The sequence below is a fragment of the Diabrotica undecimpunctata genome, unplaced genomic scaffold (genome assembly GCF_040954645.1).
Source record: "Diabrotica undecimpunctata isolate CICGRU unplaced genomic scaffold, icDiaUnde3 ctg00000592.1, whole genome shotgun sequence".
Lineage (NCBI taxonomy): Eukaryota > Metazoa > Arthropoda > Insecta > Coleoptera > Chrysomelidae > Diabrotica > Diabrotica undecimpunctata.
In genome coordinates this window covers 386,174-458,262 of record NW_027311898.1, presented here as the reverse complement: position 1 = coordinate 458,262, position 72,089 = coordinate 386,174, and the positions used below count along the sequence as shown (strand labels likewise).

At 32.4% G+C, this 72,089-nt stretch overlaps 1 protein-coding gene across 1 annotated transcript; it reads right to left on the bottom strand.

The window, feature by feature from the left end:
- Positions 1 to 60,996: 60,996 nt before the first annotated feature.
- Positions 60,997 to 61,716, bottom strand: LOC140431179 (uncharacterized). Its single transcript, XM_072519094.1, has one exon. The coding sequence runs from the start codon at positions 61,714 to 61,716 to the stop codon at positions 60,997 to 60,999; it is 720 nt and encodes a 239-aa protein (XP_072375195.1).
- Between the last annotated feature and the right edge of the window lie 10,373 nt (positions 61,717 to 72,089).

Genomic DNA, 72,089 nt, shown 5'->3' with positions numbered 1-72,089 from the left:
AAGAGAAAATTTTGTTTCAAAACAATAACATTTTATACCTTTCAATGCGAAACTCAAAATGATGTAATAGTGACATCATGTAACAAGGGAATCCCCGAATTGCAAATGCTCACTTTACTGATATCTGGATGTGAAGAGTTAATTTAAATTATAATTAGTTGTTTATAATAGAAAATTTTGGATGAAACACAAACTACACAACTTCAAAATCGCATTAATCCACATAAAAAGAGGCCTTACTGTATTTTGATATTCTTTAGATTAGAGTGTTACATCAATGTTTTTGTCATTAAGTTTAAAGTTTATTTTAGTTACCCTAAGGGTCAACGGAATGCTATAATAATTCACCATTATTCTGTTGATATAATTTTATTGAGAATAGGTGACTAATAAAAATATTAAAATTGTTTTATTTGATTTTTTTAGGTGATGGCAATCAACTTTTGCCTGCTGTTGGAAATTATATATTTCCCTCACAATCATCTGTGGAGAGGGAATATGTTACAAAAAATAGTGGCCATAGATGTGACGGAAATATTTTTCATAATAGTGATGGCAATACTTATTATAATCTACAATCCATGTCACACTCAACAGATGTAAGCGTTTTAAAAGCAAGGAATAGTGAACTAAATGAACTGCCCAATAAAGATACAACTTCACTGATGGAAGAAAAGATATTCTCTTGTAATACATGTAATACTGATGGTTTGTCTGAATTAATGGTTGGTAAAGAAGAAAATTACATTGACGTGGTTCCTATAGGATGCAGTGAAACAAATGATGATAATTCAGATGCAGATCCGGACTTTATTCCAAGTGATTCTGATTCAGAAAATACTGGTTTAGCAAAAGGTAAAAAGCGAGTACGGTGTGAGAAGCAGTGGAAAAAAAACCTTAGAAAATCCCAAAAATGTGCTGGAAAAAAATACGTTTCATCATTAGGAAAATCCGTTCCAGCAAAACAAATGAAGCCTGCTTGTCGAAATTGTCGAAACAAATGCCCCACAAAGTTGGATGAAACTCAGAGGCAACATATTTTTAATGCCTTTTGGAATGAAGAAACAACTTGGGATTGCAAAAGACGATATGTTGCTTCGCATGTAAAATCCCGGGACATTGCTCGTAGACGTAGCGAGAACCAAACCAATGACGGAAAAGAAAAACAAAATACTTTTACGTACACACTAACATCTAATAATCAGGATATAAAAGTGTGCAAAACCCTCAGTTTCGAATACTTTCGTTAAAACAGCTTTAAAAAAAGCTTTTAATTCTGGTATTATAACACCAGACTTAAGAGGACGACATACCCCATCCAATAAAACATCGGAGGCTACTGTGGAGAGTATAAGAGAACACATTAAAAAGTATCCAACGTACCAGTCACATTATAGTCGGGAACGAACAAAAAAATTATATTTGGGTGGCCACTTAAACATTTCCAAAATGTACTCCCTATACGTAGAAGAATGTCAATCCTTACGTCAGATTCCAGCAAAAGATTGGCAGTTTAGACAAGTATTTAACGAAGAATTTAATTACTCCTTCCATCCACCCAGTAATGATACATGTGATACTTGCGATTCATTTACGGCTAAACTTAGGGAAAGTACATTGAGCAATGCCGAAAAAGAAAAAGTTAAAACTGATCAAGAAAATCATGTAACAGAAGCATCGCTTCGTTATAGTTTAAAAAGAAAGGATAAAGAAATAGCATCAAACGATCAATCTTATAAAGTGTATATGGTAGATCTTCAAAAATGTTTGCCGACGCCTTTTTTAACAAATTCGTCTAGCTTTTATTTGCGTAAATTATGGACCCTACATTATACAATTCATGAGCCCAGCCACGCTACCTGGTGTATTTTGTGGGATGAGGTAAGAGGAGGACGTGGAGGTAATGAAATGGCCTCATGCATGTTGAAATGGGCTACTAATTTTTTGCATAACTCAGGTGCCAAGGAAATAACAATATGGTCAGATAATTGTACAGGCCAGAATAGGACCATGATGGTGGTAATGTTGTACTTCTGGCTGGTGTTTCACATTCCAGGGATTGAAATAATAAATCATAAATTTCTACTTCGTGGCCACACACACATGGAGGTTGATGGCGAACACAGCATCATAGAGAGAGCGAAAAAACACTTATCATCCTCGGAAATATTTACTTGTAACGACTGGGCTAATTTTATAAAAGTTTGCAGGCCTAAAAATCCATTCATAGTTAATGTCATGCAGTTACAGGATTTTAAGTCGTTTTCATCTTTAATGAATTCTTCTATGAGTCCATTTACGGTACGAAAAAGAACTGCAGAAAACCATAATTTTCAAATTTCGAATGTCGTTTGGTTGCAAATTCGAAAGCACGACTTTGGGAAATTATATTTTAAAAATTCCTTTTCGGATGAGGACTTTCAAATAGTTGACTGTAATAGAAATGTTCGTCGTTCGGTATGCCAAATTCCTGCAGAATTACCGTTGCTACGAACCGAGAAGAAAAAAATTAAATAATAGTAAGTACAATGACTTGATAAAGATGTTAGACTGGATCCCTGAAGAATACAAGGAATATTATAGAAATCTTCCACATGGAGAAGGTGAAGCTGAAGACTCAAATGAGTAAAATTTAGTATTTTGTCCCTTATTTTAAATAAAAGTTTATAATTTACTATACCAATGTGCCTTTCTTATTGTATGTTGTTGATTTTATTACACCCATATACTATTCATATTGATGGTATGTTAGAGCTAAAGTGACCCAACTCCATTAAATTATTAAACTATTTAATTTAAAGTAGTGTGGTTACACAAGATAATACATAAGTTGTATTTATATATATATTTTTAAAAACTGCAAATGTATTGAATTAAAATAAATATATTTATTTAGAATAAGCTTGATATTTTTTTTTTTTTTGGTCGTGGATTTTATTGGATCCTCTGGCTCTACAGTCTCCCTCCCCAACTGCGGACACTCTCCTAGCCATCCAAGACACACTCAGCCTTCACCCGGATGAGGACGACCTGATGGAAACAGGAAGGAAAAGGGAGCATGTTGACCTTCCGTCCGATGACGAGACCTTGGGAGGCGATGGATGTCCAAAGAGAAGGAAAGAGAGACACATGGTAGACACAGCGTTTCAGGATCATGTCCTGGCTTTATTAGGCCAAATATCCCAGAATCAAGAATTAATGATGGCAAACCAGAGAATACTTATGGACAATCAAAAAGAGCTCGAGTCCAGAGTCTTGGCCCTGACAAGCCGAGTTAAGACCCTCGAAGAAGCAAGGTTACACCACTTTACGGCAAAAACCAGCCTGTACCCAGATCTGGCGACCACAGCACCTGAGGGGCATAGACAAGTTGCAACATGTCCAGATCCTGATGAAAACCATCCCATGGGCAGGCTGGTGACTGTGTAAAACCTAGAAGTAAGAAAAAAAAAAAAGCTTGATATTATTGTGATTTCGCGCCCTCCCGAAAAATTGCAATAAAGGAGGTGGGTTAGTCTGGCTCTCAGGTACAGATATGTAATATGCACAAAAAACATAAATGTTAAAATAAAATAAAAATTTACAACATAATCCGAGTTGATGGTTTTTTATTTTTATCTTCGTAAAGTAAGTTATGTATATTGGCAGTTTTAAATACTTATGAATATTACATTTTAATTTATATTGTATTATTATATTGAATTATGTTGCAGTGTATTTATTGTATTTTAATTTTTATATTATTAACAAAATAAACAATGAATTTTACTGCAGAGTATGTGTAAATTTTTTTTTTGCATTCAACTTCTTTTATACATATATAAAAATAAAAATATATATTTTAATTAAAATATTGATACAATCCTTCATTTACTATACTCCTATTACAGGTCAAATGTTTATATATAGCAAACGATGCACCATATACCTATATACGTAATTCTTTTTCTCTTTCTGCTCTCTCTTACCTATAGCATTACATATGTAATGATTGTGCAGATTGACTCCTATATAAATTTTTAACGGCGAACGCATGTATAAAAGTATAACTTCTACCGGCAGTCCCACTGGACTACCACACCCGTTTTTTTTTTCAATAAATTGTTAAATAAACTATCTAATTTGCTTCAATTTTTTTTTCAATTTTTATTATAATATTTGAGATAATTTTTATTTAAAAACATAAAAATTTATAATTAATTTATACCTCTTTAATAAAATTGTAAATAATTTATTTATAATAGATTTTATGAAAACAACAAATTGTCCTATTCAATTGTTTCTAAAAATAGTAGTGCTTTGGAGATATTAATTAAAATAATTTTTCTAATGTCTATTCTTTATTATTTTATTATTATTCTTTTTAAGTTAGAATTAATTTCATGTTATCGAATGAACTCTCCTACAATAAAGTCGTCCCAAAAATGCAGCTCAGTAATATTTATTGGCAATATAATTTTAAAGTCATCTACTTTAAAATATATGTATATATATATATATATATATATATATATATATATATATATATATATATACAGGGTGATTGATTAGTGTAAGGAAGCTCAGTAGATCTGTTATAGTAAAAATTACAAAAAAAAAGTATTAACAAAAATTGTAGGCAGCTTTAAACTTCAAATTTTAAAATTAGATACAATCTTACAGGCTGTTCCATAAGATGGTGGCAGACCAAACTTTTGTTTTTTTTTCTGCTTCACTTTCACATCACAACAATGTAAAATTTTATTATATTATACCGTGGATTTAAAAAGTTCTAACCAATATTACCTGAAAATCGTATCCTTGTATAATTAAAAAGGAGTATAGGAACATTGATATATTGAACATATTCGTTTTTATAATATTCGTTAAATCAAATACAGGGTAAGTCAAAATGCAAGTACATTATTTTCTTGGTAATTTTAAATAGAATACCCTGTATTTTATATCACTATCAAAAAGTACTAATATCGTACTTCAAATTTTATAAAGTACTCCCTATACCTAAAGTTATCAGTTTTCTAGATATTTTTATTTTTTATCAAAGTATTAATTTGGTAGATATTTTAACGTTTACCAATAATTATTTTGAATCGGCCATGATTAATTTGAAACTGACAGTTTGACATTATTGTTTATTAATTCAGTATTGGGATACATCGTAAATTAGCAACAATTATTATTTAGTAATTCAGTAATTAATTCAATTTAAATTAGCAATAATGAATTTTACTACTGATGAAATGGTAGATATGATCTGAATATTGGGGGAATGCAATAAAAATTCATTACTATCAGCTAGAACTTATTAAGAATGGTTTTTAGATAGGCGGCAATCTAGACAAGATACATTTGAAAAAGTGAAAGGTCGATTTAACCGCACTGGTAAGGTGGTCCCAAGGTCACCGGAATTCAATAAAATGGACTCATTTTTCGGGGTTACGTTAAGAACGAAGTATATAAAATACCACCAACAAGAAGGGATAATGAAAAATAGAATCCGAATTGCATTTCAAAATATTTCGTTACAAATGCTTAGTAGGTAATGTAAGCAACTCTTTCAATGACCGCTTTCAAGTATGCACAGATGTTTTGGGAGGTCATTTTGAACACCTTACTTAACCCAGCAAACAGACTTGAGCCCAGTTACGTGATGATTACGTTAAATTTACGGCGAATTTCAACGAATACGTAACTCGGTGATTTAAGACGAAAAAAAACGTATTTCAGTGCCAAATCATTCACCTATATATTACTGCTTCTTTTATACATGTTTGACATTAGAATAAATATAAAATCTTAATGCAAAATATAGTACATGTTTTTTATAATAGTTGTGAATGTCGGTTACATTGCAAAGCTACGTTTATTTCACGTAAAAATCACGAAAGCGAAATAACTTCCTTCAGTTAAATTTTGAGGAATATTTTGGAAAACAAAACTTTAGAACCGTGTTGGTTAGATACGTATTGCTTGAATTTTCCTCACTGTGTTTTATGGACGTCGAAAAATTAGGTGTATTTCACGTAAAAGTAACGTAAATAATACCAATATTAACAAAAAGTTTTTGATCTCGCTTTTAAAAACATTTAGCCTACCTATTTCAATCCTACTACTACTTAGAAGCTATTTTTTTTATTTAAAAATATGACAGGACCTAATATAATTTATGTTGAGCCTTTGTTGAGTCTAATTTTCAAATCGCGCGCGGTGATGACGTACTTCCAAGCCTTCCCTCCTAGTCCTAACGAAGAAGAATGATTATAACAGAGACAACAGATGACTTGTCTCTGATTATAACCTCTAAAATCAGCTTTTCTCAAAACGTGAAACGAAATTTTCCCTCGTTTTATTTTAGGCTTATATATGTATATAGTTATATGTCTTTCATATTAATAGAGTTTGATGAGAAAGAGGGAGGTTCTGTTGCTGTGGTGCACCAGAACTGGCTCACTCCAAGAAAAAAGGAAGTATATTGGCCTCCTTATAAAACTCAAGCGCTTTACGATAAAGCAGTAAAGAAAGGGGATAGTTGCACAGAAGATTGGCAGTTATTTACGGTGAAACGTATTTTTAGATACTATGGTATGTATACAAGTATAATTATTTAAAAAAAAAAAATAAAAACCTTGTTTCAAATTAATTTATCTGTTGGGATCTGCTAATTTTTATAAAATATTCTGAAGATAGCTTTGAAGAAGCTCAGGTCAAGGCAAAAGTAGCTGAAGTTACATCAGATCTACAGTCAGAAGTCGATGAGGTAAATTCAGAGAAGAAAAGACAGAGAATCAAACCACGCCGGTTCATTTATAGTGACACTGAATCTGAAGAGGATTCATTACCACGACCACCGAAAATTTGTAAAGGTAAATAGTTACATATTGTTTATGGTTATAAGTTATAAAGGCTTTATGTTTTCAGCTGTTCAGGATACCTCTTCACACACCCCAAGAAGCTCCACAAGTTCGTGTATTAGTTATAGTACATTGTGTAATACAGGAACGTCTTGTGATACCCCAGTCACTTCAGTAAATGTTGAAAGAAACCTTGAAAGCAATGCAGAGTCTCAAAGTAGTAAGTAGATGTTAATTAGGTACTATTTGCAGTATATAACCTTGTATTTGCTGAAGTGTTTACGGAACTTTAGTCCACTTCGGTAGTTCAGGGTTAATTGTTGAAGATGGCCATTTATTGATTGCTCAATATATCTATCTTTTTACAGGTTTTCAGACTAAGCTGGTGTCACATTTAGCGCTGATAATTGAACAAAATAAGGAAATCTTGTCTCTTTTGAAAAATAGACCACTGATTGAACAGTCTTCCGTTTTAAAGCCCAATGTTCCTGTAATTTTACCAATTTACACTTTTGAAGACTTACAAATTTTGGAAAATTTTCTATCTGAAAATGAAGCCAATTGTATATCCTTGGTAAAACTTTTATAATGTCAACTGTTATATTTATTAAACTATTTTATTTTTAGAGCAAGTATCTGGGCACATTAGATAAAAATAGTGTAGTATCTGCTACCAATTCAGCATTAAGATGTTGTTTGGCTTATAAAGTAGCTAAAAATATGAGCTTTTTGGGATCAAGGAATAATAAAAAGGCCTTTAACAACAATATACTTAAAAAAGTGATCGTTGGTAAGGGTGACTAAATAAATGTATGTGATTACATATATTTCATGTAATAATTTTTACAGATTCTGTAAAACTAGCCATACCAGGTTCAACTACCAGAAGTATAGAAGACTGTATGAAAACTTGGTTAAAACGGGCTCCTAAGCACTACAAGTTGGAACAGATCAAATTGAATAGAACTGATGATGCCATATAAAGCTGTTGTAGTCAAAAGACAATTTTATAGGAGGCTAAAGAAACGTAGGGAAATAATTTGTAAGGACTTAAATAGTGAAAAACTGCTAACTAAGGTAAACTATGAAAATGCTAATGTAAAAAATGATACTGATAATTTAAATACAGATGTAAGTGTTGGCTGTGAAACCAGTCATAATTCTTTAGGCACTCCTAATATTTTAAATTCAAATGATTGTTTGCTAAATGAAACTCTTCAATTAAATACTCTAGTTCCATGTAAACATGACACGACTGTATTTGAATTTGTACCAGAAAATTCCCAATATTCTAATAAATTAGGAATATGCCAGGAATTAAGAAATTGGGTAATAAGGTCAGGCAGTCTACCACATAATAGTGTTACATACTTACTGCATGTTTTGTCAAAGTATCATCCTGAACTACCTCTAGATTGTCGAACCTTACTCAAAACTCCAACCAAAACTTTAATGCGCCCTTTGAATAAAAGAAACTATTGTCACCTAGGAATTTCTACAGCATTAGAAAATTTTTTGTTACGCAATCCAAAATTTACTGAATCTGTAATTGAAATAGCTTTTAATATCGATGGATTACCTCTATATAAAAGTTGCAATAGTCAGCTATGGCCAATTTTAGGCCAAATAAAAAATTTTAATAGTAAACCTTTTTCTATTGGAATATTTTATGGATCTTCTAAACCGCAGCCTTTGAATCTTTTTCTTGATGATTTTATATCTGAATTAAAACATTTAATTGATAATACATTTTGCTTTAAAGGCAAATTGTATGAAATTAAAGTGTTTGCATTTATTTGCGATGCACCAGCACGTTCATTTCTAAAATGTATTAAGTCCCATAATGGATATTCTTCTTGTGAAAAATGCATCGAAGTAGGAGACTACATTGACGGTCGAATAGTTCTCAAGTCTGTTACAAGTCAAAAACGTACTGATGATAGTTTTTTGCGACAGACAGATGATGATCATCATACAGGTATTTCACCTTTGGTGAAACTTTCAATTGGATTGGTATCCAAGTTTCCTATTGACTATATGCATACAGTGTGCTTAGGTGTAGTCAGAAAGCTGTTGCATACTTGGACAAGTGGGCCACTAAAGGTTAGGTTGTGTAGTTCTAAAGTTCAAAAAATATCTGAGACTTTAGAACATTTTTGTAAGTCCATTCCTATCGAATTTAATAGGAAATCCCGGTCACTTTCAGAACTGGCACGATGGAAAGCTACTGAATTTAGAACGTTTCTTTTATATTTAGGGCCAGTGGTTTTAAAAGGTACCATACCTGTTGCTATTTACGAACATTTTTTGTTACTGCACTGTGCGATAAGTATATTAATATCAAAACAACGCTTGTCAGATATTGGAGTAAATTATGCAGATACTCTTTTAAAAACCTTTGTTACACATTGTTCAAAAATTTATGGTCAGATATATTTAGTTTATAATATTCATTATTTGTGCCATTTAAGTGATGATGTTCTTCATTATGGTCCTCTTGACCAGTTTTCAGCATTCCCATTTGAAAATGCCTTAAATCAAATTAAACGGTTGGTCAAATCAACAACTAATCCTTTAGCTCAAATATGTAATAGATTGATAGAAGCTAATAGTGTCATTTTAGAGCCGAATGAAATAAAAAAAACACAACTTAAAATGAAACATTGTAGTGGCCCTTTACTTTCTAAACACCTTTTTTCTGTACAATATAAACAGGTAATTTTCAGTGAGATAACATTGTCAATAATTTCTCATTCCAATGCAGATTGTTACATTATGTATAATTCAGATATAATGCAGATTCAAAACATAGTTTGTGATAACCAGAAATTGGTAAAGATTATAACAAGAGTATTTAAATCAAAGTCTGCCTGGTATAATTACCCTTTTTCTTCAGAGCGTTTAAATATATACCTAGTTTCTGATTTATCTGAAAATTTAACTATTTGGCCACTAAATGAAAACGTAATTGTAAAATGTATTGTCCTTCAGTTAGATGATAATCAGTGGGTATCATTTCCCATTGTACATTCATTGAATGAACATAATAAATAAATTTAGAAGCATGTGAAAAAACTTATTGTGTAGTATTTAAAATTTCTAATTATTACCATACTCTAGGCCTTACTATTGTGTTATACTAATTTGTTTATCATTTAACAGCAGTTGTATGTTTTCAAAATAAAAATTTACTAATTTACTTAGAATCAATTATTAAATGTTAATTTAGTATGTATTCTTAGGCATTATCATACTTTATCACTATTCCATACTTACCACGGTAGTGTGGTAAAGTAAAACTATTGAAACTAAGAAGAGATGTAACTTGAAGTTAATTATACAAGACAAATGTACCAAAAAATCTTTATTTTAATGTTTTTTAGTATGTTATTATTAGGTTCTGGGATTGTTTTTGAACTATGCAGGCATGTAACTAGATTATACAGAGTGTGCGATCGAAAACGAAACAGACCTAATATCTTTAAGACACTTTTAAAAAATAAAAAATGCGAGAAAAGATCGATTTTTATTTCAACGGAGATACTTATTTTTCCTAATTGCAGCATCGATACTACAACCCTCGAGCAGTTGTGTGCGAAGAACCCCTAAAATTTAAATAGTAAATGTACCAAGTGTAGCACATATTTAAAAAGGTAATTTTATGTTGAGTTCAGAAGGAACCAATATTGTTGAACAAAATTCCGATTTTAACGCCCTCTTGTGGGAAAAATAATCGTTACATAATTTAAAGTGGGACACCTCATGTGAGTTATTTTTATTGGCAATTCAAAACAAGAAATAATATTATCCAGAAATTATATTTTAAAAGTGAAATTACCTAAAAAGTTAAAGACTTAACAGAATCGCACTTTTCAGTCTTATTTTCACTTAATATGATTTCAGGATAATATTATTTACTGCTTTGAATTGGTAATAAAAATAGCTGTAAAATGAGGTGACACACTTTAAATTACATAACGCTTTCCCAAAAGAGGTGATTTGGTATATTCTCTATTTAAATTTTAGGGGTTGTTCACGTCACTGTTCGAGGGTTGAAGTGGCGATGGTGCAATTAGGAAAAACAAGTGTCCTCCTCGAAATAAAAATAGACCTGTTTTTGCATATTTTTAATGTGTCTTTTGGTCTTTAGTTTTCGATGCCTTACCTTGTATAGTAATTATGCAAGACAAATGTTTTTAAGTCACTAAATTCTACTGCAATGCTGAATGTGAGCCTCCGAGACCACATAACAAACCGACAAATCAGGCAAAGATCAGGAGTTCAAGACGTCATCGAAAGAACCACGAGACTTAAGTGGAACTGGGCAGGACACTTAGCCAGAACACAAGATGGACGATGGACAAGACGAATTATGGAATGGAGGCCCAGAAATTATAAAAGAAGCCGAGGACGACCACCGACTAGATGGACCGACGACATAAAAAGAGTAGCGGGAAACTGGCTACAAGCGGCCCAGTGTAGAGAACACTGGAAAGAACTGAGGGAGGCCTATGTCCAGCAGTGGACGGGATTGGCTGATTGATGAAATTCTACTAAATAAATACATTGTTAATACTTCATGTGCTTGTTTTATTTATATCATAATAATATATGTGAGAATAATAATTACGTGATTCATAAGTAAATTAAAGACGAATTATTTACGTAAACTGAGGACGTATTTTTCACGTGAAAACTAATATATACATTCCCTAAAAGTAACGTGAATCAACACGTGTTTTCAACGTGAATTTCCCGAAACATTTTATTGCAATATAAGGTAAATAACACGTCTATTGAAGACGAGTTATTCACGTAATGTAAATACGTATTTTCAATGTGACATTCCAACCAAATTTTCACGTGAAATTCACTTAAGCAATTTACGTATATTGGTGACAAACGTACCCAAAATTCACGTCATTAACACGTCGGTCTGTTTGCTGGGAAGTAAGATAAGTTAAAATTACTGTTGTTTTTTATTTTTCTATGTGTTGTTATTGTTTTTTTTTTAATTTTCCGTCTGTTATTTTTTATAAATATTATTTCAAATAAATTGTTTTCTTTTATGTGTCGCTATTTCGTTACTGAATTAATAATTTTATTTGATAATTATTATTGGTAAACGTTAAAATATCTACCAAATTAATACTTTGATAGAAAAATAAAAATATCTAGAAAACTGATAACTTTAGGTATAGGGAGTACTTTATAAAATTTGAAGTACGATATTAGTACTTTTTGATAGTGATATAAAATACGGGGTGTTCTATTTAAAATTACCAAGAAAATAATGTACTTGCATTTTACTTACCGTGTATTTGATTTAACGAATATTATAAAAACGAATATGTTTTATAAATTTTAACAATTATTAAAAAACTATGGTTGCAATAGATCAATGTTCCTATACTTCTTTTTAATTATACAGGGAGTTAAACTTCATACGATTTTCAGATAATATTGGTTATAACTGTTTAAATACCTGGTATAACATAATAAAACTTCACATTGTTGTGATGTGGAAGTAAAGCAGATTTCAAATTTAAAATAAAATACAGGGTGTTCCATTTAAAAAAAAACATAAGTTTGGTCTGCCACCATCTTATGGAACACCCTGTAAGATTGTAACTAATTTTAAAATGTGGAGTTAAAAGCTGCCTACAATTTTTGTTATTCTTACTATAACAGATCTACTGAGATTTCTTAAAAGTTATAAACAAAGCTGCTACGAATCAAATAAAAAAAAGGCTAACTCTGTCCCAAATTATTTTAGGACAAATTTTTTTTCTTTTAAATTTGTAAAAAAATTAGGCTTTTTAAATATAAAAAAATAATGTTCTTACAGGCAATGGCTAAAAAGTTATTCTAATTGTTTATAAGCAAAAAATGTTTTTGCAAAATTATTTTGCAATATTTAAAATTAATTTTCTTAATTTTTCTTTAATGTTAATAATAGAACAAGTCTTCTTCTTCAAAAAACTATCATTACAATTACTAAAACTATATAATTTTCTGACATATTGTTGCAAAAAAAATAATTTGGGATAAACAAATAAAATAACTCTTAAACTATTTGACCGATCACTTTAAAATTTAAACAATATTTTAAGCACTCATAGACACAGCATTCTATGAAATATAAATGTTAAAAGTTTATTTTCAAAAAAGTTATTAACATTTATAAAAAACCGAAATTTTTGACCTATTTTGCAATTTCCTAAGCAACAAATAAGGATAGAAACATTTAGTAAACGCCATTTTGAAGGTTTTTATATGACTTAAAAGTTTCTTCTCTTGTAAAATTTGTTTAAAATACTTCATTTTTTGCCGATAGACGAAAAAAGCAAAATTTTTCAGTTTTTGACCTTAATTTGTTAATAACTAAGTCCAAAAAATCGACTGCAGGAAACATTAGGTTTTTGTTACAGAGGACCATACTACTAAAAACAACTGTCGTTTGTCTGGCCGGACGAGTGTCAAAAACATGGTACTTTTTTTGCTTATTTCCCTGGCCTATTATCATTGGTCAAAATGCAACGAAATTGCAGCCAATGATAATTTCCGAAATTGAGCATTGGCTGTCGTGCAGGTCCTGCCGGTTAACGCCACAAGGACCGTTAATGATGGTTAAAACCCGTTAATGACGGTTAAAACCGTTGACCCAGCTTTATTGTATAAATACTGGTGCACGATGGGCAACAATTCAGATCTGGTCAGGATATGTCCGCAGATCCAGCTTCCTTGGCAAGTTGAGACCTTCTGGTAGATTTAGTTCCCAGAAACTCGAACCTTTGTGTTTATTTTCCATGTACTAATACCTATATTTTCTTTCAGGAATTTTGACAAAGTTTCAAGGCGAAACTTTGTCGGTTTGTGCTAAAACCGCCGCCATTTTATTTTATATTTTCCTGGAATTTTTGACTTAGTCAAAATTCCGATTTATTTGCATTCTAATCCGTCGCTACTTACTTAGACGGATTTTGCTATTATTTTTATATTTTAATGTTGTATTTCTTTCAGGTACTTTTGGTTCATGTAAGAAATTACTTTCTCTTTTAGATTCGCTAAGTCTCTTGACGGGACTTAGCCGTTTGAACGAGATTGTATCCTTTAAAACCTTACATTTTTTTTCTCTATTTATTATTTGGACTTTGTCGTATTTTTCAGGAAGATTAAACTTGTAAAATTTTTCGCTTTTAATTTTATTTTAGGGACTTTGAAGAAATTTCGTAGTAAAATTAACTTGTAATTTTTTTCAGCTTTTTGTTCTTATTTTGTTCTTTGAAAATAATTCAGGTCCAAAAATAACTTGTAATTTTTTCACCTTTTACCTTTCAGCGACTTTAATAACTATTAATATAAAATCTTTAATAACTATTTTATTTAGTGACTTTTTGTACTTTTTTTTGTTGATTCGTCCGAAAGGCACTACGCCTGACAACCCCCACCTATTTTTGGGGCTCTGTCACACCTGCAATCTTTCGACGAATTTTGAAATTTTATTTTTATTTTTAAATTAACCCTAGGTCTTTTAATAATCACATCTTTATTGCAGATTCTTAGTTTAGGCCTAATTGGCATAATTATCTTATAGATTTCCAATCTTAAGATAATTATCCATTTTCCTTCAGATTCTTAGTTTTAGTACTTTGATTTTATCTGATTGTTTAATAAACATTATTTGTGTTTGGTTTAACCCTTTTATCCTTAGCTAGTGACCATAGACAGTATCTATGGCCACTGACCGTGAACCCTACCCCTTACGGTCACAAACAGCACAGGACAGAGCGATGGATTCTTCTTCTCTCATTCCTGAGGAAACAGGTCATCGTCAAGAAGACAAAGTTTCATATATATAGCAGATCATGTTCTAGTTTTAATGGTAAGAGGTCTAAGAACACCGTGGAAATCACCTATTTCATACCACTTTTGTAGCAGAGGTGGTGCAAAAACACCTCAAATTAAAAACATGTTGATGGAAGTCAGTTCTAACTTATTAAATATTGGACTTACACCTGTTACTGTAATCAAAAGAAATCGGCTGTAATATATATGCTTTTAAAAGATAAAAAAGCAGAATATCTGGGACAAGGCAATGTAGATCAATATAGAAATAACTCTTTTGAGGCCGAAGGATGTATTCTATACTATTTACTTGATCATCCTCACCTTTTGAAGGGGATGAGGAATAATTACATAAAAAAAGATTTAATATATGTTACCAATAATATTAAAAAAATTGCAAAGTGGACTCATATCCAAAAATTATATGAATATGATAGTGAAGCATCTGGTGGCTTAACTTCCCCATATATCCGATAAACATGTATTATGAAAATAAATTGAAGAAAATAAAGGTTAAAATGGCAGTACATATATTTAGTCAAAGAGTAGCAGCAGCACTTCAATGAATTTATAGTATTGGTAAATTATTATTATTACTTTTTCGTGTTCTGTATGATATTTTTCATACTATTTTTAGATACTGAAAGGAGAACTAGAGAACATGTTAACGAAACTGCAAGCTTATTGTATGGTTTTGATTGTCTTTTTGACTCGATGAATGATTCAAATAAGCTTTGTGATAAAGGAAAAGAATTAAAATTTTGCCTTTCTGATGAATTGAATCAAGAAGCACTTCCTCTTCTTCCGACCATGGAATTTATAAAAAGGTCAAATCATAATCAAGCAAGACCACCTAGTTTAAAAAATTGGAGTTTTAATATACAGAATACAAAGGCAATATGGAATTATTTAAAGACTAAAGGATTTCAATATTTGTTAATGTTGTGCCAATGACAAAACTTTTTAAGTCAAATATATTACAATCTGCAGATTGTAATGATTATAAAATATCATATTCGGATAAAATAACAATGTCAAACATTCCAATTTTGTAAAGAAAATTCAGGAACTTTCATTGTTCAGATCGTAGAAAAACAATGTTTTCTGCCAATTATAAGTCTGAAACTATATGTTGCTATAGAAAATGTCAGACTGAGAATGCAGTACGGGTAAGATACGGCAATGCTTTTCTTATGGAGAATAAACGCGCAGGGTTGTCGGTTTTCTCCAGCTGTTGATTGCTCATTGTCTCACAGGATCGGCTTGGATAAAATGCATCTGCCGGCAGTACGAGTAAAATATTTTATATCATGTATACGTACACAGTAGAATAAAAAGGCATTGATGAGTTATTGACAACGAAAACTATGAATTTTGCATATAAAACGTCAACATGAGATATACACTTGAATCATATTCATAAGAGTAACATTTGAACACCTTTTTACAAGAACAACATACAATAACTGTAGTTGTAATGTTTTACATAAAAGAGAAAAAACCTACATAATTTCTAGGAAAGAATTTGGAAACTTGGAAATGATATTATTTATAGATATTATATATAATATTCAAATTTTCAATTCTTTCATAGAAATTAGATTTTTCTATTGTATGTAAAATATTAAAAATACAGTTATGTTGTTTCTATAAATAGGTCTTTATTTCTTTTGGAAAACTTCTGCTACAAATTATACAAATTACCATCATTAACATAATCACCTAAATATGGCCATAAACTTGTTTGTCATAATTAGTATTTGATAAACTCCAAGCTTTCCCTATTTCACCCCCTACCCATCCTTAGGGTAAAAGTGCTTTTGGAAAACGAAACTACACTTCAAAATTTAGTCCGAGTTTCAACAGAGAGCATGGAGTCCCATAAGTTTAAATCCGGTGAATTATTTAACGGTTGCGCTAAACTCGTAGTGTTAAATGTGTTAACAAAATACGGAACAACTTAATGTAAGTGCTGCTGTAAGACGTACTTCGTTGATGACTGGTGTTAGCAAAAGAAGCATTTACAATTTCAAAAAAGAAAAAGAACAGAGTGGAACGTTGAAATCGCCAGAAAACGTAAAAAACGAATGTGTCAATCAAATTCTAGAATATTCACATATGACGAGGGTGTAAGAAGTATTCTATGGAGAATTGTTCATTGTGAATTTTTCATGAAAAATTTGCCGCCATTCTTAAAGCATATACATAACTTCATACAAGGTAATGAGAATATACAGCCGTTGTCTCTTTCTACTTTATACAGACTTCTGAAAGATATTGGATTAGTTTATAAGAAACGTGACCGAAGAAGCATCATGGTGGAGCGAGAGGATATTATTCATTGGCGCCATAATTATTTGAGAACTATACGACGTTTGCGAAAAGACCATTGCAATATCATATATTTGGACGAATCGTGGGTTAATGTCGTGATGCTTTTCTCAAAGGTTTAAGTACTGGCTTAAAAGCACCTACTAAACGAGGTCCACGATATGTTTTATTGCATGCAGGTTTTTCAGGAGGTTTCCTTCCTGACACACAGCGTGTTTTTCTGGCAAAGAAAAATGATGGCGACTATCACGATGAAATGGATGCCGCATATTTTGAGTCGTGGTTTAAGGAGACATTAATATCAAATTTACCAAATAATGGTCGCAGGAATGTCATTGTAATGGACAATGCATCGTACACTCCCGTAAAGAAAGATTCCCTAACAATTCCTGGAATAAAGCTGCAATCAAGGAATGGCTAGTGGAAAAAGACATTTTTTTCGAGGAGTGTTATTTGAAATCCGAGCTATTAGAACCTTATACCTGCTCATCTGGTCAAGTGTGGGCAAGGAAAACCATTATCCCATATGGAATAACACAAGGTTTCGCTGAAAACTACCAGGTTGCTATGCCAAGGAACTAGGTAAACTTATGTTGTGTGTAAAAAATGCGTGACTGCATTATGTTTTAACAAGGACAAAAACTGCACTTCAGATTTCCACAAAAAAAAATTTCATAGTAGGTGTTAAAATTTCGCAGTGATTCAAGTGCGCAACTTGTTTTTTTAATAACATCGCCAGGATTAAAAAATGTGCAAAGTTTTTTCGATATTCCCGTTCCTGATAATTTTTCACATATTTACAAAAGAAAAAGTTTTCTTGGATATTGGGCTGGGTGCACGGAAATCGAGTTACCGGAGGTTCCACCCGGTATATTTATAGCTATGAAGAAATGTAATTTAAAATACATTTGTTAGTTTAATAAAGTATACAGTTTTATAATAAAATTCTCGCTAAAAACTTAAGGTCTTTTTATTCAAATGCATGCCTCTTATTTGGCTACTTGAAGGCAATTATTTTATCAATATATTATTTTATAATAAATAACAGAGCCCGGCATAGAGATCTGGGTACGGTTCTGTGACTACCACTTGGACCTGTTTTTTATCGCCAAGCACAAGGCGTGAAATCCGGCAATTGTGCATTCCTATATTAGCCGTACTGCACTCTCGGTGTGACATTTTCTATAGATTAAAGGGAATATACCAGTGGCATTTGAAGATTATGTTATCCTTCTTCTTGTTTTTTTGTTGAAGCATTTTATAATATTGTAAAAATTATTCACTTTTATTTAAATGAATAACCATATTCAAGGTTTTTAATAAATACAATAGAATTAATTGTAATGGATGAGGTAAGTTTTAAATTTAACTTAAATTTATAACTTAAGTCTTATAATAGTATATTACTTTATGAGGCGGAGAAGCATAGTGAGGCGCGTAATAGAGGGCAAGTCAAGAAAAGTCGCTTCTTTGCCGAATAAAGTATACTATTTTTTCTTCAAACGTAGCAATTTTCAACCATAAATAGTACAATTCATGCGCTATTTCTACTCGAAATTAACTGTGACAACTATCAAAGTCGTCTAGATGTTAGAAATTAAATCGGTGGGATTTGCGTCTCCCTGGTTACAGTTGTTTGACAGTTGTTTGCAATTATTAAAGACAGCTTATTGTTGTTGCAACCGCAAATTTAGTGCGAAAATGGAAAACCTAAACCAAATTGAGTCCGCGGCTAATGATGCAGTAGCACGTTTGGGGCCCTCCAAGTCCGGAATAAAGTATTGGTTAGCGTACAAGCACTTCCAAGAGTGGTGCGATACAAGAGGAGTACGGCAAGTTACCGAAGACGTTTTACTGGCATATTTTAATATAATGGAAAATGAAAATAAATGGAAATCTTCTACAATGTGGTCACGATACTCTATGATAAAATCCGAGTTAGTTATTAGAAAAAATGTGGATATAAGCAAATTTTTAAAGTTACGTGCCTTTCTGAAAAAAACAAGCGAAGGATATACTGCAAAGAAGTCTAAAGTTTTCACTAAAGACGAGTTTGATAAATTTTTGTTTGAAGCGCCAGATAAGTTGTATTTAGGATTAAAGGTAAAAAAAAAATATATTGCAAAGCATGTAGTATACTCTACTAAATTATAAAAATATTTCAGATTGTTTTGTTAATTGGGGTTACCGGCGCCTGTCGATGCGACGAAATGGTAAAAATGAAGACTGTGGACATTGAGGATAAAGAAAATGTAATAATTATCAAAATCCCAGACAGCAAAACACGACAAATTAGATCTTTTACGATAATTGGTCAAAACTACATTAAACTGTATAAAAAGTATCACTGCGGTCTGAAAATTTCACAGAAAACCGATTTTTTATCAAGTACCAAAATGGAAAGTGTTATCGAAGCGTCATGGGAATACAGGATCAGCGCAGTAGCCCAAAAAGTAGCTAGTTATTTAAATTTAAACGATGCAAGCGCATACACGGGTCACTCTTTACGACGAACTTCAGCAACACTTTTAATTGATGGAGGCGGAAATCTAGAATGCCTCAAACGACATGGGGGCTGGAAATCAAGCACGGTTGCCGAAGGATATATAGAGGATTCAATAAGAAATAAGAACGATAATGCTCAAAAAATTTTAAACCCTCATGATTCGTCAACATCGGGAATGATTGCTGAAAGTTGTTCTCGACCATCAGTATCATCAACAATTACCAATGCGTATCAAGAGTCGGGAACATTTTTGCACGGTTTCAATTTTGAAAATGTTTCATATTGTTGCCATGACAACATTTTTCCCTCCGCCGTAAAGAAATGGGAAAAAAAACTGCTGCCGGCGGAGAAATCAAACTTTGACAGGATCAAGTTAGATAAGTAATGTCATCATTATTTGACGTTTGAAGAAAAAATCAATTTATCTTCTCTTATTTCTCTTTTCCTTTTAGAAGTAGCGAAAAGTTCAGTTATGGATATAGAGGAAAAGAAACTATTCCACATAAACCATCCAGTGTAACTACTTCAGGATATCACTATTAGTCCTGATAAAAATAACATATTCCATGAAGAACTTGAACATCAACTACACGTTCAGTAACACCACTTAGTTCAACACCAAGTTCAACTCAAGTGTCGCAACAATTGAGGAGCATACATGCAAAAACCGATAAATTCATTTTTTGAATGTTTTAACCTGAATATGGAATAATATCAATTAAGTAGCCCTCTATGTTTCTAGAATATAAAATTCCAACAAAAACCGATATTTTTCCTTTAAAATGATGAACAAAGTTCACCAGTTCGAGCAAATGCCGATAAATCCAAATTTCAAGCAAAACCCGATATATCTTTAAATAATTAATTCGCCATCTATGATGTAAATTCATAATATAGTGCGTACTTATAGCAGGTTTGTTTATGCTGTTTTGGACTTCGTTTTATAGTAGTAGCATAAACAAAGAAGTATACTTCTTTTCCTATGGTAGTAGTTTGTAAATTAAAAACGAGAGGACTGTGTTACCATAATCACGTTGTCGGAATTAAGGGGGCAAGGATTAAGAGGTTATGTTATGTTGTTTATGAATTACGTATTAAGCAGTTTGACTGCCAAGCAAAATTATTACAGGTTACGTTTACGCCAAAATTTTTTATAATGAAAATCCACATTTTTTATAATTAAGAAACGTATGGGAGGTCAGTTTAATTTATTTTTCCAAATTTAGTGTCATTTTAGACAAAAAAAAATTGTGTGATAAAATGACGCACGCAGCGTAGACTAGAACAAAATGGTTTGTACGCCTTGTGCGCTTATGTGACGCACACATTTTGGAGTGGGGAAGCGTACTAAACTTCGCACGGTAAGACAGGTTTATGCAAGTCAGTACGTTTTGAGTTATGGTTACGTTTAGTTGTATTTCGTAGTTTTATTGTTTACGAGGTTATCATAATTTGATTGTATTTTTTTATGCTGTTAGTGTATTAGTTATATTAGTTGGTATATTGTTAGTGTATCAGGACAATAAAATGTCTTGGAAAAAATGTGAAAAGCAACAAAACCAGCTAGAAATATGGGCAGCAGATACTGACGAAATTGAGCTGGATATGAGCATTGAGAGCGGCATGAGCGATGAAATTGATGATTCTGACGACTCGTTGGCGGATAAAAATTATTCCCCGGATATAACAGAAACGTCAGAAGATGAAGCTCGTCCGTCGACTTCTAAACAAAAAAGAAAAGGTAACGGCTAGAAATAATAATAACAATTATAAGTAGATTTTATTATAAATATTTTGTTTTAGGAAACAAAATTGACCAAACAAATTTAACGAAAATTCGTAAGAAGTACACCAATGCTTTTGAATCTGAAGTCGAAAATATAGGTAAATTGGTATATTATCTTGATTATTGAATTGTATTACAAGTAACATTCTTTTAGGTTGCCAGAGCCCAGTAACATTTTACAATTCTGAAGAATCGAGTTCCTCTGATACTTCTACTCCACACTCACAACAGCTATCACAGATAGACGAGGAATTATTTCTAGACGAACACAACATAACATGGAGAAAGTGTTCTGGCAGAAATCTAATAAAATTTTGTCTTTGATAAAACTCATGGAATCCCCCCAGAAGTTATTGTGGATTTAACAACAAAAACTGAACTAGAGATGTTTAAATTATTTGTCAACGATGATCTCATCGACCTCATGGTTCATGAAACAAACAGCTACGCTGAGCAAGTTATTATACAAAAGATTACAGATGAGTCACTAACTAAGCAGTCCCGTCTGAATGACTGGAGAGATACTAACGCTGTTGAAATGCACGTCTTTTTGGGTATACTTTTATGGATGGGTTTAAATAAAAAACCTTCTTCATCACATTATTGGAGTCGATCTGAACTGTATAACAGTCCGGCATGTAAAGTAATGACCAGAAACAGATTTGAGGTAATACTTCGAATGTGGCATTTTGCCAATAATGAAGTGTGTCCTCCAGAAGATCGTTTACATAAGATTCAAAGTCTTATTGACAAGCTTGTAACAAAATATCAGCAATATTTTATTCCCTCCAAAACGGTATGCATTCATGAAACGATGATACCTTTAAAAGGAAGACTAAAGTTCCGTCAATACATCAAGGGTAAACGCCATAAGTTCGGAATCAAAATATTCAAACTATGTGTCAATGGTGGTTACACATATAATATGAAAATATATTGTGGAAAAGAAGTAACTAAGCAAGATGGACAATCAATTGCGGACAGAACAGTATTAGAGCTTATGGAAACTCTTCTTAACTCTGGAAGGACTTTATTCACTGATAATTGGTACACAAGTGTGAATTTAGCCAGGAAGTTATCAAATCAGGCTACACATCTCGTTGGTACTTTACGAAGCAACCGTAAATGTAACCCTAAAAACGTCATCAAAAAGACTCTCGCGAAAGGTCAAATTTTTGGAATGGAGAGTGATGATGGTATTACAGTATTCAAGTGGAAGGACAAACGAGATGTCCTGATACTTAGTACAGTACACACCGATGATATGGTAGAAGTATGTCAGCGACAGAAACCACTAGCGGTAGTAGATTATAATGCTGCTAAAACCTTTATAGACCTTTCGGACCAGAAAGCTTCCTACTCTTCGGCAGTCCGAAAGGCTCTAAAATGGTACAGAAAAGTAGCTGTTGAGAGTTTATTGGGGACAACGGTTGTCAATTCATTGTTTCTGTATAATAAGAGCCATCAAAATAAACTATCTGTAGTAAAATTTAGAGAAAGGTTATGCAGTCAGTTACTCCACTATTCTAATGATGGCAACGATCGTAATATTTCAGAGACATTACCGGCCATCGGACATAAGCTAGAAGTGGCGGAGAAAGAGGGCAAAGTCACTAGAAGTCGCTGTAAGAGCTGCTGTACCAGATACTCTCGAGAGCAAGGCAGAAATTATGCGCTAAAAATGGCCAAGACTGTTCGATATATATGCCCTGCATGTCCCGAAAAACCACATATGTGCCAAGATTGTTTTTATATTATTCACAAAATTGTTTGACTACATTTATTTCCTTTGTTTTTTCATTATTAACTATGCTTATTCCTTTTTGTGAAAAAAATGTAAAATAAATTTCTTTTATTGAACAGATTTTTATTTTTACAAGCCATTTCTAGTGTACGTTCTACTACGCCAGGTCAATTGAAAACATCATATAAATGCATGGAAACTGTGCGTGCCTTAGACATACAAAGCAAAAATTGATGATACTACGTGTGCGTCTTATCGACGCACACGGCGTTTAATACAAAAGTCGTGTGCGTCGATATGACGCACACGGCAGTCAAAGGGTTAACATAATTTTATTAAGTTTTATCAATGGAAGCAAGTGTGTTGGAAATTAGTATAGGAAATAGGAAAAAACAGAAAAGTGAGACCAAGAGGCAGAAATTGCAAAAGCAAAGGTAACAGGTAAAGAATAAATTAAGACGTTCGTTACCTAATCCATTTTTTGTCTTAGACATGGTGATAGAGATCCTCATTTGGAAAACTTTACAATAGTTTGCAAACATAATGGTCCTATTTATCACTGGAATAGCATTGCTGAAAGTGACATTCGAGCCATTCGAAATAAAATTTTTGAAAATAATGTGAAGTCAGAACAGGATATCAAATTGTGTCATTACATGTCAGTAGTTCCAATTGAAAGGAAAAGATCGACAACAGAACGAGCAATCAAGGGGCGTAACTTTTCCGTACACTACTTCTTGTCGAAAAGAGTCGGCAAGAAAAAAGTTCAGGTATTTTTCTTGAAATGTGTGAATATTAAAAAAGATCGCATAAACTATGTTGCTAAAACATTGTCAGACGGAAATATTCCAAAAGAAAATCGGGGTGGAGATCACGTGTCCACAAAATCTGTTGTCAAAAAGAATAAAATAAGAGAGTTTATTGGTAAACTACAAGGAAGAGAAAGTCATTATAATAGAAAGAAAGTAAGACGAATTTATTTGGCCGCTGATCTAAGCATAAAGAAATTACATGGCATGTACCTCACTCAATGCAACCCTGAACATAATGTAAACTTTTCGATGTTTAGAAGGATATTCGTTAATGATTTTAACATTGGGTTTTCTACTCGAGCATCAGATGTGTGCGCACAATGTACCAGACTTAAATTCAAAATTAGAACGGAAATTAACGAGGTAAAGAAAAGAGAGTTTCGAACTGAGTTAAGTATCCACCAAAAGAGGGCTAATGCATTTTATAGTCTGCTAAAAGAAACTCCTGAAAATTCCATTACATTCTGCTTTGATATGCAGCAGGTGCAGCCTTTGCCCAAAACAGCTATTAATGATGCGTTTTATGCACAGCAGATTAGCATGTATGTTTTTTGCCAGTCCAGTTTTTTGCAGTATGTTGTTTGATAGCCAGTCCAAACATCCAACTTTTTTTACGTGGACTGAAGATCAGGCAGGTAGAGGATCAATTGAAATAGGTTCTGCACTTGTAAATTCCTTGGATTCTTTAGAGTACGATAATATTACGACACTTCGCCTCTTTTGAGACGGGTGCGGTGGACAAAACAAAAACTCCCATATTATTCAGTCGCTGTAATTCTGGCTTAGATTTAAAGCTCCAGTTCAAGTAAAAGAAATATTACTTGTATTTTCAGTCAGGGGCCATTCGTATTTGCCAGCAGACAGGGTATTTGGGAGAGTAGAAAAGCTTCTAAGAAAAAAAGCCATAATTCTCTCTAGAGAGAAATATGAAAAAATTTACAAACAAATTGGAGTTGTTAAAAAGATAGGCACTGATTGGAGATTGTTTAATATGAAAGAGCTTCAAGTTGGCTTGAAAAAAGTAAAAGAGCTAGCCGATGCAAAGAAAATTGTAATAAAAAATTTAACAATGGCAAATTCATAAAAATACGTTCATTCCAAAACTATTATTTTACCAGTGGGTTGGAAAATTTTGAAAAACTTTTGAAACCAAAATTTTCCGATATTGAGTTAACCATCTCAGAAAAAGAATTGACTCGGGGTATCGCCGAAAAGAAAAAAAAATCCCTTAAACACTTACTAAATTAACAGTTCGATAAAGATTGGGAGAAATTACAAGAACTTGACTGGTACCGGGAATTGCTTAATGGCAAAAGTTAAAATGAAAATGATGGGGAGAAAGAGGAAGAGGAGACATGTGACTGCCTGGAAGAGGAACCAACACTTCAGATTTAACTTGACTTTTTTACTTTTTTCAACTTGTTAAATAATAAAATTAATTTTCTACATTCTAGTTCGTTTATTTTCTTTTATTAACAACAAAAACATGGTGCTCTTGCAAATATCTTTCAGGCAAAAACCGATAAATTTCGGTTTTAAAACAAAACCCGATAAATTAAAAAAAATGACAAATAAAAACAGTAATTAAAATTCTAGGATTTTATTACATGACTTACTGCCACGATTTAATTCCAATATGATGTTTCTTTAAATTATTATGGGATTTTGCTGTATAAGTTTTTGGCATTTACCTCGAAATTGGAAAAAGTGGATTTATCGGTTTTTGCATTCATGCTCCTCAATTATCAGTAAATACTCCCCAAAAAAATGTATTACGAAGTACAGTTATACAATTACGGAAGGAAAATCATTATTAGAAAAAAACTTGAGAAGTTACAGTCTAGAGAAAAGAAGTATATCGACAATGTGACAATTGAAGACTATATGGCACTTACATCTAAATTTTGTCCTTCGGCAAATATAGCTAATTTTAATAATGTTCAAATTTTACTATCTAGAAAAAAGGCAAGAGGTAGAGAATTTAGTAATCAATTTAAACAGGAACGTCTCTTAATGTACTTCAGTGGACCAAAAATTTATAGCAATATTTTGTGCAACAAATTTTGTTTATCCAGTCTTAATACATTATTTAAATACATACAACATATTAAAATTGAGCCTCAACTAAATGAAGCTTTACTTACTGTTTTAAAACATAAAGTAGCAAACTTTACTAAATTCGGCAAAATTTGTTTTATCATTTGACGAAATGGTAATTAAATCAAATATGTTTTACAATAGGGTGTTTGATGAAATTGTTGGTTTTGAAGATTTTGGTAATAAATCAAAAGCTTTGAAATCTGCAGCAAATGTGACAGTTTTAATGGTACGAGGGCTTTTCAATTTTTGGAAACAACCCTTGGCATATTATTTTCACCATTCATCCTGTCCAGCAGATAAACTTTAACAAATTGCAGAACAATTTTGTTTACAATGATTGCTGCCCTAAATGATTGTGGATTAGATATATCGTTGCCTGGCAAGAATAACGGCATAACTAAAAAATACTAAAATCGAGTTATATAGGTAAAATGTTCCAAAATCGAATATATTTTATCGTGAATAAAGCAGCAAGGCGTAGTTCTACTTTTAGCCACGTAGCGCGCATATGTCGTTATACCATCACTTGAATTTGCCTCGAAGTTTATCACGTAGAGCGACGAACATTTAGTTAAGCCAGAGCAGTTGAACAAGTTGTTAGAATTTTTCGTGAATACTGCAGTATCGCAAAATATTTTGTGCCAAACGGAGAATATATTAGGTGATTGTTATCCTGAATAGTGGTGTATTTGGAAGTTTCACTGTATTAAAGGTAAAATAACTTAATTTCTAGTATTGCCTTAACTAAAATAGTGGATCACTTTGTATTATGTCTGTATTCATGATAAAATTCTTAAATATATTTTAAGTTTTTGTGTAAAATAATGAGATATTTCGCACTACGTCAATATTCATGATAAATTTACAATGAAATATAGGAATTTTGTAAATTACTGCCAGATATTTTATTATTGTTGTAAATATTAGATTAAAATCAGAAACTTTTTGATTTGCAAATTAGTGATCAGCTATATTTTATTTTTATCTCATGATTGATATTTTATCATTTATGTTCCTTTTATTTTACTTTTCAGAATTAAATATGGCATATAGACGTAAACTGATGGTAAAAATGTTAGAAGAACTAAGTCAGTTAGAAGATAGTAGGGAAAATGATGATACTAATAATATACTTACCCCAGTCACGAGTCCAAGTAGGTCAAGGCCTAAAAGAACTGTCTTGCAATCACTCAATACCGTTGAGAACAATAATAATGAAGACATTCTTTCAGATAATGAGGTGTCGCAGTGCTCCGACGATAGTATCAAAGATCCAAATTATGTGGTTTCTAGTGATCAAGAAAAAAATAAACCCAAATTCGTGAACTTATTACATAATAGCCCGCAACAAATCAGATCTCGAAGTTCTTCATCGGGGTCATCATCTTCATCTTCTTCATCGGGGTCATCTTCTTCATCGGGGTCATCTTCTTCATCGGGTTCATCAACTTCATCTAATAGTTCTAGTTCAAGAATACCTATTACGAAAGGTCGCAAAAGAAAATCAAATCCAATTAAGTGGAAACGTGCAGAAGCAAAACGATTAAGAAATTTGGGAAAATCGTATAAGCCTAATTCGAAGACTAAACAGGAAATTCCAGACAGAAAGTTAAAGAAACCGTGCAAAGAAACTTGCAAATTTAACTGCATAAAAAATGTTTCGGAGGAAGACCGTCAATTAATTTTTAATAATTACTGGGATATGGGGGACCTTCACAGACAGCGTGAATTTATAATGAGGCACATAACAAAGATTTTACCCTGATATTCTTACAAAATCCACAAGAGTAATCGCGGTAATATCTTTGGTAATATAATTGGGTATATCTGATAGAGCCATCCGTACTGTCATTGATAAATGCTCACAAAATGAAACCGGTGTATTATCTACTGACAAACGGGACAAACACGGCAAACATAATGTCATCCTGGTGCCTTGGTCGTGGACTAATACGCACCCTGATGCGCATCGCCCCGCCTTTGAACATCTTTATATTTTTCTATTGGCCGAGAGATCTGAAAATGCCATATAAATATTAATATACTTATAAATATGCGACATTTTTCAGCTCTCGGCTCCCAAATAGGGTCTCTGCACCCTGGGAGTTCGATGTCGGGGCGCTGCTCCAGTTCTACGAACACTTTAGACTCTGTGGCTGGGCCTTGCCCACCTCCTAAACCGAGTTTCATTTATTTCCTGTGTAAGAAATACCTAAGATGGAAGATACGCAGAGGGTTCTTCGAATAGAATGGTCGAAGGCCCTCTGTAAGGCATCGTGGGAGTGTATAAGTGGCCATTTTTTGACAAGCCCTTACGTCCCATATGGTGATAATAAATGTGTAGATGCATCCATAAAAGAAAGTATACGCAAACATATACAATCGATACCAAAACTTGACAGCCATTATTGCAGGGCCAGTACGAGTAGAGAATATATTGACGGAAGCAAATCTATTACAAGTTTACACCAAGACTATGTCGCTGATTGTAAAGCGCAGGGGCAACCGTTTGGAAATTATATTATGTACAATCGTATCTTTAACCATGAATTTAATGTAGCTTTCCATAATCCAAAGAAAGACCAGTGTAAAGACTGCGAAGCATTTAAAAATTCGACAGGGGACGTGAAAGAACAACTAAGAGAGTTTTGAATTACATTTAAAAGAAAAGGATCTATCCAGAGCCGAAAAAGAAAACGATAAAAAGAATACCGAACCTCGTATCATTGTCGCTGTGTACGATTTACAGGCTACACTTCCATGCCCACGGGGAGATATATCTACATTTTACTATGTATCTAAAATAAATGCCTACAATTGTACGATTTACAATTTAAAATCTGGTGAGGCAGATTGTTTTGTATGGCACGAAATTGTAGGAAAACGTGGAGCAATAGAGATTGGTACATGTATATATAAATATTTAGAAAATCTAAAACCCAAAGATAATGATATAGGGCGAAAGTTAGATATAATCTTCTACTCGGACAATTGCTGTGGTCAAAATAAAATCATTATATCATTGCTTTATATATGTATATACGCTGTTCAGTATTTCGATCACATCAATTCTATTCAACATAAATTTCTGATTAAAGGACACACCCAAAATGAAGGGGACAAAACTCATTCGGTTATCGAAAAAAGTGTCCAAAAATCTCTTAAATCCGGACCAATTTATACTCCGGATCAGTATGTCAATATAATTCGAAACTCTAAAAAAACTGGATAACCGTATCAAGTTCATGAATTGACCCACGACGATTTTTTAGACATAAAGACTTTAGACGATACAATGGGAAAGAACTACACAAAAAATACTGAAGCAGAGCAAGTAAAGCTGACAGAAATAAGAGTAATTAAGTGTGCTGCCGATGAAGAAAATTGTTTTCAGTATAAAACTTCATTTGAAGTGCAATCTTTTAAACAAGTTAAAATAGATATTACAAGAACAAGGCAAGTAAGAAATAATGCGACCAAACCGACATTACAGAAAGTTTACAAACAAAAATTTACAATATGCGAAAAGAAAAAGAAGGGATTATTGGAATTAGTTAGAAAAAATACCATTCCTAGATTCTACAGTTCATTTTATACAAATTTATAAGACTCATTTTTAAAAAGCTATTTCTTTAGAGTTAAATGAAATTGGATAGGTTTTGATTTTAGTTACATACCTATCTTGTAATTTTTTAAAACATATTCTTGTTTTTTATTTGAATTATTTTCTTGAATGTACTGTTACGTTTTGTTATTTCATAAATTAAAACTACATGACACTTTGTTATGTATTTATTTCTGAAAAATTTGGATATGCAATTTAGTGAACAATTTTTAGTGAACATTGGCGTAAGTCAAAATTTTTAAATTTTTTAAAATTTTTTAAAGATACCTACTTAAAGCAACTCATTTTAACATATGTCAAATTAAAGTTCATAATATAAGCTATCAAGTATTTTAGCCATACCACCATATCAACGTTTTAGTAATATGCTAATAATCATTACAGTTTGAGTAACTTTCCTGTTGCAATTATGCAAAACAATGTTTTTTTAGTTATGTCACTATTCTTGCCAAGCGCAAGCGCTTTAATAAGCGATCTTGGATCAAATAATTGTAAATTAGCTATGAAACCCCAAACAAGCCGTATTTTGTTTTTCGTGATAAAAAATAATGTATATGTTCGACCCACCACATTTTATAAAATTGGCTAGAAATAATATGTTAAAGCATTCCTTTGTTTTCAATGGGAAAATAACTTCCTGGGAATATGTAGAGTTCTTTTATCAACATGATAAACAATACACTACTAGAGCTGCGCCCAAATTAACAGACTCACATATTATCGCAATACCTAGTACATATATTGATATTCCCCAACGAAAGCATCGCTTAATTAGGAAACACTTTGTTAGGAACTTGTTGGGAAGTAGTAAATCTGGCAACATTATATATTTCGTGCGTACCTAACTTAATGATGGTAAAAAGTGGCCAAATACCTTATTTCTTGGAGGAAAAGAAGAAATTATTTGTAGTTTTTAACCGCAAATAAAAAAATTCAAAAATTGTTCATTATTGTTCTCTAGTTGATCAGATAATAGAAGATTGTTGTTTTATATAATTATTAAATGTTTAGGATAGTCATTATCATAGTAGTTGTAGATTATTATTATTATATGTTATTATTATTATTATTATAGATTATCACAGTAGTTGTAGGAATTCAATCTAGTTATAAATTAGTTTAGTTTTGTAATGATATATCATGGAAGATAAAAAAAGGGACATAAGTACCAATTTTACCAAAGAAGAGAAGATGAAATTGGTTGAATTGGTAAAAAAAATTTGATATAATGTCAAAAAAAACTGATGGCGCAAGCAACAAAACGAAAGAGAATGTCTGGCAAAAAGTAACTTGTATCTTTAATGCTACTGGCACAAATAATCGGTAAGTACTTTTACTTTTTTTGTAATGTTAAATATTCAAACAAAATGATTCTAGGAATACGGATAGTTTAAAAAAGTATTTGCCAAATTAAAAACTGAGGCTAAAGTTTACAGAAGTAAGCAGAAATCAGTATCAGCTACATGTGGAGGTCCACCAGATATAAAGGAAGATCCCAGTCTGGAGGAGGTAATCAACATGATGGGTAGGTATGCCACAGGCATTCTAAATGTTAGGGATTGTGACCAACAAGTGGATACTAACATTAGTAAGTTTATCAATAAAACTGTTGTATATAGCAATTGTTCAATTTTAAACACATTTTATGTGAACTGGTCCTGAATAGTGCCACTTGGATAGGGAACCAAAAACCAGTAGTACTAATTAAACATGCATATAGTAAACATCATGTCATTTCTATCACCATTATTTAATTAGTTTGAAGCATGTTTAAAATTTCTTTAAATTATTCCCCTTAGAAAATTAATTTCACGCCGCCTATGTCCATATATTTTGTTAAAAGCCGTAAAAATAACCCAACAGTAACGAGCGATTCGCCCTTTTTTTTTAACAACCAAATATGTCGCCAAATGTTCCCTGATCTTTTTATTTATCCTTGGCTCAATAGAAATCTTTCCCAGTAACAAAGGAGTCAGTGCCTATTGTGAAATTCCCGGTCTACCTTCTCAGAAAAACAGAAGAGTTGGTTTTCGGAGAACGTATAATTCCTGTCAGGAGATAAGGTTTAAGTTACAAAAATGACTCCACTAGCCTTGTCTTTTAAATATCAATTTTGCGTGGCACTCTTCAGCCAATACTCCCACTTATTTTTTTATCTTTTGCTTGCCTAAGATCAAAATTCGAATTCATTTTCAAGTTGTTTCCTGTGGCAAGCGGTTGGTTCTCCATCACACGGCGGTAAGTGTATTTTCAATTCACCCTTATCTATATAAAATATCTTTACACAGTGAGTCCTATATTAACTATTTTCCCTTTTGTCAAACAGACGTATTCCAATTCGAAGGAACGAAGTCACCTCTGTTTGCCGATCGTTCATCTCTACCATCGTTCATCTCTACCATTGTTCATCTCTACCTTCATTCGTCTCTGCTGTTCGACGCCTTCATTCAACTTTACGTTCATTTGTCTCTTCATTTATCTATACTACTGACTACTACCTATGCTGTTCCTGTCTGGTTGTTTCTCTTTTCGACTACCTAAGCCAATTCGAGGGATTACGGATCGAAAACCGTAATTTGCTGTACCTGCAGTCCAATACCTGTTGCCAGGACCCAATGTCAAGTGCCTGTATTGAGGACGTAACGCCATCACCTGTGTGTCCACCTGTTGTCTACGGTATTGTGAGTAACCATAAATTTTATTGACTAAAGCTCAACTTCAATACCTAAATAGTAACAAATTGATTTATAACATCCAGTTCAGTGACTTTGCTTTATGGTTAAGTATAACCGAATGAACTATCACGGGTATAAACTTACGATATCATACGTATAAATTACGATCCATTTGTTTGATATAATAAAGTAGGTTATATTTATGATAAATTTTAGGAATAGATTTGAGGTGATCACATTAAAAAAAAATTTAGTAAATATTTACGTATTCTCAAGGCACAATATTTTATTTTGATGAATATTGACAATCATAATAATCCTTGTTTTTTTATTCTTGAGAATACTACATTATTCAGTATTATTTAAAAAAAAAAAAAGATATTTTGTTGTTGTATTCGATAATAGATTGTGTAATCACTTATCTCGTGACATTTTATTGTACCATAATTGTTATAGTGCATTTTTTTTTTCTAATATACCTCAATATAACTTTGTTAACGATATATTTGCTTTTTATTTTTTGCTATGATATGAATTTATATTTTTGTGCAAGGTGTATCTCTTTCAGGCATTTTTATTGATTTATATTATTTGTTTTATCGGTATTTATTTCAGTTCAGACTCACAGCTATTCCAGATGTAAAAATTGTATATATGGATTCTGTGTTACTTCCTTAGCAACTTAAAATTCACAAATTGTGGGGCACGGCTTTAATTTTTCTGTTTGTCTCATTTAATAATGTAATATTTTCACGTAAATTTTAAAATATGGCCTCCATGACAGGATGCGCACGTAGATTGAGCGCATTTCATTGCACAATGTTGCCTCATTTGAAAAATATAATTATTTTTTTATGGAAATAGAGAATTTGTTATTTCAGTTATGATTATTTGTTGTATTTACTTAATATTTATTTCTAATATATAATTAATGAAACATATTGCTTATTTTTGTCTGATTTCTTTCTTTTTTTTCATTCAATGTGCTTAGCCTTGGCTGGCATGCCTTAGTTGTAAAAGTCTTAAATTGTTGGAAAATAAAGAATTTGTTAATTAAATATAAATATTGTTTATGAAGTGGTTAGGTTGGGTTAGGTTTGTTGTTTTTTAAAGTTATTAAGTGATTTGATTGGGATAATTTATATTGGGCAATTTCAGAAAATTATAATATAATTATTATTGTGTAGCTAACTTCAATTTGCTCTTCGCGCTGTTGCCATGTAAATCATCAAACAATCCTAAATAAGGAAATACCGATATTTTTTTATTAATATGTATCAAATATATTAGCGAAAATTGATTTATGGTTGGATTTTAAACTGAAATTAATGTAAATGTTTTGTTTTTAACATGTTTATAGATTTGTACGTAAATATATGTCTAAACAAATTATATGGTATGGAAATATTTCTGCGAACATCGAAACTTGGCAATCATGTTTCTACCCTTAACTAAGGGATGCGCAAAAGTAGCATTTCTTCAAAAATTGTCGTTGCGAAAACGTGAAAGGCTTTAAAAAAATGGCGTGTGTTGGTTGTAGCGTGGGCATCTTTGAAAGTGGTTTTCTGGACAAAAATGAAGGCAGACTTATGGATTTTTATTCCAAACACGGTGTTTTGAAGGAGGTGATAGTGTGCCAGTGCGGAAATACCTTAAAAATGGACAGCAAAATGATTTTTAGATGCAATAAAAAAAGTCATAATGAAGAAAAAAGCTCCTAAAAGTGGGGATGTTGTATCTCGGCAAGAAAAGGTGCGTTTTTTGAACATGCTAGATTGCCGTTGCACAAAATTTTTCTCCTGGTGTCGGCTTTATTGCATCTTAAGCCTCCACGACAATATCTTTTGGAGAGTGAGTTAGGGATATCTTCTTCTACAATGGTAAATTGGTACAGTTAATGCAGAGAAGTAGGGATGGCGGTTTTTGACAAAACACCGGTTTTCGGTTATACCGGTTTTTTTGCTTACGGTTTAACATGGCGGTTATAACCGGCCAAAAAAACCTGTTTTTCGGTTTTTTTAATCCAATAGGTTAGAAGTTTGCACTTTCAGTTTGCTTCTGTATTTATAAAATAAAATAAAATTTGAATTATGGTTGTGTTTGGAATAATTACTTGATAATAATAATTATGATTTTGATCCAAAATAATACCTAAACTAATCCTAACCACCGTAAAACCTAATAACCGGTTTTTACTTTAAAAATAAAAAACCGGTTATAACCGGGACAAAAAAACAACCGTGAAAACCGGTTATTGCGAAGTAAAAAAACCGGTTTTCGGTTAAAACCGGTAGGTTTTTCCCATCCCTACAGAGAAGTGTTTATTAGTTTCGCTAAAAACAACTCTACAAAGCTGGGCGGAAATAATACTGTTGCAGAGATCGACGAGGCAAAGTTTGGAAGTAGAAAGTACAATAGAGGACGTCGTATACTGGCCAATGGATATTTGGAGGATACGAGCGAAACACTGGGAACTTTTTCGTTATATACTTTGCTCGGGATAATTCGCGAATGGATTCTTCCTGGGACAACCATTTATAGCGATTGTTGGAAATCATATAATTGTTTGGCACATGAAGGATTTAAATATCAAACTATGAACCATTCCAAGCATTATGTCGAGCCTGATACTGGCACACACACCAATAACATTGAGAGGTTGTGGCGGGAAGTTCGCAGTAGTATTCCTAAATATGGCGTCAGGCAGGAACATTTTATTGGATACCTCGCCGAATTTTACTTCAAGAGGAGATATCCTCACCGCATGGAGAGGCTGCACCATTTTTTTAAAGATGCGGCAGAATTGTATTCACCGGCATACTAAGGTAGGTTAATATACATATATATATATATATATATATATATATATATATATATATATATATATATATATATATATATATATATATATATATATATATATATATATATATATATATATTGTTAATATAATAATAGAATAAAGAATTTTTTATTATTTTAATATACCGCGGGCATATAAGTTAAAATACAACCCTGTACTTATTTGTAATAGACCATAAGGAAAACATTGTTCCGTGAAAGACTGAGTGATTAGTGAAAGGACAATGGAACCTCGTATAATTATAGATTTAAGAATAAAATTGTAATTGTATTTTGCGGTGGGCATTTTTCGAAAGTAAATAAGAATTAGATTTAGATATGAGATAACAAGAATTTGGAATTTTATTTCTGTTGAAAAAGGCAAAATTGTTAATGGTTTCTGAAAAGTAATTTGAGTGAAAGTAGTTTATTTGTTTTAAATATTATGTTGGAAATTTTCTAAATCGAAAATTAGTGGGAAAGATGAATGCTTATGATTGGTTAAAAAGGAATGATGGGGAATGAGAGAGTGGAGAAGGTTGTCTGGGGAGATTGAAAAGATTATGATGTTACCAGCAGACCAGAAGAGAAGACGTGTTTTTCGTGTAGTCAATCGGAGTACCAGTGTTTTTTTCGTTTGTTAGTGAAAAAGGTGGAAGCTGAGAGCAGATCAAAAACGAGAAGATTAATACCTCTTTTGAGTCTGCATAGTCCACGAGATCTAATTGAGAAAGAAAGGAGAATTTGTGAATAAAGAGTACCGGTCAAAAGAGGCTTGGGCTTGTGTTTTCGGAGGAGTAGTTTTCTGGTATGCGGTTTGGATCGATGCTGAGAACGGGAAAGATTTGATGGTAGCCGGACATAATCAATCAAGGAAGGAACTGTGTTTTGATCGAGAGGAGACATCATTGGTGTAAAAAATAAAGGTCAGTCAAATAATTTGAATGAAAGAAAACTTTAAGATATTCTAAAGATAAAATCAAATATAAGCATACGAACTAAGATTCCAAGTTTTAAAGACTTATTTTTTTGTGAATAAATTATATTTTATATGGACATTTTTTTTTAGTAGATATTATTATAAAACAGATCAATAGATATTTTGTTAATTAAAATTAAATTTAGAGTATAGGAGTTTGTTGGGAAAGATAATTGCCCACAAAAAGTTATTTATTAACATTCACCGTATTGCTTATTGAAAATAAATAATAATTTGTGTGCATATTTATGTTGTTTTAATGTTAGTTCCGTTTCCTGTTCTATCCCGATTATGAGCAACTAGAAGATACTGAACCCACTAGAAGAGATATATAAAGTAAACTGATTAAAGTAAAGGTAAAAAGGCACCCTGAAAATTTTTAATAGTAATTGAATTGTATGACTCTGTATAAATTAGTGAATTAATTAATTAAATAATTGGATTAATTAAATTAGTGTTAATCAATAATAAAATATCATAAAGCAGATCACAACAATATATATATATATATATATATATATATATAGAAAAAGTAGTCCAAAATTTTTTGACTAGTTTGGAAAAAATATATGTAAATACTTTTTTCTTTTTGGGTGTGGTAGTCAATAAAAACAGAGCTTTGCTAAGGCGTACTATTTATTCTGAATCCAAGCTTTCGGTGGTTTTTTGCCACCTTTATCAAGGTCTACAAAGAAAATTACTATGTTGTAACAGTTTGAATGGTGCCAAAAAAAGGCTATAAAAAACTATAAAAAACTTACCCGAATGTAAGATTCGTGGCAGAAACAACAACGTTAAATAACATGATATACTGAAGTTGCAATTACACTTTAAAAACTACTGTTAAAAAAACACTTTAAAATTACTAAATACGTTAAAAGTTAAAAACAAAATGAAGGACGACATGTTAAAACAGTCGTCGCTGCAGGCTTGATTTCAGTCACATTTCACGAGCAGAAAGAGAACGTGGGTGGACAATTATTGTTTAAATAGTTAGGAGAAAATACAAAAAACAACTTTGAAATTAACGTCTCACAAAATACTGTTTATGAATTTTGAGTACTACCAACTGTATTACCAACTTAAAAATAAGCGGGAAGTTAAAAATGTTATTTATGACATAAGCAATCGAAAAAAAATAGTATTTAGTAAATAGGTTTAGAAAAAATAATAACTCAAACAAAACAAAACTAAATTCGTAACTGAAGTTTGATCACAAGTATTCAATTAATACTGAAATTTTTAACAAAAGAAAAGAACAAAGAAAACTCTGAGATGCAAAACAGCTCAGTCAAAAGTCAATATAAAATTGTAAATTTTGCTAGGATTCTGGATCTCAGATCTCTTGTTAAGATTGTTATTATCACTCTTGCTGATATGTACCATCTCTAAGAAAGTTCTCTAAAATTTATTTTTCTCTCTGGCTAATATTTTTACATTGTTGAAATCTATCTTATGGTCTAGATCGATAGTATGCTCTGCCAAAGCACAAGTAGGTTTGTTTAATCTACAATCACTCTTATGAGAAATAATACGGCTAGACAGATTCCTTCCAGTTTCACCAATGTACGTGGATGGACATTCAGTACATTGAATGCAATAAACAACATCTGTAGTCTCTAGAGTGGTTAGGGGTTGTTTTATTTTGCCTTTGTCGCTCTGTAGCAATGTACACTAGGGACTATATACAAAAATATGAAGACTTACTCACCGACACTAAATATTATAAAAAGTTGAACAATAATCCCGTGTGTACTATGCAACAAAAGGCTAACAAACTAGTTTCTGATTTGGTAAAGGAGAATCAAATAGATCAATCAGTTGGTAAAACTTTGAAAATTTACAATGCAATTGCTCCTAGATTTTATGCTCTTCCAAAAATTCATAAACCTACTCTGTCTATGAGACCAATAGTGTCCTCAATAGGTACACCTAATGGCCCCATAGCAAGTTTTTTAACTAATATTCTCACAGAAACATACAATAATAACAATGAGTTTTGCATTCAGGACTCTTTCAGTTTCAGTTCCTTTATTAATAACTTAAAATTACCCATTAACTATAAGCTCGTTAGTTTTGATGTAGTGTCTCTGTTCACTAATTTACCATTACACACAATATTGGTTAGCGTTGAGAAACACTGGGATGACATATCAATGCACACAACCCTTAACTTAGATAATATCAAAAAACTCATTTCTTTTGTTTTTGACTCTAATGTGTTTATTTTTAATGACTGTTACTATAAACAAGTCTTTGGTACTCCAATGGGTTCCACTATTTCACCAATACTGTGCAATTATGTCTTAGATGACTTGATTGAAGATTGTTTGCAACAAATCAATTTTGAAATACCGTTCATAAAGAGATATGTGGATGACTTAATCTTGGCACTACCTGCAGACTCCATACTTTCTACGTTAAATGTGTTCAACCAACAAAACCCACACTTGCAATTCACGTGCGAGGAGGAGCGGGAGGGATCTTTGCCTTTCCTTGACATGAGATTGCATAGATGTGAGGATAATGTTGTGAAAACACAATGGTATAGAAAACCGATATGTAGCAATAGATTCATAAGCTACCACTCTCACCATCCTCCGAGGATGAAAACTAATTTAGTCCTAGCGATGAAAGAACGTGTCAAAAGGTTATCTCATCCGGATTATCTCCAACATGATCTCAACCTCTTACGTAATATTTTTGTTGAAAATTCATATCCTCTAAGACTGATTAATAAATTAATTTTTAATGTTCCCTTTGTTAATAGAAACAACAGACTTACTATGTCACAATCAGTGCCCTCAGCACAAAATAATTCAGCTTCAACAAGTGTGTATTTTTATGCCCTTCCATATATTCCAAAACTAACAGTTGAACTCACTAAGATTTTTAAAGACTTTAAGAATATCAAAATAGCTAGCAAGAACATCAAAACCATACGTCAGCTGTATAGCAAAATAAAACAACCCCTAACCACTCTAGAGACTACAGATGTTGTTTATTGCATTCAATGTACTGAATGTCCATCCACGTACATTGGTGAAACTGGAAGGAATCTGTCTAGCCGTATTATTTCTCATAAGAGTGATTGTAGATTAAACAAACCTACTTGTGCTTTGGCAGAGCATACTATCGATCTAGACCATGAGATAGATTTCAACAATGTAAAAATATTAGCCAGAGCGAAAAATAAATTTAAGAGAACTTTCTTAGAGATGGTACATATCAGCAAGAGTGATAATAACAATCTTAATAAGAGATCTGAGATCCAGAATCTTAGCAAAATTTACAATTTTATATTGACTTTTGACTGAGCTATTTTGCATCTCAGAGTTTTCTTTGTTCTTTTCTTTTGTTAAAAATTTCAGTATTAATTGAATACTTGTGATCAAACTTCAGTTACGAATTTAGTTTTGTTTTGTTTGAGTTATTATTTTTTCTAAACCTATTTACTAAATACTATTTTTTTTCGATTGCTTATGTCATAAATAACATTTTTAACTTCCCGCTTATTTTTAAGTTGGTAATACAGTTGGTAGTACTCAAAATTCATAAACAGTATTTTGTGAGACGTTAATTTCAAAGTTGTTTTTTGTATTTTCTCCTAACTATTTAAACAATAATTGTCCACCCACGTTCTCTTTCTGCTCGTGAAATGTGACTGAAATCAAGCCTGCAGCGACGACTGTTTTAACATGTCGTCCTTCATTTTGTTTTTAACTTTTAACGTATTTAGTAATTTTAAAGTGTTTTTTAACAGTAATTTTTAAAGTGTAATTGCAACTTCAGTATATCATGTTATTTAATGTTGTTGTTTCTGCCACGAATCTTACATTCGGGTAAGTTTTTTATAGTTTTTTATAGCCTTTTTTTGGCACCATTCAAACTGTTACAACATAGTAATTTTCTTTGTAGACCTTGATAAAGGTGGCAAAAAACCACCGAAAGCTTGGATTCAGAATAAATAGTACGCCTTAGCAAAGCTCTGTTTTTATTGACTACCACACCCAAAAAGAAAAAAGTATTTACATATATTTTTTCCAAACTAGTCAAAAAATTTTGGACTACTTTTTCTTACTTTGTAGTATGGGTTATTATGAGGACATCAGACTCCAATACGGACCATTACTTGTGTCGTATCTAAAGGAATGGGCTAATGTGAACACCAAACTGGCAGCGTTAAGGAACAGAAACACTTTTTTAATTAAGTGTCGAAATGCAGATTGTTTTCCGAACCATATCACGAACAGCTTGACAAATGTGAACAACTTACTCTATCATAGGAGAGGAGAGATAGATTTTCGTGCTCAAGGACTTAGTAAAAGGTTTGGAAAAAATATTCTCAATTTAGAAATTAAGATTACTTTTGCTGATATTAATCATTTAGAAAATAAGCTAAAAGATCTCCAGGCCAAATCAAAATCTATACTTAATTATTACACATATGTTGAGTTCAAACGTAGGCAACAAGTAATTTATAACAATCTTTTTCATAAAATTAAGAGAACCAATATCAATAAATTTAATAAGTTCAGATTAGATCGTTTTGACAGTATTGATTTCAGTGAGGGTTGGTTTAAAAACCTCACAGACTTAGAATTTCCTGTAGAAGTTAAAAAGTTGTTGGCTTTAGGCCCTAAGTTCGCTTTGCTTCCTAACAAAAAAGATTTTAAAGTTTCCTCTTTGTTGGCAGATATCGAAAACATTTTAAGACCAATTGAGAATGTCGATAAGGACATTCTAAGGTCCAAATGCACTAATATAATTACTAATTTTCTCAACAAAGATGAAAAAGACATTTCTTAAATAAATATTATATCAAATGCAAAACTTTTTTGAAACATCACCCTGAGATTAAGATTGTCCAGAGCGACAAAGGCAATGTCACTGTAGCAATGTACACTAGGGACTATATACAAAAATGTGAAGACTTACTCACCGACACTAAATATTATAAAAAGTTGAACAATAATCCCGTGTGTACTATGCAACAAAAGGCTAACAAACTAGTTTCTGATTTGGTAAAGGAGAATCAAATAGATCAATCAGTTGGTAAAACTTTGAAAATTTACAATGCAATTGCTCCTAGATTTTATGCTCTCCCAAAAATTCATAAACCTACTCTGTCTATGAGACCAATAGTGTCCTCAATAGGTACACCTAATGGCCCCATAGCAAGTTTTTTAACTAATATTCTCACAGAAACATACAATAATAACAATGAGTTTTGCATTCAGGACTCTTTCAGTTTCAGTTCCTTTATTAATAACTTAAAATTACCCATTAACTATAAGCTCGTTGGTTTTGATGTAGTGTCTCTGTTCACTAATTTACCATTACACACAATATTGGTTAGCGTTGAGAAACACTGGGATGACATATCAATGCACACAACCCTTAACTTAGATAATATCAAAAAACTCATTTCTTTTGTTTTTGACTCTAATGTGTTTATTTTTAATGATTGTTACTATAAACAAGTCTTTGGTACTCCAATGGGTTCCACTATTTCACCAATACTGTGCAATTATGTCTTAGATGACTTGATTGAAGATTGTTTGCAACAAATCAATTTTGAAATACCGTTCATAAAGAGATATGTGGATGACTTAATCTTGGCACTACCTGCAGACTCCATACATTCTACGTTAAATGTGTTCAACCAACAAAACCCACACTTGCAATTCACGTGCGAGGAGGAACGGGAGGGATCTTTGCCTTTCCTTGACATGAGATTGCATAGATGTGAGGATAATGTTGTGAAAACACAATGGTATAGAAAACCCATATGTAGCAATAGATTCATAAGCTACCACTCTCACCATCCTCCGAGGATGAAAACTAATTTAGTCCTAGCGATGAAAGAACGTGTCAAAAGGTTATCTCATCCGGATTATCTCCAACATGATCTCAACCTCTTACGTAATATTTTTGTTGAAAATTCATATCCTCTAAGACTGATTAATAAATTAATTTTTAATGTTCCCTTTGTTAATAGAAACAACAGACTTACTATGTCACAATCAGTGCCCTTGGCACAAAATAACTCAGCTTCAACAAGTGTGTATTTTTATGCCCTTCAATATATTCCAAAACTAACCGTTGAACTCACTAAGATTTTTAAAGACTTTAAGAATATCAAAATAGCTAGCAAGAACATCAAAACCATACGTCAGCTGTATAGCAAAATAAAACAACCCCTAACCACTCTAGAGACTACAGATGTTGTTTATTGCATTCAATGTACTGAATGTCCATCCACGTACATTGGTGAAACTGGAAGGAATCTGTCTAGCCGTATTATTTCTCATAAGAGTGATTGTAGATTAAACAAACCTACTTGTGCTTTGGCAGAGCATACTATCGATCTAGACCATAAGATAGATTTCAACAATGTAAAAATATTAGCCAGAGCGAAAAATAAATTTAAGAGAACTTTCTTAGAGATGGTACATATCAGCAAGAGTGATAATCTCTTCTCTCTTCATGTGCCTTGTCCGTTCCGAACGTTGGCAATCAACATGGCTATTCTGACTTTGTTTGCGGCAGATCTGAATAGTTCAGCAGATGACAATCCGAACCATTGCCGCAAGTTTTGGAGCCACGAGTGTCTTCTTCTCCCTGGACCCCTTCTGCTGTCTATTTTCCCTTGGACGATCAGTTGTAGTACTCTATATTTATTATGTCTCATAACGTGACCCAAGTATTCCAACTTTCTTTTCTTTATACTTATTCCTACCTCTCTCTCTTTACCTATCCGGCGTAGTACCTCTTCGTTGGTCACGTGCTCAGTCCAGGATATACGTAATATACGTCGGTAAGCCCACATTTCGAAGGCCTCTACTTTTTTCATCAATGTTGCGGTCATTGTCCACGCCTCCATTCCATATAACAAAACCGGGAATACATAACATTTCAGAAGTCGAATTTTGAGAGGTAGGGTGAGGCTTTTAGAGGTGAAAATTTGCTTCATGCTAGTGAACGATGCCTTTTCTACTCCTATACGTATTTCCTTCGCTTGATCCCAATTTGAGTTAACGGTTGTTCCCAAGTAGATGTACAAATCCACGTGTTCAATTCTTTCATCGCCCAATATCAGTTGCTGTGGTGATTGTTGGGTTTTGCTTACTAACATCCATTTGGTTTTTGTGATATTTAGTCTGAGTCCGTATTGTGCACTTGTTTTTTGTATCTTACTCATTAGGCAACTCAGTTCCTCCATGCTACTTGCTAGAATCACAGTGTCATCAGCATACCTTATGTTATTAATTATTTGTCCATTTATCTTTATGCCTTCTGTGCTTTCCTCCAGCGCTGTCTTAAATACTTCTTCTGAGTATCTGAGTAAAGAGTGATAATAACAATCTTAATAAGAGATCTGAGATCCAGAATCTTAGCAAAATTTACAATTTTATATTGACTTTTGACTGAGCTATTTTGCATCTCAGAGTTTTCTTTGTTCTTTTCTTTTGTTAAAAATTTCAGTATTAATTGAATACTTGTGATCAAACTTCAGTTACGAATTTAGTTTTGATTTGTTTGAGTTATTATTTTTTCTAAACCTATTTACTAAATACTATTTTTTTTCGATTGCTTATGTCATAAATAACATTTTTAACTTCCCGCTTATTTTTAAGTTGGTAATACAGTTGGTAGTACTCAAAATTCATAAACAGTATTTTGTGAGACGTTAATTTCAAAGTTGTTTTTTGTATTTTCTCCTATTTAAACAATAATTGTCCACCCACGTTCTCTTTCTGCTCGTGAAATGTGACTGAAATCAAGCCTGCAGCGACGACTGTTTTAACATGTCGTCCTTCATTTTGTTTTTAACTTTTAACGTATTTAGTAATTTTAAAGTGTTTTTTTAACAGTAATTTTTAAAGTGTAATTGCAACTTCAGTATATCATGTTATTTAACGTTGTTGTTTCTGCCACGAATCTTAAATTCGGGTAAGTTTTTTATAGCCTTTTTTTGGCACCATTCAAACTGTTACAACATAGTAATTTTCTTTGTAGACCTTGATAAAGGTGGCAAAAAACCACCGAAAGCTTGGATTCAGAATAAATAGCACGCTCTGTGCTAAATGAATAAATAAAGCTCTGTTTTTATTGACTACCACACCCAAAAAGAAAAAAGTATTTACATATATATATATATATATATATATATATATATATATATATATATATATATATATATATATATATATATATATATATATATATATATATATATATATATATATATATATATTTGACTTCTTTTGATTTAACAATATATATCTTTGTTTGTTCCGTAAAAATAAATTTTAAATATGGCAACAATGTGCAGGTCTAGTGCGTATAACTAGTGCGCATAACGGTAATTATATGTATAACTAGTGTATATGTGTCGAAATATTAAGTGTGTACCGCACGATCATAAAACGTTTTCTCTCACGGTTTACTTTATTCTCGCGTATCTTAACTGTATCTTACCTTTCTTGTTATCGTATTCTCTATGTCTTAAGGTTTCCCTGTTCCTCTAAAAATAGGGTGGTGCCCAAATAATTCCCTTCTCTTATCTTCCAACTTCTCTTCTCTTATCTTTTAACTTCTCGTCTCTGTATTCTTCAGTATCTCTCTAACTGATTCTTTATATTTGAGCTGTAATAAGAGCCCCGACCAAGATACCTCTATCTGACTGAAGCCCGAGCATAGTACCGTTCTTTGTGTAACCTCTAATCTATCATTAAAGAGGGTATAACTTCTTCAAGTAAATTTCATTGAAATTGAAAAAAAATGTCAATGAACTTAATACACAGTTCATTGCTTCACTAAATCCAGACAGCAATAAATATTTTTAATAATTTCAGAAATTAATGAAGATGAGGCACCCCTAGATATGGGGTAGATGGTGGAGGACAATGAACAAAACATTGAAGGTGTCCCAGAAGTTCTAGTGCTACCAGAAGTGCCATCAACCTCAGAAGAGGTGACTAAAATCGTGGATACACCATATACGATGAGAAGAAGACCTAAAAGGGGAACTATATCATTAAGTGATTTAAAAATAATAACAGAAAACACAGTATTCGTTGGACAGTTAACAGGTGAACATCGTTCGATAAATCTGTGCCGGGTCCTTAACTAGTGCTATTATCAAATTAATAGGTATTTAATTTGAAAATAAACCAACCGATCTTCAAAAAAGGTAGGATCTAATTATTTATTATTATGAGTGAATCGGGGGGTGGTGTTGAGCCACCCCAGAATAATATATCATTAATGGATACGGAAGACAAAAGGTATATTAATTTAAATAACAGATATAAAATAAATGATTCAGGGTATTATAATGTCTTTGTAGAATCTACAGACAAAAACTTGTCCCGTTTATCACCAGTACGTGTCGGTCATTATCTATTTAAAAACCAATATTTTAAACACGATGTACTAGACATTACAAAAATACAAACGAAAAGGCTAGGTCTGGAAATTAACACAGAAAAAACAAAAATAATGGTACAGACGAGAAGAAATATAATCCCACAAAACATTATGCATGAAGATGACATTGAAACGGTTGGAAAGTTTACATACCTGGGAGTAGAAATATATGCCGATGGAGCAGAGGATGGAGAAATACGAAAAAGGATAACGCAGGCAAACAAAGCTTATTTTGCCCTCTCCCATATATTTCGGTCTAAAAGTGTCCACCGAAATACAAAGATGAGAATCTATAAAACTTTAATTCGGCCAATAGCATGTTATGGCAGCGAAGCATGGGTCCTGAAAGAAACATCCAAAGACAAACTCGACACATTCGAAAGAAAAGTGCTGAGGAGAGTACTAGGACCTGTGAGGGAAAACGGAATCTTCAGAATTCGATATAGCAGCGGGCTCTATCAACTGTATAAGGAAACACCCCTGTCAGACTTCATTAGAATACAAAGATTGCAATGGGCCCGACATGTGATACGAATGGGAGAGGATAGGCTACCAAAACGAGCACTGAACGCCAGAATGCAGGGAAAGAGACCAGTTGGAAAGCCAAGAAAGCGCTGGGAAGACACAGTAAGCAGCGACGCACAAGCACTTTTAGGAGTCCGTGTATGGAGAAGAGCAGCCACAGACAGACAAGGGTGGAGGCAAAAAATAAAGGAGGCCAAGGCTCATTTTGGGCTGTAGTGCCGTAGAAGAAGAAGTACTAGACATTAAAACTGTTGGCAGAAATAAGGTAAAAGTAATTTTTAGAACTTATACTTGCGCAAATTCTCTAATTGAACATGAGCTTATTAAGGATATAAGGAAGAAAAACGCAGCTGGCCCACTAAAGAAAGTTACCAATGAAGAAACTATTCAACCGGAGAGTGCCAAAGGTGTGGAGGTTGAGAAGGAACCAGAAGCTGAAAAGAAAGCGGGCGAGTATGTTAGTGTAACTGAGACAAAAACGGAAGATATTGCAAAGTCGAGTAACGCAAAAGCAGATGTTAACGTCAACGAAGGTGACAAACTAGTCAGCGAAGAAGTAAAAGCCGCGAAGCCTCTATTTTCGATACAAGATTTGGTTGACGCATTATCGATAATAATATCTTCAGGACAGACTGTAGCATCGAATGCTAATTTAAAATTAATGGAAGTGGCGGATATGCAAATTGAGAAACCGGCTGAGGTAGAAACCATGGACGTAGAATTGGACTTTGAGTTTGATGCGCAGGGTGAATGGTGTTTAGCGGTTGCTCGACAGCGCGCGTTGAAGAGTAGTACATCGGATCAGTCAACATACCCTGGTTTTATTAAGGGGTTGCACCATCTTATCGAGGGAACAACAAAAGAGTTCTATCGGATTATTCGTGTAAAACAAAAAATAATATGTGGAATTCGTAGTATCATGGATCCGGTATATTTAGGGTTTAGTAAGAATTTGAAACGTATTGTTAAAGATGGAATGTCGACTCTTGTACTCGATAATGCTGAACGGTTTGCTCCGATTCGCCAAGCACAGCTTGACGTCATACCTCTTGTCATGCACCCTGATTTGCATGATTTTCATCGTGTTACTCAGGAATTCATACTACGTGATAATCTTGCCTTGCGTGAGTGGATGGAGAGATTCTCTGAAAGGAAACGACTACGCTTACAATTTGGTGCTGGACCCATTTATGGAAATAATAATGTTAGGTGGGTTAACCATTCGAATCCAGTTAATTTAAGCCTATTTTTGTCAATTTTGCCTAAATTTAATATGCTGTCAGTGCTATACGCTTCGCAATTTGTATTTCCAGTTTTTTCCACTTGCCAAACTTGTAAATGCACCTGTTACTAATTCAGACTATGAGGACTTTAGAAAAATCATGATGGCGATGATTCTGCCACAGCAAGTGATGGTCGATATAGTATATAATTGTGAAGAGAACGCTATCCTCAATGGTACGACAGCGCTTATGGCGAAATTGCTATTTTCGACGACTCCCGGGTGGCGCTCCATTACATTACGGAGCGCTCGCGAAACGGACGTTGTTTTAGGTCTCATGCTTACGCGAATTGGGTATACAAACGAGGACCAAAATCAGCCATTAACGTATTGTAGCGTATATTCCATCATTTTTTACTCAAAAGAAGGGAATTATTAGGGAAGTCGATACGTTTTTGGATGAAAAGTATATTTTAGAAAATATTGTTTCAGATAAAAATGTTGTCGAAGTAAAAAGGTTAAAACGGAAAATAATTGATTCGGATAATGAAACAATTCTTGTACCTCGCCAGATGGTCATTTTAACATGAGCTTATTAAGGATATAAGGAAGAAAAACGCAGCTGGCCCACTAAAGAAAGTTACCAATGAAGAAACTATTCAACCGGAGAGTGCCAAAGGTGTGGAGGTTGAGAAGGAACCAGAAGCTGAAAAGAAAGCGGGCGAGTATGTTAGTGTAACTGAGACAAAAACGGAAGATATTGCAAAGTCGAGTAACGCAAAAGCAGATGTTAACGTCAACGAAGGTGACAAACTAGTCAGCGAAGAAGTAAAAGCCGCGAAGCCTCTATTTTCGATACAAGATTTGGTTGACGCATTATCGATAATAATATCTTCAGGACAGACTGTAGCATCGAATGCTAATTTAGAATTAATGGAAGTGGCGGATATGCAAATTGAAAAACCGGCTGAGGTAGAAACCATGGACGTAGAATTGGACTTTGAGTTTGATGCGCAGGGTGAATGGTGTTTAGCGGTTGCTCGACAGCGCGCGTTGAAGAGTAGTACATCGGATCAGTCAACATACCCTGGTTTTATTAAGGGGTTGCACCATCTTATCGAGGGAACAACAAAAGAGTTCTATCGGATTATTCGTGTAAAACAAAAAATAATATGTGGAATTCGTAGTATCATGGATCCGGTATATTTAGGGTTTAGTAAGAATTTGGAACGTATTGTTAAAGATGGAATGTCGACTCTTGTACTCGATAATGCTGAACGGTTTGCTCCGATTCGCCAAGCACAGCTTGACGTCATACCTCTTGTCATGCACCCTGATTTGCATGATTTTCATCGTGTTACTCAGGAATTCATACTACGTGATAATCTTGCCTTGCGTGAGTGGATGGAGAGATTCTCTGAAAGGAAACGACTACGCTTACAATTTGGTGCTGGACCCATTTATGGAAATAATAATGTTAGGTGGGTTAACCATTCGAATCCAGTTAATTTAAGCCTATTTTTGTCAATTTTGCCTAAATTTAATATGCTGTCAGTGCTATACGATTCGCAATTTGTATTTCCAGTTTTTTCGCTGTCAAGTGTCGATATAGCGCAAGTATGTCAGACCATGGAAATTAACTCGAATAAATCTGAACCACTTGCCAAACTTGTAAATGCACCTGTTACTAATTCAGACTATGAGGACTTTAGAAAAATCATGATGGCGATGATTCTGCCACAGCAAGTGATGGTCGATATAGTATATAATTGTGAAGAGAACGCTATCCTCAATGGTACGACAGCGCTTATGGCGAAATTGCTATTTTCGACGACTCCCGGGTGGCGCTCCATTACATTACGGAGCGCTCGCGAAACGGACGTTGTTTTAGGTCTCATGCTTACGCGAATTGGGTATACAAACGAGGACCAAAATCAGCCATTAACGTATTGTAGCGTATATTCCATCATTTTTTACTCAAAAGAAGGGAATTATTAGGGAAGTCGATACGTTTTTGGATGAAAAGTATATTTTAGAAAATATTGTTTCAGATAAAAATGTTGTCGAAGTAAAAAGGTTAAAACGGAAAATAATTGATTCGGATAATGAAACAATTCTTGTACCTCGCCAGATGGTCATTTTGACATTTGAAGGAAATAGCATTCCTAAGACTGTTAATTTAGACTTGGTTAGGTTTAATGTTGAACAATATATATATCCGGTTGTTCAGTGTTTTAATTGCTTTCGTTTCGGTCACACTGCTCGGCAATGCAAATCAACATCAAATCGTTGTAAAAAATGTAGTCAAACTCATAATAATAATGAAACATGCACTAACTCTCTATTTTGTTTACATTGCAACTCCACTGAACACAACTCACTCTCTAAACAGTGTCCTGCATTTAAACACCAATACAAAATAAAATCAATAATGGCTTTAGAAAACACTACCTTTAAAGAGGCAGAAACCATAGCTAACAATCCTTCATACGCCAAGGTAACTACAAATAATAGATTCGATATCCTCAATACTATACAAAATTTCCCCGCCTTAACCCCTAACATCCCTGAAGGTACAAATCAAAATCAATCCTATGTACCTACCATTAAAAAAACAAGAAACAAGCGTAAAGCTATCTCTCCTACTGCGATCAAAAAGACACCAACTTTCCCAAGATTTCCCAATGCTACAAACACCTCATCCCAACCTATAATCCCTAATCCCTACAGGGACGAGTTTATGGCGTATAAAGAAAAAATAGAATGTAAAATAATCAATGAAATTCCAGCCTTGATAGAAAATATCATCAAGAAAATTAACCCTAAAATATTTTTACCTAACTTACAAAAAAATACAAAAGAAGAAATTGAAAAAATGTTGAACAACCTAACAGATATTGAAAGCGATGGGGAACAACAGGACATTTAACATACTGCAGTGGAACTGTCAATCTATAAATAAACATAAACCTAGTTTACTTAATTATCTCGAGCACAATGTTGTTGATGTCATTCTGCTTAATGAAACATGGCTTTCTAAAAATAAAAATTTTGGTTTAACAGGTTACAACGTTATCAGAAGCGATAGACCTAATGGTTACGGTGGTGTAGCCATCCTCATATCAAATAACCTTTGTTTTACTGAAATTATTGTAAAGAAAAACTTTAATAAAGGTATTGAAACGTGTGCAGTTTTTATAGAACAAATTAAATTGGTAATCGTTTGTATTTATAAACCACCCAAAGTAATAGTCAATAATAGAGATTGGGAAAAGCTTTTAACTCAATTTAGTGGTAGGGTTGTCATTGGTGGGGACTTCAATGGACACCACAGTAGGTGGGGTTCCTTGAAGGATTCCGCTCAGGGCAAGTGTATAGTAGACGCGCTAGATAACAGTAATTTAGTTCTGCTAAACGACTGTAGACCGACCAAAGTAACAAGACCTAATGAACTTCCATCAATGGTGGATCTATCCCTTGTTACACCAAATCTAATTGGATACACCACATGGGATCCTGTTCCCGATACTCTGGGTTCAACTCACTTACCTATAGTAATCACTATCGACTTGGACTATCACCCATGTACAATAATTCCTTCATCTAAATGGAAAGAGTCTTCAGCAAACTGGAATATCTTTAAAGGTCATATAGAAAAAACATTATCCGAAAATATAACCGATAATATCACTTCAGCGGAACGTTTTGACTTCCTGTTAAAGACAATTGACGATGCTGCCTCATTTTCTATGAATATCAAAAATTCCTTTCAGCCAAAATCTCGAATTCCAGTCTGGTGGGATTATGAATGCAAAAATATGATCATTTCACAAAAAGTTGCTTACAAAAGATACATTGAAGCATCAAATTTTGAAAACTATATTAAATACAAACAAATTCAAGCCAAAAGTAAACTCCTCTTTACAAACAAACAAAAAAGTTCGTGGATTAACTTTGTAAATACTTTAAACAAAAATACTCCCATCAGTAAAATTTGGAATTTTGTTAATAAACTAGTGAATAAAAATTACCGTACAAGACGATATCCCCTGCCAAATGAACTAATAGAAGAGTTGCTCGACAAATTTGCTCCGCCATATGTTGACCTTCCTATTCAGGATAACAGTAAAACTTGCAAATACAATATTTTCCAGGAAAGTTTTGATATGATAGAATTTGAGGCTGCACTCAAGTCTTCAAAGTCCTCGGCTCCGGAGCGCGATCAAATTACTTATAACATAATATATGAATTACCTCTTATAGCTAAACAAAGTTTACTAACAATTTTCAACGATTGGCTTTTCAATGGAAGATATGTGGATCATATGAAAGAAATAGTTATTTGTTTAATTCTTAAACCTAATAAAGATAAAACACTCTCCTCTTCTTACAGACCGATATCATTAATGTCTTGCATATGCAAGACATTTGAAAGACTTATTAAGACTCGATTAGAATGGCTTATAGAACATTATAGTATCCTTCCAAGTACACAATATGGATTTAGGGCTAGTGTTGGTACACTGGATGCAATATCACATTTAGTTACCGACATTCAAATAACGTTTTCCAGAAACAATTATCTTGCTTGTTTGTTTTTAGACCTAAAAGGGGCATATGATTCTGTTAATTTAACCATTTTACACAAAAAACTATATGATATAGGATTACCTCAAAATATAGCGACTAATATTGTTCATCTTTATAATAATCGTGTTATATATATTAAAGATCATTTAAACCAACTACACGGTCCTAGAATTGCTCATACAGGTCTTCCACAAGGATCAGTTTTAAGTCCGTTATTGTTCAACATATTTTCAGCAAGTATTCATGGCATTTTTGACAACACAATCAATTGCATCCAATACGCTGATGACATATGCATCTATACAGAGCGTAACTCGTATACTGACTGCCTGGAGGCTCTGGAATTCATCATGCAAAACGTTAATAACTGAGTAAACAAAATCATGGACTGACCATTTCCCCTGACAAATCAGCCACAATGATATTCACTAGACATAGGATTCGTACGCCTGACAAAATAAAGTTGTCTGGATATGATATACCTATTGTCAAAGAATACAAATATCTTGGCATTCTTCTTGATCCCAAACTCTTATGGTCAAAACATGTGGAATATATAAAAAGTAGGTGTGAAAAAGGTATTAATATTCTTAAATGTGTTACTAATCGAAGATGGGGTGCTGACCCCAAAGTTGCATTGATGTTTTACAGAGCCTACGTGCGATCTATTGTAGACTATGGTTGCATTCTGTATGGTGCCGCCAGTAACACACACTTATTAACTGTAGACCGCATTCAGTTTAAATGTCTAAGAATATGCTTGGGCACCATGAAGTCTACTCCTTGCCCTGTACTACTTGCTGAAAGTAATGAAATACCTCTTCAAAATCGTCGAGAAATTATGGCAATTAAACATATCCTGAAGCTAAGATTAAATAATAATAATCTACTTAGTCAACTGTATGAGTTATCTATTGAAAACCTCTCAAATAAATACTGGCGCATAAAAAATTCTCCTCCACTTGCTGATGCTTTCTTAGAAACTAATGAGTATCCTAATATCTATGGCAAAGAAAAAAGATTACCAATATATAAAGCTAATTTTCAGGTAACATTAAATAAACCAAAAGTCATTATACCAAAGTACACAGAATCCCCACAAATAAACTTTGTCTTACTTAGATCCATATTGAGTGACTATAATGATCACGTAATAATGTATACCGATGGTTCCAAAAAAGAGGATAGTGCCACAGGTTGCGCAGTTTACATTCCACATAAAAGCGAATCTTTGAAAATTAAACTTCCATCACATTGTTCAATATATACTGCTGAAGCGGTAGCTATCGAAAAAGCATTAGATTGGCTAGATTCACACAATTTAAATAAAGCAGTAATATTATCAGATTCATTATCGGTCATTAAAGGATTAAACTCAGATATGACTCAACATAAAAGAAATAATATTCTTTGTGCTATTAAAAATAAAATATATAGTAAAGATATTACAGTTATTTGGGTTAAAAGTCATATAGGTATCGAGGGAAATGAACTGGTTGACCAGCTTGCTAAAGATGCGACCCATGTTGGACTCTATATTCCCATATTTACATTGGAGGACTTACAACAACATTATTATAACAAAATTTTTATAAATTGGAAAGAAAAATGGAAAAACATAGCAACGAATTCAAATAATCAATATTATACTATCCACCCTACCCTACCACAAGATGTTGACTATATTTTCAAATATGCAATGCCAAAGAAGTTGACAGCCACAATTACTCGACTGAAAACTAATCACGGTGCATTGGCTTAGTTAAATATTATCCCTTCTGGGGTATGCTCATGCGATAATATATCACAATGTGACATCAACCATATTCTTTTTAAGTGCGATAAACATAGGTATGAAACAGATCAGCTGTATTCAAAACTATCAGAACTTAAAATTCAGACTCCCATAAACATCACCCATTTACTCTCCTTAGATATTAGAGAAGTATACGAACTAATATGTAACTTTTTATTTAAAGTTGGTTACATTATTTAAAAACTAATATCTTACATTACAATTCTGTGGCTAAAGGACTAGTTTCCAAGCCAACTCACCAAACACACACACACACACACACACACAAGAAAAAAAAGGGAACTTCTTGATGAAAATATTCGAAAAACTAAAGAAGATAACAGGAGGCAGAGGAAGATAAGAAAGTAATCAGGAAAACTAAAAGACAACAAGGTGAAGAGTATGTATCAGCAACAGGTAAAACAGTTCCTGAAAGGACCTGCTCTGTAAACTCATGTGTATGTAAGTTAATATGTTTAAGTGTAATAGGATTTGAAAGAAGGAAAGAAATTTTTAGAGGTTACTATAAGTTGACTTGGGGAGAAAAAAATGCTTTTCTTTGTAGGCAAATTGAATTCAAAGATGTCAGTAGAAAGTACACCAAAACAGAACAATCTCGTAAAACAAACACTAGAGTCTATAGACTAAGTGATGCAAATGGTATCGACCAAGTTGTATGTAAAAAGTGTTTTCAAGAGACTTTCGACATTTGCGACGGGTCTATCACAAATGCTTCGAAAAGAAAACAGGAATATGGCACATCACAACAGTGCAAAAGTGGAAAGCATCCTCCAGCGAATAAAACGAAACCAGATATTGAAGCATTTTTTAGTGAATTTATAGCCAAATTTCCAACATACGAAAGCCATTATTGCCGTCGTGATTCACAACTTCGTTATTTAGCTCCATGGCTAACTAAGGCTGCAATGTAAGAGCAATATAGAACTGAATGCACGTGTAAGAATGTGCAGCCTATGTCCAACTTTAAATTCCGAGATATTTTCAGCTCAAAGTTTAGTCACCTCTTATTCCACCCCCCTCATAAAGACACATGTTCTGTGTGTGATGAATATCAAGTTAAAATCAAAGTTGTGAAAGACACTAATGAGCAACAAACAATAAAAGCCGAACATGACCTCCACTTAAGAAGAGTTGATTGAAGCAGTTAGTAAGAAAAAGAAAGACGTCATAAAAGAAGCAAGAATATCTCGAGGGGTTGAGCAAGTTGCTGTTTTTGATCTGCAAAAAACCCTTCCAACTCCTGTTTTATCTACCGGGGAAGTATATTACAAGCGACAGTTGTGGACCTACAATTTGGGCGTCCACGACTAACATTGGGCACATGTACGTTTGGTCCGAAAAATATTTTATAGGGCACAGCATATTGTTGTATTATAGTTTGGGTTCTACGTTTGTTCTGAACTGTGTTCTTGAGCGAGAAATAGCAGTATATGTTGTAACAAGATGTCTTACAAACGTGAGAAAGTAGAAACGCAAAGACTGGAACTACTGATGGAGGAATGTTTATAAGAGATAAACAATATGGACATGAGTGATGAAGAATTAGTTGATTCTGAATCAGATACGAGCGGTATAGAGCCATTTCCTGCCGATTCCTGATGATGATCCCGATTATACCGAAAATGAAAAAATTGAAAATTCCGATTCACAATCAGAGGAAGAAGTTCTTCAAGTGAAAAGACGAAAAGTTGCATCAACTACAAATCATGCATGTTCCTCGAATTCAGATGTCAATGTTCCTGAAAATGTACCACAAGTGTGGGGACCAATCATTAAAAATTTTAAAAATTTAGTTTTCAATAAACATGTAGGAGTTCCTGATGAAATAACCATTTAAATTCAAGGTAAAACTGAATTAGACTCATTTCAACAATTCGTAACTGATGAGATATTTGAACTAATGGTTTTTCAGACAAATATTTATGCTGATCAAAAAATTGTAGAAAAAATTACGAACGAAACCATTGGTCCACAATCAAGAATAAATGAATGGACTCCAACAGATACAGCAGAAATGAAAGAAATTTTTAGGAGTCATCCTCTGGATGGGACTCGATCGAAAACCAACCCTAAAAGATTATTGGAAAGGATCTTTGCTCTACAAAAATAAAATTTCAAGTGTTATAAGCCGAAATCGCTTTGAGCTACTACTACAAATGTGGCATTTCTCCAATAATGAGGAGTGTCCTCCAGGAAGTAGGCTGTATAAAGTTCAACCCCTACTTGATATTCTAAATAAAAATTTCAAAATGTGCATGGAACCCGGTGAAAACGTATGTATTGACGAAAGCACGATTCCTTTTCGAGGACGAATATCATTTCGTCAATATATAAAAGAGAAGAAACACAAACTTATGGATGGACTTCTGGCAGATGGCCGTAAACTGTTCGCTGATAATTGGTATAATAGCGTCGGATTAGCTAAAGAACTAATTGCAAATAGTACACATTTGGTCGGCACATTACGAAGTAACCGCAAGGAAAATCCAGTGGCAGTTGGCATTTATTGACGTGTCGGACCAGATGTCATCCTACTCTACTGCTTTACGAAAAACAATTAAATGGTTCAGAAAAATTGCAGTTGAGGCCTTAACAGGTACTGCTGTAGTTAATGCCTGGATTTTACATAATTCAGTACGTGATAGCCGTATGTCAATTACAACATTTAGAGAAAATTTGTGTTTGCAGTTACTAGGCGTCGACAATATTTCTGCAACTACAGACAATAATAGACTAGAAAAACATGAACTGAAGGCGACAGAAAAACGGAAGCGGTGTAAAATATGTTACACTCGTTTAGCAGGACAACATAACAGAACATATGCAGCTGCTCACAGCAAACAAGTGATATCTATCTGTCCAGCATGTCCGGACAAACCACCTATTTGTATAGACTGCTTTTTGAATTCTCATTTAATATTTGTTTATTTACGAGTTTTTATTTGATGTCAGTATCTACTGAAATGTTTTTTATAAACTTTTTTTTTGTTTTTAGAATGTGTAAATTTGTTTTATTTTGAACTACTTTTACCTAATTTGTAATTTGTACACAATAAACAAATTATCAGTACAAACATAGATACTTTACTTTAAAATTAATAATTTTTTACTGTAATAAAAACGTCCCAACAAAACTGTAAAAAAAATTATTGACAAAAACAATTTATCTACCAATTTGATATGATGTAATGCAGCGCCGCACCAATACATATCCCATAAGATACCTAAGTTAACTGTGCAGAAATCACACAAATAAAGTGTACACACGGCCTACAATACAGCTATGCCTCGTGAATAAAATCTATACACACGGCGCCCTGGACCCGACTACTGTGTATATATTTTATACACAAAGCGCTTAACGTGTTAAATCATTAAGGAACAATTTCATGAATAAAAAACTCCAAATTTTTCAAATAATAACCAAATAAACTGGAATGACTTTGTCCAAACTTTCGAAGTAGATCAGAAAAGTATTGTATCTAGGTATATGATCAAGATAACCACCAAACACGTATACCCAAATACGTTTCAAAAGATGCGGGTAAAATTGGCAGCCCAGGTTTTTAGTTCTTCTGTGGCGGAAGCTATCCGCATGGCTCATGATTTGGGTCAAATAAAGAGCCAGTCGGCAAAACATACGGCCGATTTTTTTAAGTAAATAAATTGCTTGTTTAATTCCCTAAACAGCAAAACGTTAGCAGATTCAAATGTTTACCGACAGGGTTTGTCTATATATAAATGTATGACACTCTCAAAAACGAAATTGTTCTTTTCAAAGAATTAAGGGTTATGGAAGGAGACCAGAAAGAAAAAATATTTACTGCTTGGATGGATTTCAATGGACTATTACTTCCATATTAAAGCATTGGGAGGACTTAAAAATGGAAGGATTTAAATTTTTTTACATTCAGAGTGAATCAAGATCCACTAGAAAATCTTTTTTCTGTAGTACGACATCGTGAAGGCTACAATCCTCAACCAAAAGTAAGTTAAAGTAAATATTTTTATAATTCAATTCTTCTTCTTATGGTGCCTATCCGTTACGGATGTTGGACACTAACATGGCTATTCTGACTTTGTTGACTGCTGCCATGAAAAGTCTGGTAGTGGTTAAGTTAAACCATTTTCACAGGTTATGCAGCCAGGATATTCTTCTTCGTCCTGGACCTCTTTTCCCATGCACTTTACCTTGAAGTATAATCCTAAGTAGGTTGTATTTTTATAATAATTCTATAAAATTGGGTTTGATATAGAATAACACAATTATGAAATTAATAAAAGTCTGTGAAGTGTTACTTATCTCAAAAACAATCCAAAGTAAATAAAATTACTAATATCAAAACTGTATAATCTAAATATCTCAGGTCCAGTCAATTTATCTTTTTAATTGCTTTATTTGACCTGTTAATTGAATTCCTGGGAAAAAGAAAATTAGACATTTGAAAGAATTTTTTGTTGTACTGCTAATAGACCTTCTCTGCCTTATAATAGGTTTAACAGCATACCTACTTCCTTAACTTAAGAGTATGAAATATAGTTTCACGATTCTTTTTTCTTAATTTTGTCAATTTAAATCAGTAGACTACAATAAAATCGTAATTATTACGATCTGTGGCTAATGGATAGTCCGAAGCCAACCCCCTCTCTACATAAACACAAATAAATTTACTTTATCAAAATAATTGCAAATACCGAAATACAATTCAACATTTATAGATACTTATTACTTTGAGTAATTTTCATTCTTTTATGCATATTTTATATGCATAATATGCATATAAAACTTATTAACCACACCGAAGGAGCAAATTGTGAAGATGATGAAGTAGATGGATTAGAACTGGATTCAAACTCTGCGTAAATAGAACTTGAAAGAAATCCAGCGGATAGTGATGAAGTAATAGATAGCCTAGGTCTTGACGATCAAGGGATAAATCATTCTGATGTGGTGAATACTAAATCTTGTCACACAAAAATTATTTATGTACAGCCCACCCTAGAGACCTGTTCGGGAATCTACGTGACGGGATATCTATTATATTATATATTAAAAAAAATAAATTGCAAAATTTGCTCACAAAATGTTAGTTCTGATCGTTTAGCAATTAGAAAACACGAATTATTAATTTTCAACCGATTTCGTAAGTAGATATTCTATACCATTCCTGGTGCAAAATGTGGTGGGGGAAACCGTTTTTAATCAAGGTCAATCAAGTTCAAGGTCACGCGAAGGTTACGTTCAAGGTCACGTAAAGGTCAAATTAAAGGTCCTGTTAAAATCAAGTTCAAGGTCACAAAAAGATCAATGTCAAGGTCATGTGAATGTCAAGGCCGCGTAAAGGTCAAGGCCACGCAAAGGTTAAGGTCGAGGTCAAGGTCACGTAAAGGTCAAATTAAAGGCCCTGTTAAGGTCAAGTTCAAGGTCACGAAAAGATCAAGTTCAAGGTCACGTGAATGACATTAAAGGTCATGTCATGATCTAGTTCCAAGTCAGGGTGACAGTTAAGGTTAGGATAGGTTATTAGTATAATAAAACTCTTTTTAAAAAAATAATACCTTCTTAATTATTTATTACACTGTTATACATGTTTTTTAAATTTTCAAGCGCAGACTTACATAAATGACAACTGGATTGGGCCGGTGCTGTACCTTCAAGCTCTGTTCTCCACTCGGGGCGATTAAAATGTACAAAACATGGCAGACGAGTCTGAACTTCAAAATCTTGAACTGCTTTTGTGGGTAATTTATACCAAGATCGAAGTAATTCCAACGGTTCCACACATTTTCTAAAGTATGGTAGGGTAAAGTTTTCTAATTCTGCTTCAGTAAACTTGTACAAAGGTTTTCTCGGATGTTGAGCCATTAATTTAGCTTTGTGACAACACTCCATTGCTATTAACCTGTTAATGTTCTTAAACATCAAATGTACTTACTTTTTATTTATGTAAATAAAGGTCACCTCTACGCAGCAACTTAGGCATGCGCAGTGTTTAAAATGTAAACTACATAAATTGAGGATTGTAAAAGTGATCTTTAGTAACATTTAGTTCGTCGTAATATAAGTTAAACAGTAAATAATGTTCAGTAGATTAGTAAAATTTTGTTCGTCGTGATATCAGAAAGGTAATAAATATTTTTCAATCAATATTGTTGCTAACATTATTAATTTTAGAATTTAGTCATGGATGCGTGTTTAGATGGTACAAAAACTCTCAACTTAGCTGAAGCTGTCCGAAATTTGCAGTGGGTTTTTAATGAAAAGGCATACGATTTTGAATACGAAGCTGAACGAGCTACCATAAGAATAAGAAGATATACGGTAGAAGAGTGTAATGCAAAATCAGCAAAATATCATACGGGAGCCAGAATCTGCGAAGATTATTTAACTGATGTAATATGCATGTGTTGCTTTTTAAAAAAAATAAAAAATCTAGGGCTGACCGATTTTTTACATCAACTCAAAGATGTTCTACCCAAACACTGTTTTGAAGATGAGGGGGTAGATACTGTAAATTAATGTAAATACAATAAATAAATAATATATTTTATTTTGTAGTTTTCATTCCAACACAACATATCGTTTAAACAAGAATTGGAGGAATTTATGAAAAAAATTAAAGAACTAAAAGAAAAAATAAAACAATTCGAAAACAAGCAAATAATGTTTAAATCATTTAGTAAACTACACTTAAGTAAATTTCACAGAAAAATTAAACCGTATACTATGTAATTTTTGTTTGAATAAATGATTTTAGTACTAATTGGTTGTTTTACAATATTTATAACTAAGAAATAAAACAAAAATAATGTAATATATATTTTTATTTTTGCATTAAAAAAGTATTATACAACCAAAATGCATTAGATAAAGCACAAATACATTTTTCACTATTATGATAAAAACAAGCAGGTTCCTTAACTTCTAATGATGGTTGTTCATCCAATTCGTATAAAGGAACAGTAATGTATTTTTTTAAATAATTTTTCTTTTCTAAACCTTTGACGTAAACTGCATTAGCGTTTTGTGTAATATCCTTTAAAATATTTGCAAAATGATAAAGGGGTGTAAAACCAAAATTCCAATCAATGCAGTGATGATTTCTTGTTAACCAAGTTGCCTGTCTGTGTAAATCGCAAGACAACATTCTAATGGGAAACGGAGACTTGAATACATAATGACAAATTTGTGTTCCATTAAAAGCAGCAAGTTCTTTCACTACAAATTTGTTATTTTCTATCTTAAACCCTTGAACGTCTATTACCAGATTCATTTTAACAACTAACATTTTGACTATGATGCAGACCTTTTATTGCTGTCTCACAATTTTAGTTAAAGGATTGTAAGAGAATTCTTTTTCATGTAATATCAAGCAATAAGCGGAAACATTGTTTCCTACAGATTTACTAGTTTCAAATTCTATTCTCAAAACAACAGAGCCACTTTGAATTATTTCTTTTTGTCTTGAACAATCAGTATGTACTATAGGGGCATTCTTTTTAAATTCTTCTGGACTAAATATTGGTTGATTAGTTTGAATATGATAATAAGATTCTTGGAAATTGGCAAACATTTCATACAACGTTGCAAAACGGTTAGTGTCAAAATCTAAGTTGAGATCTTGATAAGGATATCGCTCCGAATTAAGAAACATACGGATATTTGTTAGATTGCAGTGATCAAATTTACTCATATCTTTCAGCATTTTTCCTTTTCGACCATCATGGAAAGCCACTACAATGTGTCGAGGACTTTCTAGCTTTGTAGTTGTTTTTACTGGCCAAGTATGACGTGTTGAATTATTTAAAGTGGGATACTCAACCAACTCCCAACTTCTAAATTTAATAGGTAGTTCTATGTTACTACGAACTATTTTGTTTAATCGCAATTGTTCGCTAATATTAGGTAAAATATGAGGTACATTCCAATATAGTTTATTAATTGCAATTTTTGGTTTTTCTGTTTCATCTGTAGCAATAATAGCATCAATATCATCTTTGTCTCGTATTAAGACTAATTCTTGCCTCATGTTTATTATAATTTTTTAAAAATCTTCGAAAAATCCGGACCAAATTTTTAACGGTATGCATACGTTAAAATTCCCATGGTTATCAATTACCAGTTTATCTCCTTTTGGAAACCATCCAGCATTTTGTAATAGTTTACTCTGATTTTCATTAAGAGACAAATAATTTTTCAAAGTTGAAATTAAACCAATATTTCGTACAGAATCAATTATAACACCGTTTAACTCATACCTTAATTCTCTAAATAAATATGAAATACCGTTATTAATAAATTGAAATTTTGTTGGAACCTGATTTTTATCGGTTAACATTTGACCTTCAATGTAAATATAGCTGTTACATGGTAAAGTATAAGCGTCTAGATCTTGGATATGAATTCTAATTTCATCATTATAGTTAAAATTTGATGTATATGGTTGATAAGTGTGATACTGATAATCTTCAATAGTTGTATCGCTAAAAGGTTGACCCAACACGTGTAACATTTTCATTATATTAAAACTTGATAACCAAGTGATTTCAAAAATTTACGATTTTGAGATGTTAACAGCTTAGATGTTATCCTTCTACTAATTGTTTTAATGAGATGACGTCTTTTATAGGAATGTTTGGGATAATTACTTCGATGAAACTGCAAAACCATTTTACTCAATTTTTCTAAGATGTAGCCGAACAGTAATTGTCTCTTTATTAAAATTAACCAAATTTCCTTGTTGATCTAAAACTCGTACAGTTATGTTGCTTATCGTCTTGTTGCTTACAGGATAATACAAGATGGTTAACGGTTGCTCGACTATTTTATACCCATTAGGAACTTGAGGAAAAAATTGATGAATAATATGCACAGCCTTTCCATTTAAAAAAGATCCAACAGCAATATTACAATCAATACAGATAGTATTAACTTTTAAAATATTTACCACATTCGTGGATAGATGAAGTTTATTTGGTGTAAGTTTAACTCTATCGAAACCTAGTAAACTTCCTATAGAATTATCAACATCAAAATTATTACAATCACTACTTTTAATACTAATTCTATTTGTATTTATATCGGGTTTCATACTAATTTACCCCACACAAAAACATTATTATATATATCGACATTTGGAATACTGTTAAAAGTGTCGAAATTTGCAACACCAATTTCATAATTGAAATTCTCATCAAGATAAATCGGAGGATTGTAATCATCACTGAGAATTGATGATTCTCCAGTAAGGGTGAATGTGACTGACATGCTGGTTCAAGTATAAATGATGCTCAATGATTAATTATAGTAATTAAATAAAAATCTTAAACAGTTTTGACCACAATTAAAAGAATTAAAATTTTGAATGACATCATAGTTATATACTATAGTAACGTTTCCATTACTTTTAAAATATCGTACTAATTCAGAAGAAGGAGGTAAATTTCCATAACTATCAAAATAAGTACTTACCGTATCTTGTTTAGCATATGCAGTCCAATGTGTACCATTTCCGTCTTTAGCATCGTGGTTTACTATACCTGATTCATGTTTTCGTATTAGATGAGGTACAGAATCACGCATAAAAACTCCACGAAAATGAGGAATATGTAACAAACCAGCATATTTAACAAGATCTACATCAGTCATTGCTCGTTTAGGTAGCTTTACCGGGAGTTTCTTGAATACGGCTTTAAACGGAAACCTTTGCCGCGACGTTTTATTCCGTAACCTTTGTATGGTCTTAAATAAAAACCCGCTCCTTTTTTTGCCGTTTGTTCCATTACCAAATTATGCCTTTGTTGTTCAGCAAGTTTTTCGCGGTCGGCTTTGGCATCATTAACCGCCTTGGCAATTCCAGCTGCACCTCCCCCAACAGCTCCTAACGCTCCGAGCAATGGTAACAACAATGGTAAAAAACCACCTTTCTTGGGAGCTCGAATAATGCGTTTCTTTTTTTTTTCAACGCACCTCCTTTTTTTGGTTTTTTAGAAAATCCCATACCCAATTTACGTTTACCTTTCATTGCTGTCGTTACAAGCCAAGCTGCAATCTTTTCACCTAGCTTAGCGTCTTTTGATTTTACCCGTTCCCAAGCTTTATTTTCCAAGATTTTATCTGCTTCGTGTCTTTCACTTAAATTTTTATATTGTGAATACGCAATGTCGTGTGTTTTACACGCAGCGTCTAATGCATTAATTCCTTCGTCCCCTCTCTCTAATCTTTGCTGCAAGTGAGTTCCAGGACCACAAAATCGGTATCCAGGTATATGTGCTTCGAATGGAAGTTTGTTAATGAGACTGTTGACTAATCCTTTTCCTATACGACGTGTTTTCACTTTCGCACGTTTTACCATTATGGTACTTAATACATATATATTAAAATATATATATATATATATATATATATATATATATATATATATATATATTACAACCTATTTATACTATCAGTTATCACTTGAACGTTATGAAGATGATTCAACAAAAGAATCGTTTACCTATTGAAAATCATGATAATAACGATGAATTTAAAACGGGAAAACATGGTTGTTTGTTTGGGGGTGATTCTAAAAGAGGTCTTATTGTTGGGGCTAGTGGTTCAGGAAAAACCAATGCTATGTTATCTTTAATTGATCATCCTAATGGTTTAAGATTTGAAAATATCTATGTGTATTCTAAAAGTTTACATCAACCAAAATATGCATATTTGCGAACTTTAATTAGTCCGATTAAAGAAATAGGTTATGAGGAATATGGTAATGTAGACGACATCATTGCTCCGGAAGATATAAAAAATAATTCTGTTATCATATTTGATGATGTAGGTTCATGCAATCAAAAAATTATTCAAAGTTACTACTGCTTTGGTCGTCATAGATCCACAGATGCTTTTTATTTATGTCAAACTTATTCAGCAATACCTAAACAACTCATTAGAGATAATGCAAATTTTCTAATAATTTTTAAACAAGATATGAAAAATTTAAAACACATATATGATGATCATGTAAATATTGATATGTCCTTTCAAGATTTTAAAAATGTGTGTTCTCACTGTTGGAAAGATAAATTTGGTTTTCTAACCATTGACAAAGATTGTCAAATATCATCTGGTCGATATAGAAAAGGTTTTGATGCGTATATTAGTATATAAGCTTTATAATTTACTTATATTTCCTCAGTTATAATGGATCCTCAGCTTGCTAAACAACTAATTAAAGGTAGGCAAGCTTTGAAGCAAAAATATAAACGTTTAAAAAGTGGTATAACTGATTCACAAATACAGTTGGAAAAAAACTATACACCCATTACTAAACCGATTAAAGAATTGCTTACCGCATTGGAAACAAAACAACCATCTGTTAAACAAGAAATTATTACACCACAATCAGAAAAAGAACTTCTTGGAAGTAAAAACTTAAGTCCTATTAAGAGAGATCCATCCGCCTTTAGAAAAATAGCATTTTTGACACCACCACCTCAACTAAGCAGCACACAATTAGGATCCAGCACTCGCCCTACAGAACCCACTAATTCGATTGAAACACCTTATGAATCCAGAACACAATTGAATGAATTTATAGATGATACTATTTCACAATTTTATCGAACCGATCCTGAAGTATCGCATGATTATTTTGATCAATTTACAGCACCACTTCCAAGAGATTTTATTGAAGGAATGGTGCGTGATGTGACAGATAAATATGATCATATTTTGGGTATATTCTACGATCCTAAAGAAAAAAAGTTTTTCATTGGAGATTCAGAGATTTACTTTGATGGGTCTACTATTGGAATAAAAGGAGTGAGTTACCCTGGTACTCTCGGAATTTATGAGTTGTTATTTTTAAAAAAACCTGTTACGTATACTGAGCAAGACATAAGCTACTATGTTGATATTATAGAACGGACTAATGCTTACCGTAGGAATAATAATAGGGCTTTACCTATTCGTACATTTCCAAACGATATAAAAGACAAGTGGCTCTACATAGTAAAACCTAACTTAATTGAACCCATACGTCCTAGATCTGGTTCAATACCATCAGGTGTGCTTACGCGGGGAATGTCTTCCAAACGTGGTGGAAAATTAACGTTGAAATCTTCCAAAAATGGTGGAAAAATGACGTTGATGTCCTATAATAAAAATCCTATTGAATACAAATATTTTGATGATTTTAATGAGTTGATTGATAGACTACGATTGCTAGTAGCTTCTCAAGCAGCGGGTAATAACGGACACAACAATGAAATTATTTCAATAATTGAGGAATTGCGGGAAAGTGGAGTTATCACATAAAGTGCATAAATATTGCAACTTTTGTTAAATATCATTCAGTGCAAAAATGCCTCTTAACAGATTCAACCAACACTACCTAACATCTCAAACCTGTAATGTTGATGAAATTGTCTCAGAGCCACTACAATCTCAATTTTACATTTGCCAACCTGCCGATTATTGTAGTGTGTGTATAATTACTATTCGTGGACGTAAAGACTTAAATGTTAGCAAAGATTACTTTGTATTGGATGGCAAAAATATTCTATATACTATGCCTGTAACTGGAAAAGTAAAAAATGTTAAATGTTTCCCAGAACCGCTTAAAATGAAGTATAATAGTTCATCAACCATCTTAGAAGATTTGGTTGATAACAATGTTTTTACAAAAAATGATGTGTTATCATTTCCACTTGTTCAGTTTAAGTCATATAATGAAATTTATGTTGAATTGACACTATCTTGTCCGTTAGTAAAAACGTAAATAAAAAACAATATATATTTTGAATTTTTTTATTTTTGTAAAATACAATTATTTTGATGACTCTTTATCAGCATTATCAACATCAGTTTCATATAGCACAGATGGAAGATAATCTTTTAAGCGATCTAAATAAGTATCCAGTTCCACTTTTCTTAACAAGGATACAAACCCATGTGGACAAATTTGCTTTTCTAAAAACAAATCGCAAGTCTCATACCCTTTTTTATATTTCGCTGACAGGTGTATATAATAGTTGTCATCAAAATATCCTCTTCCATATACTAGTTCATGTTGAGCATCCCATTCAAGATTTAGAAATATCTGTTTTAAACTCTTAACACCAGTATCAATGTCTGTTATAGAAATCGTTTCTGTATACATATTGAACAACTAACGTGAATCCGAGTTTTTCTACATATATAGTACATATCCCTCCTGCTTTAGTATATAAACAGGTTACGTTAAGTAACTGCTAACATTATTTAAAAAAAAAATATGCCTTTAAACAAGTTTAATCAACATTATCTTACATTGTCACCTACCTGCTCATCAGATGATATTGTGTCAACGCCTTTACCACAATTAAAGTCAGCTTTTTATATTTGTGATTCATTTGACTTTCATGTAAAGTGTCTAATTCGTTTAAGAGGAGAAAAGAAAACGAGTCTAAATACAAAATATTACGTACTCGATAACGGTGGAACAGCATTTAAAAGTCCTCTAACAGCTAAAATTGAAAGTGTTGCACATTATGCAGCAGATGGAAATGTTGAAATAAGTTCAAAAACATATAAATTTCATGAGTTGGCCGGTATCACAATTAGAAAGGGTGATGTGATACAATTTAAAATAGGAAAAACGAATAATATCTGCATAGAGCTATTGTTACAGTGTCCTGTAGAAAAAAATGTCTAAGGCTCAAGTTATTCATGAACTTCATGCTCCAGCTCGAATTAATTACCCACGGAGACATGTAATCGTTAAAGGATTGCATGATCTTATACAAGCAGATTTAGCTATTATGAAATCATTTACTAAAGAAAATAAAGGTTATAATTACATTTTAGTTGTAATCAACGTATTTAGTAAATACGTATTATCTCAAATGAAAAAAGCTCCCCAAAACTTGCAGACTGATAAGGGCACAGAGTTTTACAATAAAGATTTTCAAACATTAATGAACAAATTTGGAATTAATCATTACAGTACTGAGTAATTCGAACTTTAAAATCGTTACTTTGGAAACGATTTAGTATACAAGGTAATTACAAATGGTTGGATATATTACCAGAAATTGTATCAAAATATAATAATACAAAACACTCTACTATTAACGCTATACCTAGTAAAGTAAACGATCACAATGCGAAATATATTACTGCATTTAATCATATAAAAGTTGTAGATTCTAGGAAACCAAAATTTCAGAAGGGAGATTATGTGCGTATAAGCAAAATCCGTCATGCATTCAACAAAGGCTATACTCCTAACTGGACTACTGAAATTTTTAAAATTGTTAAAATTAATTTAACTAATCCTGTAACATACGTTTTAGAAGATGAACAACATGAAGAAATTCAAGGATCATTCTATCGAGAAGAATTACAAAAAGTTAAATATCCAGATGTATATTTAATTGAAAAGGTGGTGAAACGAAAAGGAAATAAGATTCTTGTAAAATGGCTTGGATTGAAACAACAGTCTTGGATTAATAAAAATAACATTGTATAATTTATATATATATATTTTTAAATAAAAAACTTATAAAATATTACATTATGTTTTATTCATTACAATAATAGTTTTTATACATTTTATTTCTATGACTATTACTTAAAATTGGAGAAATATATTTTTCCATTTCTTTGATGCGACGATGAAACCGATACCGATCAACTACATATTGTTCCCAATTTCCTTTTCTAGCGTCTTGATAAGCAAAATTCCAAGTGCGTAGTATATACATTTCATTATTCTTGTTAAATGTAACTTTTTTCATTTAAGTAGCTCAGGATATCTATAAATAATTTCTACTGCTATGGTGTATACTAGTGGATTTGTATCTTTTATATATTTAAGTACATTTAAACCAGCATCTGTAATATTACTGCAGTTTTTAACTCCCAACTGCAAAATTTTATAAGAGATTATGAAATTTATATTTTTATATGCATCCAAAATGCAATTTAATATCGATGATACTTTCCAGAGTTCCGAAATAGAGATTGTTCCTAACCAAACTGTATTTATATCCCTTGATATATTTAGCATCCTCATGTTATTAATATTTTCAAACTGCAACCAAATCTTTTCAAATTTTATTTTTTCTAATTTTTGTGAATAGTTAAAATAAACGTCAATTAGTTCTTTATTTAATAAAAATTGTTTCCACTCTTCACAATTAAAAATAATGGAGCTGTTTGTAATTCCACATATTCTGATGCATGGTTCGAAAGATGATCCAAGTATACTTACAGCAACATATTCATTAGGATTTGCTCTGTTCAAGTGAAATCTTCTCTCACCCAAGTAAATTCTTGAACTGCTCATGATTACTGCATTGATTTTACAGTTTAGTTTCTTTTTATATAAAATTATAGAGGTGGGAATAATACAACAACAACAAGAACAGTTAAATTAATATTTATTTTCAATATTTTACAAAATGTTTGATGTTTAAAATGTCAGATTTAAACTATAGTGACCCCAAGGAAGGGTATTAAATGAATTATTAATTAAAAACCTTTTATCATCAAAAGGACTTAAACCAATTTTTGTTTGCTCTATACTAAAAACATTATGAGAATCTGAACGAATTAAACATTGAGAAATACATTTTTCCGAATTTTGTTGAAGACATTCTATGTAATCATTAAAGGTAATTTTGTTGTTAATAACACAATATTTAACTCCTTTTGATTTTTTTACAACAGTATTATCTTCACATTTATAACTATACATTTTAGATCTTAAACCAACAAAATGCGTTATAATTCTACCGCTAGTCCCATCTTTCATTAGACCAGGAACCTTTTTATTACATAGGGGTATATTATATTGGTTGTTAGGAGCATAGTCGCTTGTATCAAATCTTTGAATGTCACTACATACAATCTCTTTATACAAATCGTTACATTTAATTTCAAATATAAAACTGTCAGTATCCGTGTACATAATTTTACAGTTCATTCCTAGCTTTGGTAACATATAATTATAGTAAAATTCATACATACGTGTTTTTGAAATATCTAAAATAGACATTCCAATATAGAGAGGTTTATTAAAAAATATTTCAGTTTTTTTCATTTCAATTGCCATTAAATCAGCATCAAATATTGTTCTGTTGTGAAATTTTGGACTGGCTATTAAGTTTTTTGCACCATATCGACCATGTTTGCGAATATTTTCCATAGTTTTACCGTAAATACTGTTAACTTTAAGCTTAAAATGATTCTGCTCAAACTTAGTTTTAGCTTTAGTTCGAAGTTCTGTATTAAGATCGATATAAGGTTTAAGCCAAGCAGATTGTTTAAATTCTAAAACTCTATGAATTTTTGTAACAACCAATCCGTGAGCTATAGTTTGTTTTAAAGCGCGGTAATGAATATAATTTTTTTTATTTGATAGCGTAGTCATCAATTTTGGTAATTTTGAACCGGGAGGTATTTGATGTTCTGAACAAAATGGAAAATCCTTATGTAAATCATGTAGTTTTTGCGGATAATCTATATCCACTTCAAGTATATATCCAAATAATGCATCATCAGGTATACCAGTTACATCAATATTTGTATCAGTCCATTTGAAATTACTAATTGGAAGTGGCTGAGACATTGCTCAACCATATAAATTATTAACATCAACATAAAACAGATATTTATCTGGTTTGTTTGGGTTATAGTTTGTCATATATTTATTGTTAGCCTCTAAATATCTTGAACAACATTGACTAATACCACCTCGAATTCCTTTTTCGATAAATAATATCATATCTACATCACTTAGTAACTCTAATTCACATTTTGTGTATAGAAGCATACAGTCAAAAGAATACCCGGGGACCCAAGGTATAGTACCATGCTGGATCTAAACCACTAGTTCTGTGACCTATATCTCTAAAATTTTCAAAAACATCTGCCAATAAAAGTATATCCGTTTTTAAATATAAATCTGAATATTCTCCCAAATTTTGTATATTAAATCCTTCCCAAACATTAAGGGCATGTTGATATTTGTCATTATGTAAAGGTTCGTCATTTAATTTATTATAAAAATGTTCTGGTGATGGTAATTGCGTTTCATCGAGTTTTTCCCATTTATCAATGTAATCATAACAAAATACACCTTTTCGTGTAAGTAACTGAAATAGAGAATCAGGTAGGTGTTTAAATTCATACTTTAAATTTTTTAATTCTTTAATATCTACTGTAGATACTAATTCATCGAGAGATGCACCTAGAAATCTAAGTGAATCAATAAATCGAAATTTAATATCGAATGGTAAATGTTGAGTAAACGAAATATATTTTTCTTTGTTTATGGGAAGTAATGTAATTTTACCCCTTTTTGCAAGATCTCTTATTATAAAGTGCGAATCGTATCCGGACAAGTTATGAAAGCAGACGGGTACTACAAATACTTTTTTAAAATTCAAATTACAAATTTCATACGCAAAACCCCTAAAATCACCAGTAAAATGATTATGGTCTCGTACAATTACATCTGTAGATTTAAAATCATTTTCACAAATGTGACATTTTTGTGCATATATTGTATTAGGTTTTAGTTTCACAGGAACTATATTTTTTATTTTTGATTGAATTATTTGAGCAACGTTTAACATTTCATTGGCAAACCAATCCATGCAATCAACTCCACGATAACCTTTAAAAAAGGATAAACTATTATCATATTCACATTTCACAAAATATCCACAACTAAATGCAATATGTTTTTGATATTTTGTGCTTTTTACACTCATTTCAAGAGGTTCAAGCATTGATTCAAAATCAGCATATATAATAAACGGTGTTCGTTGTTTGTAAATAAAATTTTTAAATTTAATTATTTTGTTTTCTGGAATAGAAATTTTATAGTTATTCATTTTTTCACATAAAATTAAATGTTTGTCAAGCCGTTCTTGATTAGTAAAATAATTTAAACATCTATCACATATAATTTTTTTATGACCATCTTTATTTAGTTGATTACTTAACAATTTAGATAAATTTTTAATCCAACAATAATGATAACTAATATTTATTTGTTCATTATCAAGTGGATCAGGTGCATCATAATCGTTTAACTTTGGAAAATATAGATTTTGAATCATTAACAAATTAACGTGTCACTCTAATTTACATTTAGACAGACGTAACGGAGTTACATTAAATTTCTTTCCAATTAGTTCTAGACCATAAACATTTATTGAAATATTATTTACTTTTTCAAATACTGCTATTTTGTTAAATTTAATTGGAATTTCAAGTCCTTCCAAATTTAAAACTTGACTATAATGTGGATATGAATTAATTCGATTGACTGATTGATTTGCTGGATATAATGCACTTACTATGCTCCAGTAAAAACAAGCTTCATCAAAATTTCTAACGTTTATACAAGCTTTTTTATTAATA

What these genes read in the sequence shown, in the direction of transcription:
- LOC140431179 (XM_072519094.1), bottom strand. Translation starts at nt 61,716, where the DNA reads ATGAGGCAAGAATTAGTCTTAATACGAGACAAAGATGATATTGATGCT.